This window comes from Ursus arctos, unplaced genomic scaffold (genome assembly GCF_023065955.2).
Source record: "Ursus arctos isolate Adak ecotype North America unplaced genomic scaffold, UrsArc2.0 scaffold_22, whole genome shotgun sequence".
NCBI lineage: Eukaryota > Metazoa > Chordata > Mammalia > Carnivora > Ursidae > Ursus > Ursus arctos.
In genome coordinates, this window is record NW_026622897.1 from 57042028 (window position 1) to 57114116 (window position 72089).

Here is a 72089-nt window from a genome sequence, read left to right on the forward strand (position 1 = left end):
GGCTGGGTCATGATCTTGGGTTTCTGGGATTGAGCTCCGTGTGGGACTCCACGTTCAGTGGGGAGTCTGCTTCTCCCTCTGTCCCTCCCCCTGATTGTGCTCTCTCTCTCTCAAATAAATAAATATAATCTTAAATATATATATTTGCATGTCTACCAAACATGAATTGTTTTTAGTAATTAGTATCTATAATTAACAGAATTGTAAAATAGTGCAAAGACATAGAAAGGCACAAAGCCCCCACATAATCGGGATCAGATAACTCAGAAGGCCATGCTTTAAACAATGCATAGTTTTCCACTGAAGCCCTCATTTTCCCCTATAGTCTCCCCCATTTAAGGAAAATAGAATCTTAAGGAATAATTATTCTTGATTACAAAATGAGGCTAACTCATTAGCTTTGGCCTGATTATTTACATAAAGGCAGGAAGGATGTTAAATTGCCATAAAGGTCTTCTTAAATTTGCAATGCTAGAGATTTTCATAAGCAATCTCAGACTGAAGAGCACCTGCGTGGCATCAGTTAAGCATCTGCCTTCTGCTCAGGTCATGATCTCAGGGTTCTGGGATCAAGCCCTGGGTCAGGCTCCCTGCTCAGTGGGGACTCTGTTTCTCCCTCTCCTCTGTCCCTCTGCTTGCCTGTGCTCACTCTCTCTCTCTCTGTCTGTCTGTCTCAAATAAATAGATAAAATCTTAAAAAAAAATCGCAGATTGAAAAGCCGCTTATATTTGCTGTACTGAAACTAGGAAGCCAGTCCAAGAAACTTTCTCCATCAGATTTCCTCTACAGTTCCTGTACACTTTGAATAAATTCTTCTCTTCTTGAAGTCATCAAAATGTCTCTAGGGTCCTGGCCTTCCATGGAAGTGACCTCTCTTAACTCTTTGAAGGCTGAACGGTATAACCAATTGCCAGGCCAGTTTTTCGCAAAGCGCTTGGTCAGCACTGGCTCTAGAAGGTCAACTTTAGTTCCTTAACAGTGGTTGCTAATACCTGATTACATGAACGACGTGTTCAAGTATGCCATCCCAGGCCATGCCCTGGTTGCATAATCAATTTTTCCAATCATTTCTTGCTAAAAAGGTGAACAAGCTTTTATTGCACCTATAGAAATAACTTCATTGCCAGGAAAAGCAAGGACACACAACTGAAATTGTGGAACTCAGTTAGAGATAGGTAACATCCCCTCCAGGAGAGGATTATGCTAAGTGAACTGAGTCAAGCAGAGAAAGACAATGATCATGTGGTTTCACTCATATGTGGAACATAAGGAAGAGTGTGGAGGACCACAGGGGAAAGGGGGGAAAATTGAATGGGAGGAGACCAGAGAGGGAGACAAACCATGAGAGACTCTAGACTCAGGGAAGCAATCTGAGTGTTTCCGAAGGGAGGGGGCGGGGGGATGGGGCAGCCGGATGTTGGGTATTAAGGAGGGCATATATGGTGATGAGCACAGGGTGTTATGCGCAACTAATAGATACTTGAACACTACCTCAAAAACTAATGATGTACTTATGTTGACTAACTGAACATAATTAAAAAAGTAAACACATGTCATCAATGCTGAAAAACAAAAAAGAAATAGGTAACATTTCGGGGCACCTGGGTGGCTCAGTTGGTTAAGTGTCTGCCTTTGGCTCAGGTCATGATCTCAGGGTCCTGGGATCAAGTCCTGTTTAAGGCTTCCTGCTCAGCAGGTAGTCTGTTTCTCCCTTTCCCTCTCCTTCTGCCCCCCTCCAAATAAATAAATAAAATCTTAAAACAAACAAATAGGTAACATTTCAAAATGTTTCACTTCAGTTTACAAAAGCAGAGTCTGCTAGATTATTATGGGTTGCAGATAGCTTAAGAAGGCTTTTATATACCCAGAAAATAGAACATTAAAAAAATCAAACAATATTCAAAACAAACACAATAAAATAGACCTCATCAGTGCAGAATTGTTTAATTCCTCTGCTAGATCCAGGGTTAGTAGTCTCCAGAAGCTATCCATCTCTCAATGTGAACCGTCCTGGCTATCATGCCTCAGTCCGCTGGAACAGACTGATAGTTACCTAAGAATCGAGTTTTGAAATGAGGAGTGCTATCACAGTCCTTTTCCCTGGGCTCTTGAGACCATCATTCCTTGTTGAAGACCCAAAACTCTGGCTTGTTGAAGATTACGGAGTTTTCAGATAAGCATCAGAATAAAACAAAAACAAAAACTATCTACAGGTTTAAGATAGTCAAGATAGTTAAGATAATCTTATAATGGCTATAATTTATAATTAATTTCTTTCTGATAACTTTCATATGTCAAAGTTTCAAGGAGACTTGGTAACAAGAATAATGCAACTGACAAGAAAATTTATTTGATTCTCTGATATGCAAAACAAGATAATGAAGTCATTACAAGAAATGAAGTTCTTTTTTTTTTTTTTTTAAAGATTTTATTTATTTATTCGACAGAGATAGAGATAGCCAGCGAGAGAGGGAACACAAGCAGGGGGAGTGGGAGAGGAAGAAGCAGGCTCATAGCGGAGGAGCCTGATATGGGGCTCGATCCCAGAACGCCGGGATCACGCCCTGAGCCGAAGGCAGACGCTTAACCACTGTGCCACCCAGGCGCCCCAAGAAATGAAGTTCTTGATAACCATCTCAAGAATAATGATAAAGCTTATTTTTGAGGACAGTGGATGTCACATTTGTGTATGAAAATTAATAAGTAGAAATTTTTCTGAGGAAATTACCCTGACTCACATTAATCATGAGAAACAATATATATACTATACCAAGAAAATATCAAGACTACACCAAGAATATCAAGTAAAGAGATTCAGGGAGTCTAGAATAGGACCTAGACATCTGTATTTTTATATAACTCCATGGTGAAGTCTATCTGTATCTCCATTTAAAAACCCTTGACCTTAAAGATGCTTAGTGAAAATTAAAATTTCAAAACCCTCTCAACTTGTAGAAGAAAACACTAACTTTCAGGAAGTAAATCCAGTGGAGGAGGCAGAGCCAGAAAGGCATAGTTACGCAATCTGAAACTGCTGTATTATTCACATGGTGCTCTGGGATCGTGTGGGGTGAGCATCGTTGTGCCCGAGGGAGCAGAGGAGGCTTCTGAGTGTTCTCCACAAATGACTAAGTCCTGTGCTCTCCTGGTCTCTGATCCCCTTGAAGGGTCACCTATGGGGAATTTTCTTCTCTTTTCCTTCTGAGTACATCCTATTAAGTTGGACTCTGCAGAGATTTCTGGGCCACTTGGGAAAACATCAGGGAGGGCTAGATTCTGTAGGTCAGGAGAAATCAGTGTGCTTATACAGCAGCAGAACCCCAGTAACGGTGGGCCACCTCTAGGTCTTCTGGATTCAAATGTATGGTACGACGATGTTCTTACCCACTTGCTGGTAAGTTTCCTGATATTCACAGGTGTCATTTCCTGATTCTAACAAAAATGGTGTCTATGAGTTCATGGCTTTTAAATCATCTTTTGAGGGTTTTTTTTTTTTTTGGCATACATTTTATTTGATATAAGGACACAGCTCTCCAAGATGAGGTTATAATTTTTCATTCATTCAGTGTTTGTCAGTGCATATCAAAATGTTATCTGCTGACCTGGGATTCTATGCAGCCAGAGAGAGGAAGCCAGGTAGCACTATCAGTCAGTGGGAGCCCACTGTGCACTGAGTTACTGTTCATCCTTGACCAAGAGTTTGAGGATTACTTTGTGTTTGCTAGATAGGCAGGATTAAAACAAAACAAAACAACAAAATGTCATTCCAAGCTGTGGGAATTATAGATGTTGCTCAACTTTTATAATATTAAAATTGTCAAATTCTGTCCTAAATTCACCTAACTCAAAGAAAAGAATCTACACTATCATTTAGAATTATGATGGGAATGAAGCATGAGAGACTATGGACTCTGAGAAACAAACTGAGGGCTTCAGAGGGGAGGGGGGTGGGGGAATGGGATAGGCTGGTGATGGGTAGTAAGGAGGGCACGTATTGCATGGTGCACTGGGTGTTATACGCAAGTAATGAATCATGGAACTTTACATCGGAAACCAGGGATGTACTGTATGGTGACGAACATAATAAAAAACATTAAAAAAAAAGAATTATGTATCCTTTAACCAAGTGACTGCTGCCCATTGATCACTACAGTCCCGCATTTCAGATCATCTTGTGAAGAAATAGTATGAAGCATGAAGCTCTAAACCCATGAAATATTTATAGGCTAATAAGCCCCACCTGGCAGAACAGACTTAAGTGGTGGAGTATGGTGGGAAAGAGGCTGAAAATATGTGTAGCCTGACTAGGGAGAGGGCAAGATCAGACAAGGAATTGGATGTTGGAGTGCACGTCTGAGTTTTCTTAAGGGAAGACGGACTGATCAAATTAATGATAGAGGAAGGCAACTCTGACACCTGGCACAAAGGCATTTTGTAACAATTGTGTACACGTAAGGTCTCCCCTTCAAAATTATTTAAAATCTGCTTAGTTAACATACAGTGCAATATTAGTTTCAGGTGTACAAGTTAGTGATTTGGCAATTCTATACAACCCCAGTGCTCATCACAGGAAGTGCACTCCTTTGTCCCCATCACCTGTCTCACCCATCCCCCCACCCACCTCCCCTCTGGTGACCATCAGTTTGTTCTCTATAGTTAAGAGTCTGTTTTCTGGTTTGCCTCTCTCTCTCTTTTTTCCCCCTATGCTTTTTTGTTTTCTTAAATTCCACATGTAAATGAAATCATTAGGTATTTTTCTTTCTCTGACTGACTTATTTCACTTAGCATAATACTCTCTAGCTCCATCCACATTGTGGCAAAGTGGCAAGATTTCATTCCTTCTTACAGCTGAAGAATATTCCATTATATAGAAAAATATCATATGGTAATATATAATAAATTAATATTTTATTAATATTATTAATATTTTATAAATAATATTAATATATTGATATATAATATAATATAAAATATTGATATATTATATATATATATATATATATATTGCATCTTTTTTTTCCATTCTTCAGTTTGACATTAGTGGCGAGTGCCTTCCAAGTTTCATGTAATAACTATTCAATCAACTTCTCATAAGGTTTAAATTTTTTCTCTATTGTTAATTGCATCTAGAAATTCCTCTGTATCCTCTGCTAAGCGTCCTGTTATTCCCTGTTTTATTTCAAAGCTTTGTTGCTGTGGATTCAATTATCACTAAACTGCGACAGGCAATCTAAAGAGACACAGCAAACTCAGCAGCAACTTCAACCCAGGGAATGCAACTCGGGAGCTCGAGAGACGTGATCTTGGAAGTGGCGGCTCAGAAACATACCATGAGTACGTTGCAGTTTACCAACTGTGAGTATGCAAGTAAGAGAAAATATACAAGAGAGGGAAAGATACAGACAAAAAGTTAGGAGCAAGGAAGAGAAAAATGGAGAAAGGGATTGTTGAGAGTCTATGCTTAGAAAAGAGAGGCAACAATAGAAAAACTGGGCACTGATTCTGTATGAAAAGCATCTGTGAGCCTCTTGCGGCATGTAGGAGGGAAAGAGAAGGCAAGAAAAAAGAGCAAGGAGGTAATGCGACATTGCTAGATGCCTCTAGGTGTAAGAATATCCATTCTCTAATCACTGTGTATTGTTGTGAATGCAAAACATTTGAATTTTATATTTATTTTAATTTGTCCTTGGACAATTTGGAATATAGATGGTTTGTTTAAATAACGTGGATAATTTTCTTCAATATAATTGCTTTTCTGTTGTCAGAGGAGAATAGCCAGATACTGGTTATGATAACATATACATCTCTTAATATGCACCTCATGTTTTCCACTTGTAAACTAAGATTGACTGTCTTGAGATTGAGTACTTTATTTCTGTTCTACATTTCTTTAGCCTCTCTGTGACAAAGATAGATTGTCCCACAAATGTTTAATGAGAACCAAATGTATCACAGGATCAAGTGACAATGAGATAAATATAAAATATGCTCTGCTCTCAAAGAAAGCAGTGAAGTTGGAGGAACAGATACCAAACAAGCAAACCATAATTAGTAAGGTAAACATGCGAAGTTCCTGAAGAGGTTATAGAGCAAACCATCTGTCATCTTGCAGTAGAAGGCAGGGGAGAGTTCTACAGAAGCTTTTCTCAAGATGATGCCTAACTTAGGATATAAGCAAAGACAGACATGGAAAAAAATGTATATATTTATATATATACATATACATATATATGCGTATATATATATGTATATATATATGCTATAGGGCATTTGTGGCATTTGCAAAGGCAAGAGATTAGACACAACATTATATTCTGAAAATTTAAAAAAAAATGGCTAGAACATAAAGAGGTTAGCTGGCCACGAAGAGAGAGAAGATTGGCAATTAACTTCCCTCTCTGGCCAGGAGTGCATTAGATTACATTAAGATTACTATGATATCGCATGGGGCACTGGGTGTTATATGCAACTAATGAATCATGGAACTTACATCAGAAACCAGGGATGTACTGTATGGTGACTAACATAATATAATAAAAAAAAACATTAAAAAAAGATTACTATGATAGGTGATTAGTCCCATATTTTCTCTATTTTTTGTTCATTTTATAGGAAAAATGCACATTACTTTCTTTAAAGAATTCAGTTTGTTTTGAAGAAAGCAAACTTCCTCTTGATCTAATACTATTATGCCCTTACCATTTCAGAAATGGCATTCCACAATTCTATGACATTTAAATTACCAATTTGTGGCCTCAGTTGTTTTGTTTCTTAAATTCCGCATATGAGTGGAATCATAGGGTATTTGTCTGTTTCTGACTTACTTCACTTAGCATAATACTCTTTATCTCCATCCACGTCATTGAGAATGGCAAGATTTCATTCTTTTTTATAGCTGAGAAATATTCCATTATATATATATAAATAAATTATAAATATTTATATATATATAAATCTTCTTTACCCATTCATCTGTCGATGGACAGTTGGGCTGTGTCTATAATTTGGCTATTGTAGATAATGCTGCTATAAACATTGGGGTGCATATATCCTTTGGAATTAGTATTTTTGTATCCTTTGAGTAAATACCTAGTAGTACAATTGCTGGAATATAGGGTAGCTCTATTTTTAACCTTTTGAGGAACCTCCATACTGTTTTCCAGAGTGGCTGCACCAGTTTGCGTTCCCACCAACAGTGCATGAGGGTTCTCCTTTCTCCACATCCTCGCCAACATCTGTTGTTTCCTGTGTTGTTGATTTTCGCCATTCTGACTGGCATGAGGTGGTATCTCATTGTGGTTTTGATTTGTATTTCCGTGATGATGGGTGATGTTAAGCAAGGAAACTCAGAGGCAGCATTTACTGTGAGTAGAGTATCAATCTCTACCTCAAGGGAGGTAGAGAAATATTTAGAAGCAGAACAAGAGACAAAAAGAAAGTTACTAAAACAGAAGAAAGATAGAAAAGAGCATGATTAAGGGACAAAGCAAAGAGAGAAAGTCATGGGAAAACAATGGATATACCCAAGACAATGAAATCTGGGGGAAAGGGGTAAGGACTGCAAAGAGATGGAAGCAGACAGGAGTAAAAAGAAATGGGTAAAGGAAGTGAAAGTACAGTGAGGGCTCAGCAGGAGAGAAAAAAGGACAAAGACTGTGAAATGGGAGTCAAGGAATCAAAGTAGTAAATACATACACATATACGAAGGAGTTTTACTCACAGGAGATATGGCTACAGAAAAGAGAGATGAGAATGAGCAGAAAGGGAGGTAGAAAGAAAAAGACAGAATGACTTTCACACTCTTGGAGAGAAATCGCTTTTGTAAGACCTTATACTTGACAGGAACACTGATCTTTACTCTTCCTTTACTCTCATCTGGTGGCAAGGCATACCTGACTACCCTCGTGTGTCCGCGCTGGAGAGACAGCATATCATAGTTATTAAGAGCACAGAGTCTGGAGCCCTATTATTATGTCCTGAAACCCTGCTTCACTACATCCTATTTCTAGGACTTCGGGCAATATGCTTTATTACTCCACGCCTCCATTTCCTTATGTGTTAAATGAATATAATAACAATACTTCCTTGTATGGTTGACAAATATGGTGACAAAGCAGTACCTGGAATCTAACAAGTTCTTTGTAAGCTTCAGAAGAAAAAAAAAAAAAGGAAGGGGTGTTTTTGATCATGAAGGAGGGACACTGGAGCGCGTTATACTTTGCAACAATATTGAAAACATTAGCTCAGCTCTGCATACTCCTCCAATGTGCTGAGAACCACAAGATTGGGTTTAGAGATGGAGGGAGGAATTGAAAGGGGATCCTTCAATGTTCTTACTAAAAAATCTGGTAAGGTTCTGTTTCAGGTCATGGGTGATGTATAATTGCTTATTACATTGCCCAGAATTCCCAAGACTGAGAAAGTGAGTATCAGTGAGCGATGGAACCAGAAATCAGTTGAGAGACACTACAGAGACCCGGAGATGTAAAGAGACACAGACTCAAACAGTCATTTTGAAGAGTCGCAGGAACAGTGTCAGAGAGACAAGGACAGAGAGCTTGAGAAAGAGAACACGACGGGGACTGATGGATGTGGCCCAAGAGTAGTGAGAAAGGATGGTGCTAGAGGTAGGGACTTCTGGTTGGAATTCCTACCTGAGGTAGGTAGGTATTCCTAGAACACTGGTAGATATTCCTAGAATCCAGCATGGGAGAAGACAGACTACTTAATGGAACTTATGTCCATCTTTCATTCTCCATCTCCTCCAGGAATGAGTGAAACATGAGTTCAGAAAATAGCACAAGAAGTCATAAAGAGACTCCTCATAGTCAGTGGAAATAACTGCTCTTCCTCTGTAGACACAGAGTAACCTTAGATTTTCTGTGATGCATGACAGAGGAGCATAGATTAAGCAGTGGGGCAAGGTAGACGGGACAAGGTTTTACAGGTGAAGAAGGAGAAAAGAAGGTTGAGAGTTGATATCAGCAGATCCTAATTAATAGAAGACTGTTGTTTGGCAATTATGACAGAAAACCCTCCGAGTGGGGGTGGAGTTGTTTGCGCTTGGTCAGGATAGAACATGGGAGGTGAACAGATGAGCGGTTTTCTCGGTGCTACGGAGTCCCAGGAAAAGATTTCAGATTAGAGTGGGTCAAAGGCATGTCAGTCCCTTAGGGAACAGGATGAGAACATACGGATCAGGAATTGCTGGACTTGGGAACTAGAGAAATGTATTTATACTTTTTCCTGAAGGTCCTGGTTCCATGTTCCTTCTGAACCTTTCAGTTATTTCGTGGGACAAGGCACACTTTAGAACAGAAGGATGTTAAACTTGAACCCTCAGGTTCCAACCCCTGAATTAAATATTCAGTTTTCTCTACCAGGAAAGAAATGCACACACATCAGTAGAGGCAGCTGAAAAGTTAAAAGAAAAGTCAAAATTTTTGTAGGGAAGTTCTCACCCTGGTCTGGGCAAATACCAGAGATAGATTTTAAGAGGTTGGAGATTTAGGGATCGTTGAGAAGGAGAGGGGTAAGATCCCGGTATTGTCTGCAGATTTTTGAAGAAGAGATAATTTGACAAATGATAAGTAAGGTTAGAATTTAGTAATTATAAACATCTAATAATATTGTTCTTTATACTATATTTTTCCTCGCATACATACACATACAGCATCTGGACAGATGAAAAAGTTTATAGGTCAAACCAAAAAAAGCATCAAAAGAGATTTTATTTAATATTTATTAATTGATGGAAAACAATGCTTTCTCATGTTTGGAAGGAAGAGATAAATAAAAGAAAAGATTTGTTTAATTTACCACCTAAAATTGAATTCTAAAGCAAAATGACCAGAGTAAGAAAATTATAAGAAACTATTAAAAATGGGTTGTTTTGATTAAATCATCAATTTTGTATAATTTAGTAAACAAATATAATTGACATATAAAAAGCCTAAGGAGACAATTCACAGATGAATTCAAATAAATAATCATTTATGTGAAAGAATGATCTATCTAACCGGTAAACAAATGAGAATAGCTTTTTTTTTTTTTTGAGGGAAAAGGGGTTAAAAATAACATTTAGTAATAGCCAGAGATAATTTCATACATAATTTAGACATGAGCTGATGGTAGAAAGACTCGTGAATTTCCGGCTGGCTATTCTACTTATCTGTTGTATGACCTTGGACAAATAACTAGACACCCCTGCATTTGAGTTACTTTGTTTTTATGTGGTTACTACAATAACTAAATAAGATGAGGTATATATACTTAACAGAGGGACTGGTGCCATATTATTCAAGAAATGATAGTTTAATTATTATTTTTAAATTTGTATTGGGCACTATGTATCAGTATATATTATATATCAGTATATATTAAATGTTATACTATTTGGTTCAGTGTACCCCTTTCTGAAAATTGATGTTGAGAAAAACCTTAAGATATGATAAAAAATTGATTTACATGAAGATATTCATATAACGTTAGGTACAAAAACAGTGGCCTGGAAAATTAGTAAAGGATATAGAGATACCACATTATATAAAATGAAAAGAGAATACAATAATATTTATACAATGAGATCAACAAGTACATAGACTAATAAACATACATTGGTAAATAATATAGACGTCAAAATAATGAACATAAAGCGCATATCCTCTATGATCGTCTATTTCAATTGAGTAAAGTCTTGGAATATCAAAGAATTTATATTTTGTATACACAATTCAAATTTATCCAAGAGTAATAAAAAATTCATTTGGGGATTGGTATATATTTGTCTAAGTCAGTTGGATAACAAACAGAAAAGTGTAACAGATTATCATCACCAAGTATTGAGAAAGACGAGTAAAATTCAGAGGCAAAAATTCTGATTTAATATTTAATCCCACAATGATTAATATTAAATGAAAGACAAATGTATAACAAGGTCTATTGTTGTGTGCTTTGGAATCACATATGCAGGACTACTCAGGTTCCTGGAAAAACAAATAAATGAATTAGAAATTAGAAATCATTTGATATGTAGATAAAATAACTAATCGATTAAGTCATTTGATTTAACTGAGACATAGGTTCATATATCTGAACAACGTTTTTTAAACTGAAAAGCATTATGAAGTAAAGAAAGGTAAAGAAATAAAAGTGTTATATATCATTATTCTTATTAGTAAATAAATATGCCACAAATATTTTGTCCTTTGCTGCTAGGTTTTAATGAATGCACACATATATTTAAAGAGGTTTCAGAGGTTCATTTGTGACCTATTCCCTGAACTTTCTTTCCTCTTGATGATTTAACAAATCAGTCGCAGATTCTGCTGCAACTGGAACTTCCATGCTTTGCGGAAATTGGAAAACCTAAAAGGTATCAAAAATGTTAAAATGATACATCATGACCTTTTCTTTTCTCATCGTGTGGCATTTTCATAGAACATGCATGTTAATTTTTAGAAAAACAGAAAAATATATTAAAACAATGAGATTTGGATATAAGGGTACCCTTGAGGAGTGAAAACGAGATTGAGAAACGATCCACAAGCTAATTTGAAGGAGATCAATGCAGCTTCCTTATTTTCACTTAGATTTTTTTTGTATTAATGTACGCAGTTTATCTAAAGGTTTACATTTCTCTATTTTGCATGTGCATTAAGTTTTTCAAGGCTGTGATGTGCACCTGATAGCATCCCAGCAAAGATCACACGTCCCTGTATACAGCTGCGACCAGATTGCGTGTTTTATGAACTGTCCCTGAACTGAGAATTCAGCTGCCTGCGTTGCCTTTCTTCATACTTGCATTTGTGTGAGTCATTTGAAGAACTAAAGACTGATGTTACATGAATATGGTAGGATTTGCTCACCACTCTGAATAACCTGTGACTTTCTCAGCATCTCACACACAAAGGGCATCTGAAGCACCACCATGGTGGTCTGGAATAACAGTGGTGCTACGGAACCCGTCTTTCTTTTAGGGGGTTTCCATGGGCTGACGTCTGTTCATGCTTGGCTCTCAGTTCCATTTTGTCTTGCATACCTAGTGGCGTTTATAGGCAACATCACCATCCTCTCTGTTATCTGGAATGAGTCTTCACTCCACCAGCCCATGTATTATTTGCTGTCCATCCTGGCAGTAACTGACCTGGGCATGTCCATGTCTACGCTCCCCACAATATTGGCCATGTTGTGGTGGGAAGCCCAGGAAATCAAAGTAGGAGCTTGTTTTGCTCAGCTTTTCTTCATCCACACCTTCACGTTCTTGGAGTCTTCAGTGCTGCTGGCCATGGCCTTTGACCGATTCATTGCTATATGTCGTCCACTGCACTACTCAAGCATCCTCACCAATGATGTGATTGGTAAGATTGGCTTGGGCTGCTTGCTACGAAGTGCAGGAGTCGTGATGCCCACACCCATATTATTAAGGCGCTATCAATATTGCCATGCCAATGTCCTCAGCCACCCCTTTTGCCTGCATCAGGATATTCTGAAATTATCCTGCTCTGATGCCAGTGTCAACAACATCTATGGATTGTGTGTGGTCATTATCACACTGGGCACAGACTCAGTCCTCATCCTCCTCTCCTATGTCCTAATTCTCCATGCTGTGCTGGGCATTGCGTCTCGTGAAGAGCGACTGAAAGCACTCAACACGTGTTTTTCCCATGTATGTGTGGTGCTTATCTTCTTTGTACCTCTGATAGGGGTATGCATGGTCCATCGCTTTGGGAAACACCTGCCTCCCATAGTCCACATTCTCATGGCTGACATTTACCTGCTTCTTCCACCAGTACTTAATCCCATCATCTATAGTGTGAGGACCAAGCAGATTCGTCTTGGAATTTTCCACATGTTTAGGCGAAGTCCGAGTCTTTAGAAAACACATGGAATTGGTTTGGACGAAAATTTTCTCCATCAGCTTCTTAATGGTACAACTTCCTAGATATGTGATTTTGGAGAATTCCCCACATCTCTTTCATTTCTAAGTTTCTTCTTTGTAAATTTGAAATTTTATCATTGCTCTGATGATCTTCTGACAAGGCAGAACCCCAGAGAGGAGAGAGCTGTGCAGAGACAGACACACGACCTGAGGACATTCCTTAGAAGCCTTCGGTTGTGTATCGGTCTGTGTATTACTGCAAAGAAACTACTGAGGCCAAGGAAAGAACCACCAGAAAGGAGCAGATGCAGCAATTCTCAGGTCTTATATATGATTGAGAAGAGTTCCTAGGCTTACAGACAGTGTGGAGAAACCTTGTAATAAACAGAACATCTGGCTGTGTACCCTTAGTAATGACCCCGTTATCTCACCCAGTTACGGTGGACCAAAAGCTGTATTTGGTCTTTCCTAACAAAGCCTGAAGAAAATTCTTGAAGGGGGTAAGGCCATTTCCATGTAATTTTATGACACACAAGAATAAAGGTAAAATATATATTTAGAGAAGTACAAAAAAAAAGTGCATTTTATTTTGTGTCCTTTCTTTTGGAAAACAACAGAATGGAAGGAGCATACATTATGCCTCCTGCTATATTTTATAGGAATAGATTGCACGTTCTAGTCCTATAAATGCCTGTTCTCAGACCATGATGGGGTTAGTAGGCCCACCTAATTCAATGGGTCTGTGTTAGGAATTTCATTGTAAAATACATCTAAACCAGATTCTCAGTTGACAGCTTGTCAATAATGAAGTTCTTTGTTTTCACTTGTTTGACATTAAAAAAAAAAAAATCCCTCCATTTAACTCAGGACTCAGCACAAAAAGTTTTGTAATTCTGGAGTGCTTCTTAAATGACCACCCATATTTTTATAAAAATCAGTACAAGTATAGGAAAATAAATTTAAAGAAATTTAAAGAAATAAATTTAAAGAAAATAAATTTAAAGAAATTTAAATTTAAAGAAATTTAAAGAAATCTCATAATATTGGGAAGGAGGGAAATCATGACTAAAATATGAAATAAAGAAAAATATACATAAAAGATCAATCTAGAAAAGCAATTGTCAACAAAGAAGAGTTATAGAAAGAAAAAAATGTAGATCAAGAGATTTTAAATTAAAAATAATTCCAAAAAATTAAAAATAATCCCCAACTTTTAATGTCATAGATCCACGCCTTAAAAAGGCCCAATTCATTTAGTAAAAGAGGATGAATTTTCAGAAATTTAAGGAGATAATACTAATCTATTTCAAAGAGGAGAGAAAAATTACAAGAGGTTACTTGCAGGAAACATGAGTTACGGTGGTATCAGAATCCTTGATTTCCATATGGACGATAGATGTAATCATGTTTATAAAATCATCTTCAACCAATATAACTGTATTAGTTCGCTAGGGCTGTGGTAACAAAGTACCACAGACTGGGTGGCTTAAACAACAGAAATTTCTTGTCTCACAGTTCCGGAGGCTGAAGTCTGAGATAGAGGTGTCAACTGTGCTGCTTCCTTCTCAGAACTGTGAGAAGGTGTCTGTTCCTGGCCTCCCGCCTAGAATACATGGCGCCTTCCCGATGTACATGTGTTTCCTCACAGAGTTTTGTTTTGTTTTGTTTTTTGTTTTATTAAGGTTACCAGTCAGATTGAATTAGGAGCCCACCCTACTCTAATATGACCTAATTTTGACTTAAATTATTGCATCTGTAATGACCCTATTTCCGAATAAGTTCACATTCTAAGCTACTGGGTATTAGGACTTCGACATGTAAATTTATGGCAGGGAGGGGCACAGTTCAACCAATAATGACAAAACCCAAAATATCAACCATAGTTGAGGGCAAAATAATAGTTCGGTCATACAGAGATGTTGGAACTATACCTCCCATTCATTCTGTCTTTGGAAATTAATATAAGGATGTGTTCCCGAAAAAGTAGGGAGCTGTCTGTAAAATGGGAAGACACGACGTATGAAAAAACGTGGACCCAAAACAGGGGAGTAGAATAGGGCATTCCCAGCTGGGCACATGAAAAGCAACCATTTGAGACTGGAGCTACAGAATTGAGGCCACCGGGTGGGAGGTCTTTCAGGAAAAAAAAAAAAAAAATAAATCTGTATCTGTTGAGATATTTTACATTGTAAGTTTCTGAAAAGATAATCCAAACTGTCTTCACCATTACAAAGAATTTATTGGCTTTTACAACAATAAAGATGTTGGTCTGGTTTTACATAACAGCTATTTGAATAAATAAACTGTGTTACTGGGGACCAAGCTTGTTTTAATATTTGCAGTTGAGAGTCTGTGTCTCATCTTGACCTTAATTTTGCTGTCTTTATGGATCCAAGATATCTTTTAGTAGCTCTCAAGATTCGATGTGTCCTTCACACTCACAGAGGAAGAAATGTGCCATTAAGCAAATGTCTTAAAATTGATTTTGATTATGTATAAAGACGTTATTGGACCCAAGAGAATATTTCATGGTATATGTACAGGTGAACAGAAACTGTAAATGTGCAGGAAACAGCTTGAACGTTTGTAGAGAATGATGGAGAAGTTTGGCACGGTCAAATGAAAGATATTGTTTCTCATACTTTGTAGTCAGTGTTTTATTTCTTAAGCCTAAATGCTGTTTTAGGGAGGTTCCCAGAAACTTCAGTTGTGGGATAAAGGGATATAATTTTTTTCAATCCAAATAATCACATTCTTTTTTAAAAAATAATTTTTATTTTGTTATATTAGTCACCATACAGTATATCCCCAGTTTTTGATGCAATGTTCCATGATTCATTATTTGCATATAATACCCTGTGCCAAATAATCACATTCTAATAGAATCTGCATGATATATGCATGATTGACTCTAAAATTAGAAAAGAAAATGTATTTTTTAAAGATTTTATTTATTTGACTGAGAGAGAGCAGGAGCAGGTTGAGGGGGAGGGGAGGAGGGCAAGGGAGAAGCAGTCTCCCCGCTGAGCAGGGAACCTGATTGCTTGATCTCAGGACCCTGGGATCACTACCTGAGCCTAAGGCAGATGCTTAACTGACTGAGCCACCCAGGTGCACCTGAAAAGAAAATACTTAATGTTACTAGAGGTTTCAGAAGAAAAATGGTTACAGAGTTAGTAGCCATTGGTGATTCCTAAACTTGCTTTGCATGAATAGTATTTATGCAGCTGTTCTTGTGAGCTGAAATCTATAATAATAATTAATAATAATAATAAGAAGAAGAAGAAGAAGAAGAAGAAACCAGTTATAACTGACCACTTACTATGTACAGGACACTGTTCTAAATGTCTCAGAGACATTTAATTTGTATCTCAAATGTACCCAATGAGGAAGACACTATTTTGATTCCCGTTTTATAGTTAAGGAAACTGAGGCACAGAAATGATACATAAGTCACCCAAAGTCACGCAGCTACCGTGAACACCGGCACGCTGGCTCCAGGATTGAAATTTAGGCACTTTTCAATAGGACTTTTGAAATTTGTACAGGCAAAATCATGGTCGCGGTAGGGAATTCATGTACAGAACACAGCGTGGAAAAAGGATCATGGATCCTTGTCTTCAGTGCTAGTTGGGGAAACTCAAAACAGCTGTATGAGAGGAGGTTGGAAAAAACTTAGTGAAAAGAAAGAGTAAAATTAAAAAAACCCTTCTATACTAGTTCAAGTATTTGAATTTAAATTAGCTAGTTCCAGTAAATAAATAAATAAATGAAGAAATGGAAAAATAAACAACTAAATAAGCTAGTTTCTTCTATAAGTAGGTCAGTAAGCCCTAGACTTGGCCCACAGGGTCACATTCACGCGGAGATACAGTGTATCTGTTTTCACACGTGTCAAATACAGGTGACAAAACCTCTGCGCTTTATCCCCACTCTTCAACTTTTGTTTATACGTCCTTCAGTTTGCCTTTATGTTCCTTGGGATTTTTGGTTTGGGGAATAGAATCTAGAAGTTTGTGTGCAGTCTCCGTGGACTCAATCCCAGAGGTTGGTGTAAAGCTGGGATTAAAACGGGATGTTTTCTTAGAAATATCGCTTAGGTGCTAGAAGCCTAAAATACAGGTACTCTCCATGCCGTCCTCAGAGGGAGGTAGAAGGGCTGTGCTGCTCGATGCTGTGTGTAAGTCTCGGTGCCTGGAGAAGGTGAATCAGCTGCTGCTGTCTGGTGGCAGGAAATGCAGAGATATATGGGCAAAGCAGCCTGAGAACTGGACCAAGTGGCCAACTGCACCAGGCAGGGAAAAACCAAAATTATATCTTTAAATGGGGATGAGATTATCTTTAAACGTCTCGGGAGATCCAATGCCTTTAATATCATCCTGGCAGTTGCTTTGGACGAAATAAATTTCCATGTCGGTAGGAAGGGATGGGGCCCGTGGAGAGCTGCAGTTGAGAGTAGTCTCCTAGTATTGCTCCACAATAAACGACGGGGACTCTCCACCTTGGCCTTGGCCGTCACCTTTCTAGGCAATGGTTTCTTACTTGGCCAGGGCGTTTCTGTTTTTACAGACAAATAAGAGTCTGTGCACTTTGCGGCACTTGTGCTTTCTTCGTTGCACCGAACTACAAGTGATAGTTTATATTTTTTTACCTTGATATGTTTTCTATGTTGATAAAAATAATTAAAAAATGGTAAAGTGAAGCTATGACAAGGACAAAAACAGATATCTCTGCTTTATTTTTTAAAATTTGATTTATTTATTGAGAGAGAGAGAGCATGTGTGAGTGGGGGAGGGGCAGGTGCAGAGGAAGAGAGACTCTCAAGCAGACTCCATGTTGAGTGTGGAGCCCAACACAGGACTCAATCTCTCGACCCTGAGATCATGACCTGAGCTGAAATCGAGAGTCAGACGCTTAACCAACTGAGCCACCCAGGTGCCCCTATCTCTGCTTTATTTTTGATTACAACTGCTGCACCGTACATTCCAGGGCAAGTTCCTCTACCTCATTCTGAGTGGTTTGATGCATTCTGTAGCATTTTGAAGGCATTGCTTAAGTACCGTTCTCCATACCCTTCAGATCACTGCAGAAGTAAATTCTTCTCTATTGAGACATGACTGTCCCAGAGAGCTGCAAAAAATACCTTCTCTGGTACCAAAAGCAATTTGAGGATTCTCTGGTACCAAAAGAATTTGAATACCCAGATTTTCAGTATCTTGAACTGGTAGGAAAAGTAAACCAACAAGTATTGTCTCCATAAGCAGTGGTAAAATTAACACCGATAAGATTAACAGGTGCTCTGGGAGTCCTGGATATGCTGTGAGAGTGAACGGGTATGAAATGGCATTAGACAGCCCTCCTTGCCGCTTTCCCAACTGATATTCGGGGCTGTCTGTAAATCATAAGCAATGGCTCTTTCTACTCCTGGCCAGGCATCCCAAGAGGCCGGCCCTTATTATCTGATATGGTGTCTGTGAGAGGCTGCTGAGTTTTTACCTATCAGTCAGAAGAATTCAGATTTAATTGTGAGAGCACCTATACACCTGGACCTATAATTAATTTCGTTACGGATTTTTAAAGGTATTTTCTTTCTTTCTATGTCTTTGTCTGTGTTTTTTGTTTGTTTGTTTGTTTGTTTTTGCTTTTGTTTTTATTTTTTTGTTTGTTTTTTTGCTTAAAGGCATTTTTAATGGCCTCTGTAGTGTATTAACTTGACCTCATCTGTAGTCTTGATGTGGCCAGTGTCACTCACCAGAGTATATTTCCAAGAGTGGACTCACATCCCATTCTCCTTCAAAGGGAATGGTAAGCTCTAATTATTAGAAATCTTCCCTGAACTTGCTGCAAACCTCCATGTTTGGTATTAGAACTCAATCAGCAGGCAGGGTGGAAACTCTGAATGTGACCTTGACCTGCCTATTCTGGCTGTGACATATCTCATCAAAGTCCTTCAGTAGCACACTTACTATGCTTTAAGCATGACATCAACTCTATGCTGAAACACTGAGCTAGCAATTAGCATGGCATCACCTTCACCCTCTGACCTCTCTTCTGACCTCTCCTTCTACTCTCTCATTTTTCCCCTAGAGTAAGGGCAGCTTCACCTCCTCTGACCAGTGACAGGATGATACACCAGAACAGGAGTGTTTTTCACCCACCCACATTCTTCCTCGTTGGAATCCCCGGTCTGGAAGGGGCCCATGCCTGGATCTCCCTGCCTTTCTGCTCAGTCTACCTTGTGGCTTTACTGGGCAATGCCACAATTGTGCTGGTCATCAAGACAGAGCAGAGCCTGCGGAGGGAGCCCATGTTCCACTTTCTAGCTCTCCTTTCAACTATCGATTTGGCCCTTTCCACAACCTCTGTGCCCCGCATGCTGGGTATCTTCTGGTTTGATGCTCATGAGATTAACTTTGGGGCATGTGTGGCCCAGATGTTTTTGATCCATGCCTTCACTGGCATGGAGGCCGAGGTCCTGCTGGCCATGGCCTTTGACCGCTATGTGGCCATCTGTGCTCCACTCCACTATACAACTATCTTGACATCCCGGGTGCTGGTGGGCATCAGCATGTGCACTGTGGTTCGTCCAGTTGTGCTTACACTTCCCATGGTCTATCTCATCTACCGCCTGCCCTTTTGTCAGGCTCGTGTAATCACTCATTCCTACTGTGAGCACATGGGCATTGCCAAACTGTCCTGTGGCAACATCCGTGTCAACGCCATCTACGGGCTCTTTGTGGTTTCCTTCTTTGTCCTGAACCTGGTTCTTATTGGCATCTCATATGTCTACATTCTGCGAGCTGTCTTCCGCCTCCCGTCACAGGATGCTCGGCTAAAGGCGCTCAGCACGTGTGGCTCTCATGTTGGGGTCATCTGTGTTTTCTACATCCCCTCAGTGTTCTCCTTCCTCACTCACCGATTTGGACACAACATACCACGCTACATTCACATTCTTGTTGCCAACCTCTATGTGGTTATCCCACCTTCACTCAACCCCGTCATTTATGGTGTAAGGACCAAACAGATTCGAGAGCGAGTGCTCCACGTCTTTATCAAGAAATAAGACACATGACATGTTCTTTGACTAAGGATTTTGCTCCATCTAGAGAGATGTGTGTGTTCTTGCTTTAACAAACATCTCCTAGTCCTAATCTATTGCCGCCAGGTTGAGATACAAGCTGATGTATCCCCAGCTGTTGACGAATGGACTCTAAGACTTCTGGAACCTTCACTGGAGCTCAAGTTCAAAGGCTAATGGTCTATCTTGGAAGGAGCAGTGTGGCCTCTTTTTGCATGTCTTTAGGCAGAGTCCTTCATAGGATAAAGGTGCTCTCCTTCTGGGTGAAGAACATATTATACTGTTTTTGTTTTGTTTTATTTTTTGTTTGTTTGTTGTTAGTTCTGTAATTAGAGAAATGTGGCAGTGGAAATTTGACCCTGTGTCCTTCCTCATGTGTTGGTTGGTTTCTCCATTCCTTCATGCGTTCATTTTATTACTCCTTTAATTAACATTCATTTTGTATTTGTTGTATGTCTTGGATCATTTAATTGCTAGGGATATATCCATGAACCACGCTAACATAAAATGTCTGGTCTTGTGGAGCTTGCATTGTCTTATGTTCTCTAAAAAAAGCCAAGTTCATGGGTTCAAAAAAAGAAAAATCATTGCCAAATCTGTAGGTTGAACTGGAATGATTGCCAAATATGTAATATTCAGTGGAAAGATAGCCAAAACAAACACAGAATTTCAAAACTATTTCTTTCTTTTTTAAGTGTATTTAACATTTTGGGAGATACAGAGTCGGTGTGGGAGGAGAGTGGCAAGGGAGAGAATCGTAAGCAGACCCCGACTAAGCACAGAGCCCGACGCAGGGCTTGATCTCAGGACCCTGGGATCATGACCTCAGCCGAAATCAAGAGTTGATGCTTAACGAACTGAGTCAACCAGGTGGCCACAAAACTGTTTCTTAGGTAGCAACAGTGCCATACCCCTGAGTGTCTCTCTGCAGTCAGGCCCAAAACAGAAGCGTAGTCTTATCATTGAATTACGTATAGTATTTCTCTCTATCTATGTGATGCGTGCTGGCCCTTGTCTATCATCTTATTCCCTTTTGTTCTCTCAATCTACATTTGACCCTGAATTACTCCATCCCCAAATACAAGGGCTCTCATCCTAGACCTATGATCTAGTTCTAGTTCCTCCACTGACTTTAATGCACAAGCTCTGAAACCAATCTATGAATAATCACCTTTTTTTTTTATACTCCTGTGGGCTTTCAGTTGATGCAATAAAAATACTTCCCCAAAACCCAAGCAATGATCTTTTGCATCATCAAACTTGTCATATAGCTTTTAACATTTTTCTCTTTTTCAGTAATAGAAACAGAAGAAAGAGTCAAAGAGTCAAAGTGTATAATTATTTACACCTTTATTTTTGTTACAAGTTTTTATTTACGTTCCAGTTATTTAACACACAGTGTGATATCAGTTTCAGGTGTAGGATTTAGTGATTCAGCACTTCCATACATCGCCCGTGTTCATCACTAGTGCCCTCCTTCAGCTCCATCACACAGTTAACCCATCCCACCACCGACCTCCCTTCCAGCAACTCTCAGTTTGTTCTCCATAGTTAATAGTCTGTCTTATGGTTCACCTCTCTTCCTTTTTCCCCCCTATGTTTATCTGTTACATTTCTTAAATTCCACATATGAGTGACATCATGGGATATTTGTCTTCCTCTGACTGACTTATTTCTCTAAGCATTATACTCTCTAGCTCCACCCATGTCATTTCAAATGACAAGATGTCATTCTTTCTGATGGCTGCGTAATATTCCATTGTATATACATACCACAAATTCTTTATCCGTTCATCAGTCAATGGGAATTTGGGCCTTTCCATAATTTGGCTATGGTTGGTAATGCTGCCATGAACATTGGGGTGTATTCACACATTTAAAGCAAAGTAAGAACAATACCGTATTTGTAGGACTTTAGCCTTCATTGTTGACTCTGAAAATGGAGAAGAGAGCCATGAGTTAAGGAATATGGGCAGTCTACAGAAGCTGGAAAAGGCAAAAAAAAAAAAATGTTCTCCGCTAGTGTCTCCAGAAAGGCATGCAGACCCTCTGAAAACTTGATTTTAACTCAGTGAGATGCATGAGCTTTCTAACAAACTGGACTGCAGGATAATAAATTTGCTTTGATTGAAGGCGCTGCATTTCTGGTAATTTATCACAGTGGCATTAGAAAACTAATAAAGCTTTGCTCCCATGATCAGCACCTGGGAGAGGTGGATGAAGAAAGAGGGAGAAAATGATTTGGAATGAAATGGCAACAAAAGTGTCAGCTGGATGTTTATACGGGAGTGTCTGGAGCTGGAACAGCCCTTCCTAGTTGTCCTGATTGGGCTGGATCAGGTCGGCTTTCTGCTCCTTCATCCACCAGGCATTATGGGGGCTCTCTGGGAGGGGGATTTGACCTTAGGTGAGGAAGGTCCATTAGGCAAGAGAAAAAGCAAAGAGGGCCACATTCTCAGTGCTTAGATGATTGAGAACTTCAGATCTGAAAGGGGGATAGAGAGGACACACTGTAGCATCCACTATAAAACCCAAGCAGGGTAGGAGTTTCCTGTGGTGGAGACACTACCATGAAACTGCATCTAATTCTTTGGAATTTGCCTTTTGGTCCTTTTTGCCTCTGGCTTTTCTGAAAACCTCAAGTGAGAAATCTTTACATCCCTTCCCTGTCTTTGAAGTCTAACTAAGCCTTGTGTTTGCAGGTATAGGTTAGGCTTCTCACTCTTGTCCTTTAATAGCTGTTTCTATTGATTTCGAAGCTATTCATATACAAAGCACTTAGTTTTCACGTCAATTTTAATGTCTCTAAAGCTTTCTGGGGGGAATGACATACATAGACTGCCATCTTGACAGCGGAAACTGTCACATTATGGTTTAAAAGCTTGGGAAACCAATTTTTTTAGTGTATCTATTTGACAATAGGTCTGAGTGGAGTCATTTTTTTCATTTAATATTCACTTATGATAGTTTTCATTGTTAAGTTATTGTATGGTCTTTACTGACACATTTTAAAGTCCATAAATTAGAATGAGAGAGAATATGTTATGTGTATTGCAATGCCCTCCAAACACTTTGGTATTGTTTTGCTATTTGGAAATATATTCTTTTGTGTTTTTGACTTGTTCATTGAAATTATATCACATATTATTTTATATATTTCCTGTATGTCTATAAATAAAAGGGTATGCGTTATGTATAGACTCCTAATGCACTTTATTTTTAATGGAAATATAATATCTTTGAGTGAATACACTCTTTTGTCCATTTAAGTACTTATTTTGTTTGCGCTGATTCAAAGCAGTATAATAAAAAGTTTTGTGCACAAAGCTCATGTGGTATTTGAAGTAGATAATGTAATTATTCGACATTTCCAACGATCCTCAGTTCTTCGTTTACAGCCATTTGAAAGCTTCAGCGTTTTCCATCAGCTGGTGCTAATCCTTTAGCATTTCTTGTGGTGCAGGTTGGCTGGTAGTGAAATCTGTCAGCGTCTGTTTACCTCAAAATATCTTTATAGGTAACTGAAGATGACAAATGAAATTTGAGTAGACATTTGTAGTTGAATTAGGAATCAAATACTTCCCATAATGAAAATGCCAGGTCCACATATGTTCCCTGGTGAACTCTATGTGTAAAGAGAATTAATATCTCATAACGCAGCACAAAGTCTCCAAATCATAGGAGTGGAAATCCTGTATCTGAACTGAATCAGACCACCTCGAAGACTGGATATTTTCACCACTTCTCTCTACGGCCTCTGTGACCTAGATATGAAAAATTGTCAAGGGGGAAGATTGAGAAGATCAATCATGGACAAAGGACAGTGAGACCCAAAACTCACAGATGTCAATCCCCATGGCTAAGCATTCAATGAACCTAGAGAACGTGGTCAGGTCAGTGCAGAGAGATACCGAGTACTCAGGCTGAAAACAGGGTCTCCTGTGCCAGGTTATTATGTTTGAATTTAGAATATGGATTAAGTATGGTTTTTTATCTAGGAAAGAAAAATCCATAGAATCAGGCAGTGAAGTATTACTTAGAGGGAGATGGGATGTATCTTTCTTTGTATCTTATAGAAATGATAATATTTGTGTGTTTTTGCCCCATATTCGTAGTTTTCTCTCTATAAATTCCTATCCGTGTCACTTTTTCTTAGGCTTCTGTTTCTGGAAATCATAGTCTAGGAGTTTGGCCAGCAATCTCAGAGGATTTGATCCCAGGGCACAATTTACGCCAGAAAACGGAGTTAACCCGTTTGTCTACTTTTATAAGCAGCTAAGGCCTTAGTATAAAAGGACTCTCCTCAGACTGTATTTGTTTACAAAAGCACGCAGAGCTGTGCTGCTTGAGATGTTCCTGCGTCTCTATTCCTGTGGAGGAAAGAAGCATCCAAGATGAACTGTGGTTTGAATTCAGTGTGTAGTGCAGTGAAAGGGAGATGATCAACGGTGGCTGAGAACTGCTGGTTTGATCTGATACGATATGATAGCATCGTGTGGTCCAATGTCTGAATGTAAGAGGGGAAAACTTGCAACATTTTTTTTAACTGAAAACTTTAACTAGAATGATCAGTAGGAGAAGAAAGGGATAAAGAAAGGGGGGTAATCAGAAGGGGGAATGAAACATGAGAGACTATGGACTATGAGAAACAAACTGAGGGCTTCAGAGGGGAGGGGGGTGGGGGAATGGGATAGGCTGGTGATGGGTAGTAAGGAGGGCACGTATTGCATGGTGCACTGGGTGTTATACACAACTAATGAATCATCGAGCCTTACATCGGAAACCGGAGATGTACTGTATGGTGACTAACATAATATAATAAAAAATCATTATTAAAAAAAAAACTTTAATTTTTTTTCATTGTAATTTTTTTAATGTTTTAATTTTAACCTTGCAACCTTCAGATGGAGATTGGGTATCTGTAAATATATCCAGACGGTCCCAGGCTTTTAAAATCCATCTACAGAATGATTATGTAGTTGGTTGATAAATTATCGTTTCTGTTTCTCCTCTGGGTTATAGGGAATGAATGAATGGACTTCTGAAGCACAATGAAAACCTGAGGGGAGCAGTGCCATGTTACTGAGAGTTTATTTTCGCACAGAAACCCAAGCTAGGCATCGGGGTGTTAGGAGGCTTGTTGCTGGCCAGCATCAAGAATGGCTGTTACCTGGAGTTGCAGTTCTTAAAAAAACACAAATAAGGGGGCATTGCAAAATGCAGCTTTTATCTCCTCCACCCTCAAGAAACACACACATACACACATCTAATCTTAGAATGGATAGAACTATTATTTTTTTGCCTTGTTATGCTTCCCAAAGAAATAGAGAGCTATTTCAAGGATAAAAACTGGAGTCTGGGCCACTATATCCTGATCTTGAACCAGTCTGTCCTAAGGTGGAGACCCAGAGGACGTCCTTTATTTCGTTATTTGAGCTTATGAGGGAGGAGGGGCTTTTTCATTGTTTTGAAGTCAGTGCAAAAGCCGTCTTCTCTATGCCCTTTAGACAGCTACAGAAAGCAGTTCTGTCCAGACTTTGTTTCTCCCGACAGTTTTGTGATGCTCGGAATGCCTTCTTCACAGGTCCGTGCCACGCGAATTAACCCACATTCCCAGTTCACCAGGTAGAAGGAGTGAAGGCAATACATGCTCGTTCTGGAGCAGTCCTAAGATTAACAGGTGTTCCCAGAGGAACTGAAGTGGTGTGGAGAGTAAATGAAGACGCTTCAAATACTGCTAGAAACCACCATTCCCTCAACGCTCTAACACACGATGGGCTATGAAATGGGTTGGCCTTGGGAAACTGGAGACATGAACAAAAATACACATAAGGTTTATCATTATCTTTCTGGGATGTTTCATGTATGGACGTACATGACCCAGCCTGTGATGCCCCTCAGCAGGCATCCCAGAGTATCTGTGCTTTTGTTTGGGACAATGTACTTCTGATCTTCTGTTTCTCTTTGACAGGCTATTTGGCTGGACCTTGACATTTTCTCTATGTCAATAGTGATGAATGACTCATTGCATGATTTCTGCATTTCCTAATTACAGAAGTGTCTGGTGCATCTGTGCCTATCACCTTGCTTCTAGCTGCCTGTCGCCTTTCAGATTATATCTGCATTTCCATGTGTGCTTCCTTGAGGATTAAATTCCTTGAGACTGGCCTATTGAAATGAGTATGGCTTGGCTGACAATAAAAAAAAAAAATACATTAAAAATCCCTTTCAAACACCAACCTTTTTTATTTTCACTGTATACTGAAGCATTAAGCTAGTAATTTTCATGACCACCTGCAAACTCTTTCCCCCTCTTTCTAGGAATGACATCTCCGCTGTCATTTGGAAGGATGTTTTATCCCAACAGGAGTGTTTTTCACCCCCCCACATTCTTCCTCGTTGGAATCCCCGGTCTGGAATGGGCCCATGCCTGGATCTCCCTGCCTTTCTGCTTAGTCTACCTTGTGGCTTTACTGGGCAATGCCACAATTGTGCTGGTCATCAAGACAGAGCAGAGCCTGCGGAGGGAGCCCATGTTCCACTTTCTGGCTCTCCTTTCAACTATCGATTTGGCCCTTTCCACTACCTCTGTGCCCCGCATGCTGGGTATCTTCTGGTTTGAAGCTCATGAGATTAACTTTGGGGCATGTGTGGCCCAGATGTTTTTGATCCATGCCTTCACTGGCATGGAGGCCGAGGTCCTGGTGGCCATGGCCTTTGACCGCTATGTGGCCATCTGTGCTCCACTCCACTATACGACTATCTTGACATCCCGGGTGCTGGTGGGCATCAGCGTGTGCATTGTGTTTCGTCCAGTTCTGTTCACAATTCCCATTGTCTATCTCATCTACCGCCTGCCCTTTTGTCAGGCTCGTGTAATCGCTCATTCCTACTGTGAGCACATGGGCATTGCCAAACTGTCCTGTGGCAACATCCGTATCAATGCCATGTACGGGCTCTTCGTGGTCTGTCTCTTTCTGCTAGACCTGGTTCTTATTGTCATCTCGTACGTCTACATTCTGCGAGCTGTCTTCCTCCTCCCGTCACAGGATGCTCGGCTAAAGGCGCTCAGCACGTGTGGCTCTCACGTTGGGGTCATCTGTGTTCTCTACATCCCCTCAGTGTTCTCCTTCCTCACTCACCGATTTGGACACAACATACCACGCTACATTCACATTCTTGTTGCCAACCTCTATGTGGTTATCCCACCTTCTCTCAACCCCATTATTTATGGTGTGAGGACCAAACAGATTCGAGAGCGAGTGCTCCACGTCTTTATCAAGAAATAAGACACATGACATGTTCTTTGACTAAGGATTTTGCTCCATCTAGAGAGATGTGTGTGTTCTTGCTTTAACAAACATCTCCTAGTCCTAATCTATTGCCGCCAGGTTGAGATACAAGCTGATGTATCCCCATCTGTTGACGAATGGACTCTAAGACTTCTGGAACCTTCACTGGAGCTCAAGTTCAAAGGCTAATGGTCTATCTTGGAAGGAGCAGTGTGGCCTCTTTCTGCATGTCTTTAGGCAGAGTCTTTCATAGGATAAAGGTGCCCTTTTTCTGGGTAAGGAACATAGTATCCCGGCTTTTTTTTTTTTTTTTAATTCCAAAATTAAATAAATGTGGCAGTGGAAATTTGACCCTGTGTCCTACTTCATGTGTTGGTTGGTTTCTCCATTCCTTCATGCGTTCGTTTTATTATTCCTTTAGTTAACATTCATTTTGTGTTTGTTGTATGTCTTGGATCATTCTAATTGCTAGAGATATAACCATGAACAAGGCTAACACAAAATGTCTGGTTCTGTGGAGTTTGCACTGTGTTATGTTCTTTAAGAAAAGCCAGTTTATGGGTTCAAAAAAATCATTGCCAAATCTGTAGCTTGAAGTGGAATGGTCTCCCAAACATGTAAGATTCAGTGGAATGATAGCCAAAACAGACATACAATTTCAAAACTACTCCTTTTTTTTTTTAAAGTGTATTTATTTATTTGAGAGAGAGAGAGAGAGCGAGTGTGGGGGGAGAGTTTTCACATCAATTTTAATGTCTCTAAAGCTTTCTGGAGGGAATGAGAGGAGTTACATAGACTGCCATCTTGACAGTGGAAACTGTCACATTATGGTTTAAAAGCTTGGGAAACCAATTTTTTTTAGTGTATCTATTTGACAATAGGTCTGAGTGGAGTCATTTTTTTCAGTTAATATTCAATTATGATAGTTTTCATTGTTAAGTTATTGTATGGTCTTTACTGACACATTTTAAAGTCCATAAATTAGAATGAGAGAGAATAATGTTACCTGTATTGCAATGCCCTCCAAACACTTTGGTATTGTTTTGCTATTTGGAAATATATTCTTTTGTGTTTTTGACTTGTTCATTGAAATTATATCACATATTATTTTATATATTTCCTGTACGTCTATAAATAAAAGGGTATGCATTATGTATAGACTCCTAATGCACTTTATTTTTAATGGAAATATAATATTTTGAGTGAATACACTCTTTTGTCCATTTAAGTACTTATTTTGTTTGCGCTGATTCAAAGCAGTATAATAAAAAGTTTTGTGCACAAAGCTCATTTGGTATTTGAAGTAGATAATGTAATTATTCGACATTTCCAATGATCCTCAGTTCTTCATTTACAGCTATTTGAAAGCTTCAGCGTTTTCCATCAGCTGGTACTAATCCTTTAGCATTTCTTGTGGTGCAGGTTGGCTGGCAATGAAATCTGTCAGCGTCTGTTTACCTCAAAATGTCTTTATGGATAACTCAGGATGACAAATGAAATTTGAGTAGACATTTGTAGTTGAATTAGGAATCAAATATTTCCCATAATGAAAATGCCAGGTCCACATATGTTCCCTGGTGAACTCAATGTGTAAAGAGGAATTAATATCTATAACGCAGCACAAAGTCTCCAAATCATAGGAGTGGAAATCCTGTATCTGAACTGAATCAGACCACCTCTAAGACTGGATATTTTCACCACTTCTCTCTACGGCCTCTGTGACCTAGATATGAAAAATTGTCAAGGGGGAAGATTGAGAAGATCAATCACGGACAAAGGACAGTGGGACCCAAAACTCACCGATGGCAATCCCCATGGCTAAGCATTCAATGAGCCCAGAGAACGTGGTCAGGTCAGTGCAGAGAGATACCGAGTACTCAGGCTGAAAACGGGGTCTCCTGTGCCAGGTTATTATGTTTGAATTTAGAATATGGATTAAGTACGGTTTTTTATCTAGGAAAGAAAAATCCATAGAATCAGGCAGTGAAGTATTACTTAGAGGGAGATGGGATGTATCTTTCTTTGTATCTTATAGAAATGATAATATTTGTGTGTTTTTGCCCCATATTCGTAGTTTTCTCTCTATAAATTCCTATCCGTGTCACTTTTTCTTAGGCTTCTGTTTCTGGAAATCATAGTCTAGGAGTTTGGCCAGCAATCTCAGAGGATTTGATCCCAGGGCACAATTTACGCCAGAAAACGGAGTTAACCCATTTGTCTAATTTTATAATCAGCTAACCTTAGTATAAAAGGACTCTCCTCAGACTGTATTTGTTTACAAAAGCACGCAGAGCTGTGCTGCTTGAGATGTTCCTACGTCTCTATTCCTGTGGAGGAAAGAAGCATCCAAGATGAACTGTGGTTTGAATTCAGTGTGTAGTGCAGTGAAAGGGAGATGATCAACGGTGGCTGAGAACTGCTGGTTTGATCTGATACGATATGATAGCATCATGTGGTCCAATGTCTGAATGTAAGAGGGGAAAACTTGCAACATTTTTTTTAACTGAAAACTTTAATTTTTTTTCATTGTAATTTTTTTAATGTTTTAATTTTAACCTTGCAACCTTCAAATGGAGATTGGGTATCTGTAAATATATCCAGAGGATCCCAGGCTTTTAAAATCCATCTACAGAATGATTATATAGTTGGTCGATAAAGTATCATTTCTGCTTCTTCTCTGGGTTATAGGGAATGAATGAATGGACTTCTGAAGCACAATGAAAACCTGAGGGGAGCAGTGCCATGTTACTGAGAGTTTATTTTCGCACAGAAACCCAAGCTAGGCATCGGGGTGTTAGGAGGCTTGTTCCTGGCCAGCATCAAGAATGGCTGTTACCTGGAGTTGCAGTTCTTAAAAAAACACAAATAAGGGGGCATTGCAAAATACAGCTTTTATCTCCTCCACCCCCAAGAAACACACACATACACACATCTAATCTTAGAATGGATAGAACTATTATTTTATTTTTTTAGCTTGTTATGAATCCCAAAGAAATAGGGAGCTATTTCAAGGATAAAAACTGGAATCTGGGCCACTATATCCTGATCTTGAACCAGTCTGTCCTAAGGTGGAGACCCAGAGAACGTCCTTTATTTCATTGTTTGAGCTTATTAGTGACTAGGTGCTTTTTCATTGTTTTGAAGTCATTGCAAAAACCACCTTCTCTCTGCCCTTTAGACAACTACAGAAAGCAGTTTTGTACAGGTTTTGTTTCTCCAGACTGTTTCGTGGTGCTCAGAATGCCTTCTTCACAGGTCTGTGCCACCTGACACTTCCTAGGCATTCTTTTACCCACATTCCCAGTTCATCAGGCAGAAGGAGTGAAGGCAATACATGCTCGTTCTGGAGCAGTCCTAAGATTAACAGGTGTTCTCCTAAAACTACTTCTAGCTGGCCTGTTGTCTTTTGGATTATATCTGCATTTCCATGTGTGCTTCCTTGATTTTTTGCATATCTCTCTTCAGACAGGAGCTTTACAAAAGGTACAGGGCATATGAAATTATTCCATATTTAATAGCAAGTTCTGTGTCTTATCATTTTGCTGTTGGCTTCCTGATAAGCAGTGTAGATTAAAAAAAAAAAAGAGGATTAAATTCCTTGAGGCCGGCCCATTCAAATGAGTATGGCTTGGCATAAAATAAAAGAAAAAAATACATGGAGCCCCTCGGTGGCTTGGTCGTTAAGCTTCTGCCTTTGGCTCTGGTCATGATCTCAGGGCTCTGGGATGGAGCCCCCCATCAGGCTCCCTCCTTGGCGGGATGCCTGCTTCTCCCTCTCCCACTCCTCCTGCTGGTGCTCCCTCTCTCCCTGTGTCTCTCTCTGTCCAATAAATAAATAAAATCTTTAAAAAAAATTATCCCTTTCGAATAGCAACCTTTTTTGTTTTCACTATATATTGAAGCACTAAGCTAGTCATTTTCATGACTACCTGCAAACTCTTTCCCCCTCTTTCTAGGAATGACATCTCCGCTGTCATTTGGAAGGATGTTTTATCCCAACAGGAGTGTTTTTCACCCACCCACATTCTTCCTCGTTGGAATCCCCGGTCTGGAAGGGGCCCATGCCTGGATCTCCCTGCCTTTCTGCTTAGTCTACCTTGTGGCTTTACTGGGCAATGCCACAATTGTGCTGGTCATCAAGACAGAGCAGAGCCTGCGGAGGGAGCCCATGTTCCACTTTCTGGCTCTCCTTTCAACTATCGATTTGGCCCTTTCCACTACCTCTGTGCCCCGCATGCTGGGTATCTTCTGGTTTGAAGCTCATGAGATTAACTTTGGGGCATGTGTGGCCCAGATGTTTTTGATCCATACTTTTACCGGCATGGAGGCCTTCGTCCTGGTGGCCATGGCCTTTGACCGCTATGTGGCCATCTGTGCTCCACTCCACTACAGGACCATCTTGACATCCCGGGTGCTGGTGGGCATCAGCGTGTGCACTGTGGTTCGTCCAGTTGTGCTTACACTTCCCATGGTCTATCTCATCTACCGCCTGCCCTTTTGTCAGGCTCGTGTAATCACTCATTCCTACTGTGAGCACATGGGCATTGCCAAACTGTCCTGTGGCAACATCCGTATCAACGCCATCTACGGGCTCTTTGTGGTCTCTTTCTTTCTGCTGGACCTGGTCCTTATTGTCATCTCGTACGTCTACATTCTGCGAGCTGTCTTCCTCCTCCCGTCACAGGATGCTCGGCTAAAGGCGCTCAGCACGTGTGGCTCTCACGTTGGGGTCATCTGTGTTCTCTACATCCCCTCAGTGTTCTCCTTCCTCACTCACCGATTTGGACACAACATACCACGCTACATTCACATTCTTGTTGCCAACCTCTATGTGGTTATCCCACCTTCACTCAACCCCATCATTTATGGTGTGAGGACCAAACAGATTCGAGAGCGAGTGCTCCACGTCTTTGCTAAAAAGTAAATATTCTTGCCCATGTTTACCAAGCGTTTTGACCTAGGAAGGAAAATGTGGGCTCTTTTCAGCAATTTTTCTCTGTCTAAATTTAGTGCTGCCAAATTATATTCCAGAGCATTTGATCTTGGCCTAATATTGATTCTATGATTTGAATAATTTTCAAAATATTACAAGTTGAAGGCTAATTCCTTAGAAGCAGGAAGTGTTTGCATTATTTCACGCTGTGTGAGAAAGAAGAGTCCACGCAATGACCCTTCCCATCATTACATTTGCAGTGCTTTTTTTCTCCCCTGATTTTTAAGTCCTACTTTTCCCTCTGTTCAACAAAAGTCAGACAAGGAAACATACTACAAATGCCTTTGTTCTCACAACATGGAATTAAAAACTATTGTTACTGCAGCTTATTTATCTTGAATGTTATTCTTAATCAAACACACAAGACATTTAATTTGAAATGACCTATGAGACTTACCCCACCCAGTTCCAATTTTGTCTTATCCTCAGAGATGGCAATGATCACTACACGCTCTTCTTCTTTGAGCGTAAATTGATCTTTTTAAATTCAATAATTTCTGTGGGGTTTGCGATTATAATTTTTTATTTCATGTGAATGGTAATGCACTGTGTATCATTTCACAGACAATTGTTTCACTTACTATTAAATTTAGAGACTGTCTATGTTGATACATATGGGATATAGTGTTCTTTTTTAAATGTAGTAATATCTTTCATTTGCATTTTATCTTTTCATAATTTGAAGATCTATAATACTTTAGTTATATTTAATTCAGAATTGATGTTGTGACGTCTTTATGAATTATTTTTGTTCATCTTTGACAAATTTCTAAAGGTTCCAAGCTTAGAAAATGTAGGACCGTCAGATAGTAGGTTACTAATTGAATAGGTCATGTCTTTATTTTTATGGTGTTTATTTACTGATTTCGTTGCCTCCTCTCCAAGTTTCCGCCTAGTTTCTTTGAAGTCTCATAGCATTTTTTTTTAAAAGATTTTATTTATTTATTTGACAGAGATAGAGACAGCCAGCGAGAGAGGGAACACAAGCAGGGGGAGTGGGAGAGGAAGAAGCAGGCTCAGCAGAGGAGCCTGATGTGGGGCTCGATCCCATAACGCCAGGATCACGCCCTGAGCCGAAGGCAGATGCTTAACCACTGTGCCAGCCAGGCGCCCCTCAGAGCATGTTTTTGATTACACTTGACATATTAGCACTTTCCTATAAGCCCTTTATATTTAATACCTTAGTTTCAAATGGCAGATTACATTTTTAAATGAACTCAATACTGATTATATTGCCTATAACACATGCTTTTGACACTTTCAAACCGAGGATTTCCTCGTAGCTTTATTATATATCAACATCCCCACATCTATGTTGTTATTGGGGTGTATGTTAAGTTTTACTTTTAATTCCACTCTAACTGCAATTTATTTTGAGGTGAGATTTAAGAAAAGAAATACCTTTCTGTTTCTATTTAATAACATAATTTTTCTAACCTGTTTAATTACATAAATGACTTAATAACTCATCGCTTCAGAACTGATTTTCATTTATTCTTTCTTTGTATTAAATTTCAATTTATACACGAGTATGCTTTTCACTTATAGAGCTGGTTTGTCTGTTCTTGAACCAATATCACAATGTTCTTCATCACTAAACATTATAAAATATTTTAATAACTTTTAAAGCTGATTATCCTCCTGTACTTTTCTCACTCTCCCTTTGTTCTTTAAATTAACTTCTAGAAAAACAAAATAACATGCTGTCATTTTGTTGTACTTAAAAATATCCTGTTGGAATTTTGAGTTCATTTATTATTTGGTTCATTTACTATCAATTAATTAAACAATGTGTTTTTAATTCCTTAAAGTATTAGCTGAGAATTATTATGCTCTTCACTTGGACAAGCACGGATACTAAAATGTGCCCTGGGGCAACTGCACCGTGACTACCCTTCCCAGCCCCCTGTTTCCCAGCATTCTCTTCCCTGTAAGTTTCCAGTTTAGAGTTGGTCACATCAGAAATGCATAAGCTGTGGGAGCAAATGTGAAACAGCAACCACTATTTTCTGTAGTTCATTATTGTTTACAGGGAGAGACAGAGAAACACAACGATACTAGAGCATTCTCATTTCTCCCCCTGTCCTTCAGCTCCATACACAGCTCTCCATGGCTACTGACCTGCTTATCAACAGCGTTCACAAATGCACCATCAAATATTTTACTGCAAACAGAGGCAGTAGCCAGGAATAACAAACCATCTTCCTTAAATTTCTACACTCACTTCTTTTATGGATCCATCCCAGAAGCGGAGAGTACCAAGTCTTCTGCAAATACCAACTCATTCACGCAGGCCTAATCTGGCTAATAAATTTATTTTTGGATCTTCCCCCCCCAGCTCCTCCCACAATTGTATCTAATTCCTATAATAAATTCTTTATTCCTTAATACTTGTAGTGGTTCTGAACCCTAACTGATGTAGGTATAGATACCAGAATTGCTTCCTTACTTAATCAGTCTTAGGGAAATTAGGGCCTTGCTGCTATTGGCAAAGGGGAGACATTGGTGGTATGTAGAATGTGGTAACAAAACACATTATTACCTTCTATAATGAAGTGCTTAAAGAAGGCAAGACTTGGAGTGTCCAAGTATTTCTGTTAAATATTTTAGTAAGAATAAGAAAAGTATAGATTGTTCTTTCTGTGATAAGCTGGAGAAGGAGGATAAAGGAAATAATGAGTCAATGAGGTCAGGGCTTTAAATATCTAGCTCAAGGCCCAGGCACAGGAAACAAAGCATGTTAAACTATGCTTTAAAAAAAATAAAAATAATAAAAAAAAAAATCTCCCGATCTCCTGCTAGGTCATTTATTTGAAAGAAACAAAACTCTAAAAATTGGAATAGACATCAATGAAGTAAATCCTGAGCTCTGCTAAACCCCCTTTACCATTAGAAGCAGCTCTTCTTGTCTTGTATGAGGTAGATAGTCTCCCCCTGTTCAAAGAAAATACCTTCCCCTGAGATAGCTGGCTTTAAATGGATTGGTGATCTATGCCACAAAACTTCCCACCACTCTGTATGGTTTCTGAGAATAGTGGTGTCTAATAGGAATAAAATGTGGGTCACCTATATAGTTAAGATATGCTATTAACCATGTTATGAAGCCTAAAACTAACTAAAGGTAGTTCAATGGAATATTTAATCTAACTTAATATTATCTAAAATTTATTTAAGCATAAAATCAATATACATATCAATTAAATATTTAATATCATTTAAATGATAAAAGTAAGTCTTCTTAATCTAGTATTAAACACAAAACACATCTTATTTTGTACACTAAATTTTCAATGGCTAAAATAAAATGCAAAACAAAACAAAATATTATGTTGAACTGAGAAATATTTTATACTGCTTCAGACTTTAAGCTTTGATTAAAATAGTTAAAAATTCATTCTTTCAGTTGAATTTGCCACATTTCAAATGTTCAATAATCACATATGGCTAGTATGTAGTGTGTGGGAAAGTACAATTCTAGATTTATGATTGGACACAAATACTAGCAGCCTCCAGGGATAAAATATACTCACCTAAACATAAACAGATAAAACATGGGGAACATGTGTGATACTAAATTCTGAGTTCTGGATATGAGTCAGAGAAATATGACATAACAGGAGGCTGAATTGTAGTATGAGGACCTTAAATAGAGATTCTGGACTCACTGTATTTGGAAATGGTTCCAACAGTTGGATAGTTGACTGAAACCTGTACTCAAAGATGGTCTTCAATAAATGAACTGAAATGCCAGAATTTCCCTGAAGAAAACCATAAAGGAAAGTTTCCAAAGACTCAGGGAACATAGAATGTTAGAGTGGATTTGTCATGCCTATTCAACCAACCCCTAACTGTGCCCCTAGGATCCCTAGAAAACACTCTCCTCATCATGGCTATAACAGATATGTTCCTGAGGAGAACCTAGAAAACCAGGAAAAGTTCTGCTCGCGCTACTTTCTGCAGGTCAGGAATGATGTCAGGAATTTTTGCTGTCAAACTGTTTCCTGAATTCAATCTTGAGACAACTCTGAAGCCCAGAGCTCATTGAAGTGGAGGCTGTTTTCCCCTGTAGAAGGATCCTACTGAACAACCAAGTATCACTGGTCTTCCTGAAAGGGACATGTGATCATCTATCATCAAGACAATGCTTTGAAAAAGAAAAGCAAAGCTGGAGTCATCAGAATTCTGAACTTCAAGCTATATCACAAAGTGGTAGTCATCAAGACAGTATGGTACTGGCATAAAAACAGACACATTACGACAATGGAACAGCATAGAGAACCCAGAAATGGACCCATAACTCTATGGTCAACTAATCTTCAACAAAGCAGGAAAGAATATCCAGTGGAAAAAAAGACAATCTCTTCAACAAATGGTTTTGGGAAAATTGGATAATGACATGGTAAGAATGACACTTTCTTTCCCCATACACAAAAATAAATTCAAAATGGATGAAAGAACTGAATGTGAGACAGGAAACCATCAGAATCTTAGAGGAGAACTCAGGCAGTAACCTCTTTGACCTTGGACAGAGCAACTTCTTACTAGTTACATCTCCAGAGGCATGGGAAACAAAAACAAAAATGAACTATTGGGACTTCATCAAAATAAAAATCTTCTGCACAATGAAGGAAACAATCAGCAAAATTAAAAGGCAACCTTTGGAATGGGAGAAGATATTTGCAAATGACATGGATGATAAAGGGTTAGTATCCAAAATCTATAAAGAGCCTATCAAACTCAACACGCAAAGCACAAATAATCCAGGTAAGAAATGGGTAGAAGACATGAACGGACATTTTTCCAAAGAAGACATTCAGATGGCCAACAGACACATGAAAAGATGCTCAACATCACTCATCATCAGAGAAATACAAATCAAAACCATGATGAGATGCCACCTCGCAATGGTCAGCGTGGCTAAAATTAACACCCCAGGAAACAACAGATGTTGTGAGAATGCAGAGAAAGGGGAATTTCTCTGCGATGCAGCAATTGCACTACTTGGTAGTTACCCAAAGAATACAAAAATACTGATTCCCAAGGAGTACATGCACCCCAATGTTTATAGAAGCATTATCAACAATAGCCAAATTATGGAAAGAGTACACATGTCCCTCAACTGATGAATGGATAAAGAAGAGGTGGTATATATACTCCACTGTATATTAGAATGGAATGGATTATTACTTAGCCATGAAAAAGTGAAGTTTGTCATTTGCAGTGATACAGATGGAGCTAGAGTGTATTATGCTAAGTGAAATAAGTCATTCAGAGAAAGATGAATACCATATGTTTCACTCATATGTGGAATTTAAGAAACAAAACAGATGGACATATGGGAAAGGGGGGGAAAAAGAGAGGGAAGCAAACCGTAAGAGACTCTTAATGATTGAGAACAAACAGGGTTAAAAATATGGATGATAACTTTCTAGCTACAAAAATACTTATAAATATTTACATCAAAAGTTTGAAGTAGTTACTAGCCTATAATATAAAATTACATGACAACAAATGCATTAGAATTTCAATTGATCAAAGATAAGGGGAAAATAAAAGGAGATATAAACAAGAAAATTCAGAAACCCAAAGAGGAAAGACAATCTGGTCAGATATAAACTTCTTATGGACAACATGAACATCAGTTAAGAATTAAATACTATTTTTACTATTCTGAAAAAAATTAGACTTAATCTCTTTACTAAAAGAGCTTTGGCACAGGCATTATAGAGAAAAGTATGAAGTTTCTTCAATAAAAGAAAAAAACTAAAATTACTATATGATCCTGCAACTCCACTTCTTGGTAAATATCCTAAGGAATAAGATCAGTGGCTCAAAAAAATATGTACACTCCTGTGCTCGCTGGATCATTAGTCATGAAAGCCCAGATAAGGAGACAAACCAAGTATCCATTGACAAACTAATAGATAAAGAAAATATTGTATATGTAAACAATGGAATATTACTTAGTCTTAAAAAGAAGGAAAACTTCCCAAGAGGGCTTGTGCTAAGTGAAGTAAGCCAGACACAAAGACAAATACTATATGACCTAATTTTTATATGGAATCTAAATAGTCAATCTCATAGAACCAGAGAGTAGAACGGTGGCTAGGAGTGGGGGAAAGAGGAGAAATACTCATAATGGGTACAATCTTCCAATTATAAGATGAATAAGTGTGGGGATCTCATGCACAGCATGACAATTACAGTTGATAATACTGTATTGTATTCTTGAAATTTGCTAGAGTAAATCTTAAGTTTTCTCACCACAAAAACCAAAATGTAACTGTGTGAGGTGATGGATGTGCTAATTAACTTGATTCCGTAATCATTTCGTAACATATATATAAAATCATAACGTGTACACCTTTAAAAAATCACACTGTGTAAGCTAAATATAGACAGTTTTTTTATAATAATATTTTTTATTATATTATGTTAGTCACCATACAGTACATCCTGGTTTCTGATGTAAAGTTCCATGATTCATTAGTTGCGTATAACACCCAGTGCACCATGCAATACGTGCCCTCCTTACTACCCATCACCAGCCTATCCCGTTCCCCCACCCCCCTCCCCTCTGAAGCCCTCAGTTTGTTTCTCAGAGTCCATAGTCTCTCATGCTTCATTCCCCCTTCTGATTACCCCCTCTTTCTCTATCCCTTTCTTCTACTACCGATCTTCCTGTTTCTTATGTTCCATAGATGAGAGAAATCATATGATAATTTTCTTTCTCTGCTTGACTTATTTCGCTTAGCATAATCTCCTCCAGTCCCGTCCATGTTGCAGCAAATGTGAAATGGTTCTTTTTGATGGCTGAGTAATATTCCATTGTATATATAGAGCACATCTTCTTAATCCAGTCATCTGTTGGAGGGCATTTGGGCTCTTAGCCACGATTTAGCTATTGTGGACAATGTTGCTATGAACATTGGGGTGCATATGGCCCTTCTCTTCACTACGTCTCTACCTTTGGGGTAGATACCCACTAGTGCAATTGCTGGATCTTAGGGTAGCTCAATTTTTAACTTTTTAAGGAACGCCCACACTGTTTTCCAAGGTGGCTGTACCAACTTGCATTCCCACCAACAATGTAGGAGGGATCCCCTTTCTCCACATCCTCTCCAACAATTTCTGTTTCTTGCCTTGTTCATTTTTGCCATTCTAACTGGCATAAGGTGATATCTTAGTGTGGTTTTGATTTGAATTTCCCTGATGGCTAATGATTTTGAACATTTTTTCATGTGTCTGTTAGCCATTTGTATGTCTTCATTGGAAAAGTGTCCATATCTTCTGCCCATTTTATGATTTGTTTATTTGTTTCTTGTGTATTGAGTTTGAGAAGTTCTTTGTAGATCTTGGATACCAGTCTTTTATCTGTAGTGTCATTTGCAAATATCTTCTCCCATTCTGTGGGCTACCTCTTAGTTTTTTTGATTGTTTCCTTGGCTGTGCAGAAGTTTTTATCTTGATGAAGTCCCACAAGTTCATTTTTTCTTTTGTTTCTCTTGCCTTTGGAGATGTGTCATGAAAAAAGTTGCTGTGGCCGATGTCAGAGGTTGCAGCCTATGCTCTCCTCTAGGATTTTGATGGATTCCTGTCTCACATCGAGGTCTTTCATCCATTTGGAGTTTATCTTTGTGTATGGTGTGAGATAGTGGTCAAGTTTCATTCTTTTGCATGTAGCTGTCCAATTTTCCCAGCACCATTTATTGAAGAGACTGTCTTTTTTCCACCAGATGTTTTTTCCTGCTTTATCAAAGATTAGTTGCCCAAAGAGCTGAGGGTCCATTTCTGGGTTCTCTATTCTGTTCCATTGGTCTATGTGTCTGTTTTTGTGCCAGTACCATGCTGTCTTTGTGATCACAGCTTTGTAGTATAGCTTGAAATCGACATTGTGATGCCGCCAGCTTTGCTTTTCCTTTTCAACAGTTCCTTGGCGATTTAGGGCCTTTTCTGGTTCCACACAAATTTAAGGGCTGTTTGTTCCAGTTCTTTGAAAAATGTCATTGGTATTTTGATCAGGATAGCATTGAAAGTGTAGATTGCTCTGGGTAGCATGGACATTTTAACTATGTTTATTCTTCCGATCCATGAGCATGGAATATTTTTCCATCTTTTTGTGTCTTCTTCAATGTCTTTCAAGAGTGATTTGTAGTTTCTAGAATATAGATCCTTTATGTCTCTGGTTATAGCATCCTTTCCTGATTAAAACCCTTCAGAGTGTAGGGATAGAGGGTACGTTCCTCAATCTCATAAAAACCATCTATGAAAAGCCTACAGCAAATATCATTCTCAATGGGGAAAAGCTGGAAGCCTTTCCCTTAAGATCAGGAACACGACAAGGATGCCCACTCTCGCCATTATTATTCAACATAGTACTAGAAGTCCTTGCAACAGCAATCAGACAACAAAAAGGGATAAAAGGTATCCAAATCAGCAAAGAAGAAGTCCAACTGTCTCTCTTCGCAGATGACATGATACTCTATATGGAAAACCCAAAAGAATCCACCCCCAAACTACTAGAACTTATTGAGCAATTCAGTAATGTGGCAGGATACAAAATCAGTGCTCAGAAATCAGTTGCATTTCTGTACACGAACAATGAGACTGAAGAAAGAGAAATTAGGGAATCCATCCCATTTACAATAGCAGCAAAAATCATACGTCATCTTGGAATTACCTTAAATATAGACAGTTTTTATTTGTCAATCCTATTTCTATAAAGCTGGGAGATCATCAGTTAATTTATAATACTATATCCTCCAAATAACCTTAAAATGAAGATGAAACAAAGGGTTATTTTTTAGGCAAAGAAAACTCACTACCAGAAAAATTGCGTCGGGTACTATTTAAGTTTATTTCTTCAGTCATGAGTAACCTCATTACAGATGAAATTTTAAAGATGCAAGAAGGAATGAACACCAGTGGAAATAGTAAACATTTGGAAACTTTTAAATAAATATTGACTTTCCAAAACAATAACCCTATGCGTGTAAGTTTCAAAGTTTATAAGAAGTAAATTAAACCATCAATAGTATATAAGTCAGAAAGTAGAAAAAGGGACAATTTTTTTTATCCTTTATGAATAGAAAGCAGTAGGACTGCTAGTTTATACTAAAATTTAATAATTTGCAGGGGCATCTATAGGACAATGGCAAAAGTAACTGTAAAATTATGTATGAAATCAAAGCAAAGCAAATGAGACTTACCAGTCATGATTAAAAAATTCTAAAGAAGAAAATCTTTGTTGTGAAATACCTGTATCTCAGGTGAAGTAAAAGATAGTAAATATGAGATTTAGTTAAGAAAAAGAATAATTATGTTAAACGTGCATGAAATTTGCAGTGTATTTAAAATATGAAAGTCGTCAGACTGGTTTAAATACAAATTCTTTTATTGAAGAGACTGTCTTTTTTCCATTGGAGGTTCTTTCCTGCTTTGTCGAAACATTAGTTGACCATAGAGTTGAGGGTCCATTTCTGGGGTGTCTATTCTGTTCCATTGGTCTATGTGTCTGTATTTATGCCAGTCCCATGCTGTCTTTGTGATCACAGCTTTGTAGTACAGCTCGAAATCCGGCAACATGATGACCCCAGCTTTGGTTTTCCTTTTCAACATTCCCCTGGAGATTCGGGGTCTTTCTGGTTCCATACAAATTTTAGGATTTTTTGTTCCAGCTCTGTGAAAAATGTCCATGGTATTTTGACAGGGATGGCATTGAAAGTGTAGATTGCTCTGGGCAGCATAGACATCTTAACAATGTTTATTCTTCCAGTCCATGAGCATGGGATGTTTTTCCATCTCTTTGTGTCTTCCTCCATTTCTTTCATAAGTGTTCTGTAGTTTCTAGAATATAGATCCTTTGCCTCTTTGGTTAGGTTTAGTCCTAGGTATCTTATGGTTTTTGGTGCTGTTGTAAACGGAATCGATTCCTTAATTTCTCTTTCTTCAGTTACACCGTGAGTGTATAGAAATGCAACTGATTTCTGAGCATTGTACCATCTTCCTTACCTACCACCACTAACAGGAGGGGTGTCAATAGCATCTTGCAGGGGATAATATGCATGCCGTCTTTAGGAAGATGCACTCTGCCTCAAAAAAGCAAGACAAGGGGCACCTAGGTGGCTCAGTTGGTTAAGCGTCTGCCTTCAGTTCGGGTCATGAACTCAGGGTCCTGAGATTGAGCCCAACATTGGGCTCCCTGCTCAGCGGGGATCCTGCTTGTCCGTCTGCCTGCCACTCCCGCTACTGGTGGTCTCTCACTTTCGGGCAAATAAATAAAATATTTTTAAAAAAGCAAAAAAAAATTCTTTGATACTTGTAAATGGAGACAAATTCAATTATCAAGACATTAAAAGGCTGAAAGAAAAAAGATAGATGTTTATAAGTTGAGTTTGCTGACTAATTTTAAACTCTACAAATTCCATAAAGTCAGAGAAAGTGGAATAGTCATCATTTTATTCATATTTATGAAAATATGCACTCGAAAATGATTATATTCAGAGAAAAAAAAAGCTCCATGAACTATCAACTACTCTAGCGGCAATGGATGCATTCAAACCTTTTTATATATACAAAGACAGCATGGTACTGGCACAGAAACAGACACATAGACCAGTGGAACGGAATAGAGAACCCAGAAATGGACCCTCAGCTCTTCGGGCAACTAATCTTTGAAAAAGCGGGAAAAACATCCAGTGGGAAAAAGTCTCTTCAATAAATGGTGCTGGGAAAATTGGACAGCTACATGCAAAAGAATGAAACTTGACCACTCTCTCACGCCACACACAAAGATAAACTCCAAATGGATGAAAGTCCTCGATGTGAGACAGGAATCCATCAAAATCCTAGAGGAGAACAGAGGCTGCAACTTCTTTGACATCAGCCACAGCAACTTTTTTCATGACACATCTCCAAAGGCAAGAGAAACAAAAGAAAAAATGAACTCGTGGGACTTCATCAAGATAAAAAGCTTCTGCACAGCCAAGGAAACAGCCAAAGAAACTAAGAGGCAGCCCACGGAATAGGAGATTATATTTGCAAATGATCCTACAGATAAAAGACTAGTATCCAAGATCTACAAAGAACTTCTCAAACTCAATACACAAGAAACAAATAAACAAATCAAAAAATGGGCAGAAGATATGAACAGACACTTTTCCAATGAAGACATACAAATGGCTAACAGACACATGAAAAAATGTTCAAAATCATTAGCCATCAGGGAAATTCAAATCAAAACCACACCGAGGTACCATATTACATCAGTTAGAATGGCAAAAATGGATAAGGCAGGAAAAAACAAATGTTGGAGAGGATGTGGAGAAAGGGGATCCCTCCTACATTGTTGGTGGGAATGCAAGTTGGTACAGCCACTTTGGAAAACAGTGTGGGCGTTCCTTAAAAAGTTAAAAATTGAGCTGCCCTAAGATCCAGCAATTGCACTACTGGGTATTTACCCCAAAGATACAGACGTAGTGAAGAGAAGGGCCATATGCACCCCAATGTTCATAGCAGCATTGTCCACAATAGCTAAATCGTGGAAGGAGCTGAGATGCCCTTCAACAGATAACTGGATTAAGATGTGGTCCATGTGTACAATGGTATATTATTCAGCCATCAAAAAGAACGATTTCTCAATATTTGCTGCAACATGGACGGAACTGGAGGAGATAATGCTAAGCGAAATAAGTCAAGCAGAGAAAGACAATTATCATAAGGTTTCACTCATTTATGGAACATAAGAATTAGGAAGATCGGTAGGAGAAGAAAGGGAAGAAGAAAGGGGGGGTAAACAGAAGGGGGAATGAAGCATGAGAGACTATGGACTCTGAGAAACAAACTGAGGGCTTCAGAGGGAAGGGGTTTGGGGGAATGGGATAGACCGGTGATGGGTAGTAAGGAGGGCACGTATTGCATAGTGCACTGGGTGTGATACGCAAGTAATGAATAATGGAACTTTACATCAAAAACTAGGGATGTACTGTATGGTGACTAACATAATATGATAAAAAATATTATTTAAAAAATTTTTAAAAAGGACTAAAATGATAAAAAAAACTTTTGATATGTAACTATCAATCATATATTTAGATGAATAGAAAAAATGACATGACCTACTAAATCAAATTTTGAGGGACAAAGGGGATGCAATAATGGATACTGGGAAGTGGTCTGAAAGTGGTCTGGAAATTAAATACATTTAAATACAGAATAGAACCAGTATAGACACATATATTTTTTAAAAGATTTTATTTATTTATTTGACAGAGAGAGACAGCCAGAGAGGGATCACAAGCAAGGGGAGTGGGAGAGGGAAAAGCAGGCTTCCTGCCAAGCTGGGAGCCCGATGCGGGGGGATCCCAGGACCTTGGGATCATGACCTGACTTGAAGGCAGACATTTCACAGATGAGCCTCCCACGCTCCCCTACAGACATATATTTTAACATAATCTCTATGAGAAGGCATCTCTCTGATTTAATTTTCATAAAATTTCATACTGAACTGCACATGTATTAGGTGTCATTCTTTTCCCTTTCCTTGTTTCTGGAATAATATTTTCTTCACACGGTCATAGATCTGCTTGGTCCTGACTCCGTATATGACAGGGTTGAGCATTGGTGGCACGACAACATAAAGATTGGCCAGGAGTATGTGGATATAGCGGGGGACGTTATGGCCAAAGCGATGTGTCATAAAGGAAAAGAGGGCCGGTGTGTAGAAGGCAAGAATGACACAAACATGAGAACCACATGTGCTGAGGGACTTGACGCGGGCTTCACGGGAAGGAAGACGGAAAACAGCACGGAGTATCTGAACATAAGAAAGGGTAATGGCCATGATGTCAAAGACTAGATTACAAATTGCACATAAGCCATAGATGATATTGATCCTGATGCTGGCACAAGAGAGGCGAGCAAGACCCATGTGTTCACAGTAGGTGTGGGGAATGACATGATTCCCACAGAAGGGCAATCGCAAAATAAGAAATACAAATGGGATCACAAAAATAAACGCCCTCACTAACACGCCAGCACCAATCACAGAAACGGCCTTGTTGGTGAGGATGATGGTGTATCGGAGTGGGTTGCAGATGGCCACGTGGCGGTCATAAGCCATTGCCAACAGGACTGCTGACTCCATAAGTGTGAAGCTGTGAATGAAAAACATCTGCACAAGGCAGGCTTCAAAGAGGATCTCTCTGAGGTTGAACCAGAAGATCCCGAGCATCTTGGGGATGGTAGCCGTGGACAGACCCAAATCAATGGCAGCCAGCATGGCCAGGAAGTAGAACATAGGTTGGTGTAGGCTGCTCTCAGCCTGGATCACGAACAGAATCATGAAGTTCCCTATCAGTGCGATGGTGTACACAGCACAAAAGGGAAAGCCAATCCAGACGTGCAGTGCTTCCATTCCTGGGATTCCCAGCAACAAGAAGGAGGAGACGTGGAACTGGGTGTCATTGGGAAGGAACATTCTATTTGGTAATGCATAAGTCTTCCAAAATGTATGCTGACCCAATCTACAGGTCACCAGAGAGTCTCTGTACTGCTGGAGACCTAAAGATAATAAAGGACATGTAATTAGCCATTTTTTCTCATTATTACAATCATCACCAACAGAACCTCCTTCAGTTCTGACCAACTTAGGATTCTGCTAGTTTCTAGATACAGCGATGCAAATTAATTCCAGTTGATTGACAACACTCAGGGGTTAGCGCACAGGATGAAAAATAAATATTAAAAATTACTTTAAATTGTTGAATTGGTCCATCTCTTAGTGTTTAGTAATTATTATTACAAAATATGATTGGGAATAATAGTGAAAACAGCAACATCAAATACCAATTATTAAGGCGCTATTTTTTTATTTTCATTTTTTAAGAGTTTATTTATTTATTTGACAGGCAGAAAGACAGAGAGCACAAGCAGTAGAAACAGCAGGCAGATGGAGAAGGAGAAGCAGGCTCCCGGTTGAGCAAGGAGCCGGATGTGGGCCTGGGTCCCAGGACCCTGGGATCATGAACTGAGCTGAAGACAGATGCTTAACCAGCTGAATCACCCAGGCACCCTGAGGTGCTGCTATTTTTTACAAGGTTTGTTGTCAGGCTCTGTGCAAAAATCATCTCCAATATTTAAATAAAAAAGCTCTTCAAGAAGAACATTAATTTTGCTTATTTTACATATAACTTATCTAATGATCCAAGAGTTTAAGTAGTTTACCAGAAGTTTAAAATGCTTTCAATGGAAGGTCTGGGAAATTAAGTTAGGGAGGAAAGTGCAAATAGAAATAAGGGAAAAGATTTGCTTTACCTATGTTATATATATATATATATATATATATATATATATATATATATATATATATGTACTAAGACCACACACACACACACACACACACACACACTATACTCCACACATGTACAAATACAAATACATAGATACAAACTACAAATCTTTTTTAAAACTCACAACATCCTTTTCATCCATTCGTCTGTGGAAGGGCATCTCGGCTCCTTCCAATGGAACATTACTCAGCCGTCAGAAAGGTTGATTACCCAACATTTGCTACAACATGGACGGGACTGGAGGGGATTATGCTAAGTGAAATAAGTCAAGCAGAGAAAGACAATTATCATACGGTTTCACTTATTTGTGGAACATAAGGAATAGCAGGGAGATCATTTGGAGAAGGATGAGAAAAATGAAGGGGGGATAACAGAGAGGGAGAAGGGGTATAAAAGGCAAACAACGAATCATGGAACACTCATCAAAAATGAATGATGTACTGTATGGTGACTAACATGACATGATAATAAAAAAAAGAATATGGGAATAAAATTAAAAACAATGAAAACTAAAAAAAATCCAAAAAACAACAACATCGAAAAAACCTCACAACATCCATCTGAATAAAATTTTTTAGTATTTCTTGTTTTTAGCTAAGGCAATTGTGACTTTAGGAGTTGAAAACACAGGTCAAAATGTCAATAAAAATACTAGCGAGAGAAAACAATTAGGAATATTGGATAATTAGGTGTATGATAACTCAATCATTTTCAAAGTTCCCTATGCCCTTATTATATGTCTTAATACAGCTTGTTTATAGCATTTGATAGGTGAGTATTTCCAAAATATTTACTCATTAATATGTGTAATTATTTTGTAGTAAAAAATCCCTCTTCTGGGTGCCTGGGTGGCTCAGTTGGTGAAGTGTCTGCCTTCAGCTCAGGTCATGATCCTGGAGTCCTGGAATTGAGCCCCCCTGTGCAGGGCTCCCTGCTCCATGGGAGTCTGCTTCTCCCTCTCTCTTCGCCCCTCCTCCCTGCTCCTGCGCGCTCTCTCCCCCACACACACTCTTAGATTCTACGCTGGCAATACTAATGGTGACCTAATTTTGAACACGAAAATCAGGGTATTTAATCTAGACGTTGATAGAGAGGAGAAAATACCAAGAAGAGTGTTAGACAAGGTATAGAGCAAGCAGTTGAATATGGATGGTGAACGTGAGAAGCAAAGCCAGGAGCAAGAGACACTCTGGCAGTTTCAACAGGATCAGAGGCTATTTCCATAAAGTTATATTATTACAGTGACATTGTGAATGTTTTTAAAAGGCATGACAATGGATAAGATGAATAAAATAGGATTCAGTCACGGAGGCAAGTTTTCCCATGGAAATCAGCAAGAGAAACCAGTGAACTTTTCCTTTTTTCCAGAATACACAATGCAACCATTTCTCAGTTACTGGGACGTTTACTTTAGGCACTAGCTGTAGATCGGATTGCACAGGGTAAAAATAAGCTGTCTCTGGCTTTTCTAAGACAGACAGAATGGTACTATATTCTGTGATTGCAAATAAAATGAGGGAAATTATGTCTCCCCGGTCACACAATTATATTCTGCAATTATGCAGTATTAGATACTATTAGATAAGCAGCCAGAAAGTGATATGAATACATCAAGTGGAAGACAAACATAGACACAGAACATAAAAACCTGGAGTGGAAATAGGAAATACGGAGAAAGGAACAAGATCTGATTTCTCAGCGATTTCTCTTTCTTCTGTGGACACTAAATAGTTTTTCTTAGATGACAATTAAAGAACAGATTTAGTAAAACCCCAAGGGCAACATGAATATATAAAGGTGGGAACGAATAGTAAGGATAATCTTATACCTGTTGACAAGGACTTCAGGAATTAAGAAAGTTTAAATGGGGCAAAGTTACAGTGAGATGGATGTGATAAAGGAAAGGTTACTAGCCATCTTGGTTCTTATCTGCCCAACCAAGGATATCTACAATCTTGTGCTTAAGCCGTCTTGAACTTTTACTCCTTCCCAGAGATACTGTATCCATCTGATGTTACCATAGGACTACCCGGTTATTTTCTCCTTGACTCCCTTGTCTTTGAATTGCTAAAAATATCAGTATTATGCCTGAGCTTCCCATGGAGAAAAGTGTGTAAACAGTAATGGAAAGTTCCATTGAAAATTTTTCAAAAGCATCCTGCAAGACATAATTCAGATCCATACACGGGGCGCTGGTGCCTGGATCCCCTCCGTGTTCCTACAAGATCTAAAACTAATCTGTATTACAGCATTATTACAAGTGTCACTCACGCTTACATCTCTGTATCTAATTTAAAATGCAGACCACTTACCAAATGTCCAGAGTCTATTGTATCAAGTAAATCAATATTAAAATGATGAAAATGATAATACTTAATAAATGATGGATATTAATAAAGATTAATGATTAAGAGTAAATAATTAACGGTTATAAAGAATTCCTGGGTCAGTTGTTCTTTAATCTTTTGGCTAATAGTTTCATGCTAATGTATATATTACTAATTTGTTAAATAAATATTACAGAATGTTTCTTACGTATCAGAAACTGTTCTGAGACATTTTAAAATTGAGGTCCGTGCGATCATGCATGATAAAAAATGTTATATAGAATCTGAGGCAGTGTTTATAAATATGCACGTGTAAGAGAAACAAATTTTTATAAACAAATTCATGAAACCATCCTACCAATAGTGAAAGAAACTACACCAACAGTTTAATCTGATCATGCAGTCTATTCTGAAGATTAATACCGAGTAGAAGTTCTTAAAATTGTAACACATTCTGATTCACACGTACGTACCACTTCGCAATAGCAAGATCGAATGCTTCCCTACACATGTCGACCTGGCCTCACATCCTGACATCTGTAACTGTAAAATGTGCACTGTGGCAGCATTATTGTAAGCTGCCGAAAGAGAAAAGCTATGATATTGAGCATTTCTGATTTTTTTCCCTCTCTCTGGTTTCATTTTCTCATTTTCCTTTAAAGACATTTTTTCTTCTGACCATTCATTAACTATTGGTGAAACTTAACCATCAGCCTTAGCTACTGTTATTTCTCATCCAATTTCAGCTCTATGACAATCTCATTCACACCCATTGCTTTAAGAGCTATCTTTTTTTTTTTTTTAAAGATTTTATTTATTTGACGGAAAACGAGAGAGTACAAGCAAGGGGAGCAGCAGGCAGAAGGAGAGGGAGAAGCAGAGCCCCGCTGAGCAGGGAGCCCCATGTGGGACTTGATCCCAGGACCCTGGGATCATGACTTGAGCCAAAGGCAGACGCTTAACCGATTGAGCCACCCAGGCGCCCCTTTAATAGCTATCTTTAATAATGAAGAATCCTAAATAAAAGTCCCCAACCCTCCAAATTGTATTACATTCAGATTCTCAAACCAAATTCCTTCTGGCAATTACTTTAACTTTTCTTTTGCCAAAATATTACAAATAAAATATTTCTAAAATTGAATCCTCAACCCTGCCTCTACCAAACTCCTGCTTTAACTTAATCTTACTTTCGTTATTGTCTGATCTCAGAAAATGTTGTTATCATGTAACCTATCAGAAATAGGAGCATGATCCTTTTCCTTTCTCTACCTATTAAAAATATACTCTAGATTCTATTTCTAAACATATCGTGAAAATCAGTACAGTGGTCTCCATCCTCATTGGGAGAGTTCCAGTCATCATTTTTTTGGCTGATTAAGGCAAAGTGCTTTCTACTGCTTAAGAGCGTGAGCTCCGCAGTCAGACTGATTGTGCTGAAACCCAGCTTCACAACTTATTCACTCTGTAATAAAGTATTACATATTAGCTGTGTGAGCTTGCAGAACTGTCACATCGCTATACCTCAGTTCCTTCATCTAGCAAATAGAAATAATAAGTGCAAATAAACCTTTAAAAAGTAATTCTTAATTAATTAATTAATTAATTGTTTATTTATTTATTTTAAGTACGTTCCACGCCCAGCACGGGCCCTGAACTCAGGACTCTGAGATCAAGACTTGAGCTGAGATCAAGAGTTGGACACTTCACTGATTGAGCCATCCAGGTACCCGAAACCCTTAATTTTAGAATAGATAATCCTTTTAAAACACTTTGAACCATGTTCTAATGATACCAGTTGTCCCTCATTCTTTTTTTAGCTATCGAGCAGACTGATTTTTCTAAAATGCACATTGAATGGATTCAGGCTAAAATCCATATCCTTTTACTGAAATTTTATGGGCCTTTCTGACCATGATCCTACTTACTGTCTAAGTTTCAGCCTTAGTCTTCTTTCCCACATAATTAGCCCATGCCTTTTCTTCCCGTCCCTCCCTTTCCCTTCAGATCACTCCCTGTGAAGTAAGGATGCTCTGTGAGCTGGGAGGCGGGGAAGACTCACCAGGCTGAGCACCAGGATGGAACCCTGTGTCTGTTTTGTCTCTACCGGCTCAGTTGTTATGAGGGTGCTGTGCTTTGCCTGGTTGGAGCTTTCAACAGAAAATCCCTTGAGCCAGTTTTGTAAAAAACACAAAGTCTCTGAGGATTCTAGCTTCTAATCTGGTCCCAAGTCATGAATAGAAAGCCATGACGTGTAAGGAAATGAAGGCAGGAAAAAGTCAGGCTCCTTGGTCACTTTGCAAGTTTCCATTAACCTTTGAGTTCCTTGCTGTTAGAGCGTGTGATGATCGATACAGCTCATTCTCTCAGCATCCAGATCGTCACTTTGGGGAACAGTGGAATCTGGTGTTCAAGAGCCGGGCTCTCAAGTCAGGTCACTGCTGGTCTACTCGTAGCTTTATCAATTTGCTTAGATAAGTGAAATCTGTCAGGTAATTTAACCTCAGAAGTTTGTATCCCATTTAGTTTTCAGTTGCTCCCTCTGTTTTACTGCACCAACCTACTCCTCACACAGAGTTAATCTCAAATGTAATCGTGTACTCTTTCAATTCTTTTTATATTGATTACATTGGGATTAAAATTTGAGTTACATCCAAAAGGCAAAATTAACATAAAAGTTTGTAATGGAACTCTGTAAGCCCTGTAAATCAATAACTTTAAGCAGATGTTAATATCGTCTTAGGTATTTCACGTCAATCTATTTATTCTATGAAAAATAAAAACTCGATTGGTGCAGGTATGGTCCCTACACAGTCCTTTTGCTTTCTTTCTTTCCTGGTAATGAAACTATATATCTCAAAAATTAGACCTATAGAGGCTTAGTTAATGCCGTTAGGCTCTTCATGGGTGTGTGACCACTGCAGTACTCAGGACTCTGCTTTCAAAAGGGGGCCCTACACTTGGGGGTTAATCTCTGTCGTACTTAGGGTTTCATGCCATCTTGACTTTTAACAATTTTATCTTTGCATTTATGTTCTGGAATTGAAATCTTATACGAAAATGGGGCAGGTGCTGGGGGCTTGGAGTCCGACTCATACATTCTCACCTGCTGTACCCTCCGCACACTCCCAGGATGATTGCTTGGCTACTTGCTGCCCTACCCTTGCTCAGAGATTACTGCTGCTTTTGCCCTTGGCATGCTCCTGGCCCTGATCCTATCCATACCTGTGACCGGTGCTCCAGTTCACAGGACAGTGACCCTGTGTTCCTGTGCATGTTTGCACTTACCCATTGGATTCTCCCATGCCCAAAAGAGAGCAAGATACAAGAGAAAATGGAGCATACCTTCATTGGTTAAAAGAGAGACCATGGAAGAAAAATAAAAGCTATGTTCTTCCCTGTATTTTGAGCAAAGGGCCAAATGCCTTCAGTTTGTTCTGGGTTTCTCACGTTATGCAGCCAGCACTAGTTAAGACACTAGTTAAGACTTTAACTCTGTGTTCCGAAACTGGCCACAGCTCTGCACAGTGAGGACCTCCGCCACACGCTAGGAATTAGAGTGGTGGGTGCACTTCATCAACTCCTTCGAGTTTCACCTGAACATGTGTTAACTTTTCACTCTCCAGCTGCGTTTTTCCAAGAAAGATAGGCCTAGAAGAAAACTGGGCAGGGGGCGGGGGGCAGATCTCGAAAAGAAAAGCTTTTGATGGGCACAGAGGGAAGTGAATGGGAAGAGTTTCGAGAATCTTGGTGGCCAGAGTGCTACTTTAGGCAGTTGCTGGAACCCAGTTATTAGGGAGGAGAAGGAAGATAATCAGATAATCAGGTGCATTTTGGCACTTTGACACAGAGGGATAGTATTCTAACTTTATGGCAACTAACCAACTGTGTTGACAGATCAAGACATTCCTGCCAAAAGAACTTGAGCAGCAAATAAAGTGGAAGGGAATAGCAGAAAGTGTCCGTATCAGACACTGAGCCCAGGATTCTACAAAACAGTGAACCAAAAGTGAATATTTCTATGGTGAGAGTTGAAATCCTAGAACTCGGAGCTAGGAATGTGTATATGTTTCTGGTGACAAGGCCTGAGAACAAGTGAATGAACAGTATCATCCCCCCAAGAATTATGGATCCATTGCCATTCTCTAAAAATAGATGAAAAAAGACCATGAGAGATCAACAAGGTGTATAATCTGTCTTTCCTCACCTCGCCTCATCTCTCTAGACTGGCGCTCTCCCCGTATCTTGCCAAAGCTGAAACACCTCTAGTCAAGCGAATGATCTCTAGTCACCCAACCCAACCCAACTCTGCCCTCATATGACAACTTCCAGCTGCATGTGAAACTGACCATGCTCTCATTTAAAAATGCTCGTCCTCATGTACGTTTTTGTTGAAACTACCCTTACATGTTTTTGTTTTCTCCCACCTCACTACGTGATCTTTTTAAAAATATTTGTTAAAAATTAAATTATTAAATTAAAATATAAAATATTAAATTAAAATAAAATTATTAAATTAAAATTATTAAATTAAAATATCCTTCTCTACAGCCTGACTACTAAAAATTGTCATGAGTACCCCATGTCTTACTTCTGCTTTTCTCTTCTATAACTATATTCTTTTTAAAGATATTTTATTCAGGGGCGCCTGAGTGGCACAGCGGTTAAGCGTCTGCCTTCAGCTCAGGGCGTGATCCCGGCGTTATGGGATCGAGCCCCACATCAGGCTCTTCTGCTATGAGCCTGCTTCTTCCTCTCCCGCTCCCCCTGCTTGTGTTCCCTCTCTCGCTGGCTGTCTCTCTGTCACATAAATAAATAAAATCTTAAAAAAAAAAAAAAAGAAGTAAGGCTAATAATCAGACCTTAAATCTGAGACCTTATTCTAGATTTTCTAGATAGGCTGAAGGTAATCAAAATGGTCCTTAAAGGTGGAAATGAGAGGTAGCAGAAAAGCTAGCCTTTAAAGGTCAGATGTGATGGGTGCCGGGGTGGCTCAGTCCTTAAGCGTCTGCCTTCAGCTCGGGTGTTGACCGGGGGTCCTAGGATCAAACCCCACATAGCATCAGGCTCCCTGCTCAGCGAGGAGCCTGTTTCTCCCTCTGCCTGCTGCTCCCCGTACTTTTGTGTGCTCTCTCTCTCTCACTGTCAAATAAATAAATCAATTCCAAAAAAAAAAAAAAAAAGGTAAGATGTGAGAAACCCTTGGCTCACCTGGGTGGGTCAGTTGGTTAAGTGTCTGCCTTTGCCTCAGGTCCCTATCTCAGGATCAAGCCGCACATCTGGCTCCCTGCTCAGTGGGGAGTCTGCTTCTCTCTCTTTCCCTCTGTCCCTCCCCACTCCTTGTGCTTTTTTTTCTTGTGCTCTCTCAAATAAATAAAATTAAAAAAAAAAAAAAGATGGAGAAACCCTTGCCTAGCTGCTATAGACCTTGAGTCTCCCTCCAAATTCATATATTGAAATCTAATCCCCAATGTGATGGTATTGGAGGCGGGACCTTTGAGAGGCGATTAGGTTCTGAAGATGGATCTTAATTATGGAATGGAATGGAGCTAAGGTCCTTCTGAACGATACCCCAAAGTGCTCCCTCATCCCTTCTGTCATGTGATGACACAGCAACCATCTGGGAACCAGGAAGCTTCTCACCACAGACTGAATCCGCCTGCACCTTGACCTTGGACTTCCCAATCTCCGGAGTGGTAAATAATAAACTTCCCTTGCGTATAAGCCACCCAGTCTATGACACTCTGTCACAGCCACCCAAATGGGCTGACCTCAGCCATTGCCAGCCTTGAAGACTGAAGGAGGCACACGGTCAAGGAACGTGGGCAGCCTCTGGAAGCTGGAAAAATCAAGAAAAAGGAGTCACCTCTAAAGCTTCCAGAAAAGAGTGCTACCCGTCTGACATCCTGATTTTAGCCCGGTGATATGTTTTGAATTTCTAACCTACAGAATTGTAAAGTAATACATTTGTGTTGTTTTAAGCCCCTAAACTTGCCATGGTTTATTATGGCGGCAGTGGAAACAAATGCAACTTCCACAGGTTTAAATTCCTATATAGACTACTTGGGGAGGAAAAAGGCATTTTAGTAGAGCTGATCTAATCAATAGGGATAAAACTCTGCATATAAGATTATTGAATATCGTTTATGGCACGCACACACCCACATACATGAAAACTGTGCATAAGAGGTCATAATGCAATAACAAAATTATCACTAATGAATATAAGAAAATGAAAAAAAATTGGGTATATTGGAAGATAAATGTAGATTGCCAAAAACATATGTAATGAATTTTAGGAGGGAAATAGTAAATGAAAAGGGTGAAATATTTGAAAAATATGACTAATAATTTCAAACATTAAAGAAACATAAAACTTCAGATTTATGGGGCATCTGGTATGTTGAATGATTTTTTTAACTGTGATATTACAGAAATAATTAACTACTTTCAAATTACTATCAAAGTCAAGGTAAGCATTCCAAAAATTTCGAAGAGTAAACTTGTATCACTTACAAGGTGGTAATAATTGTATTGAAATTAACATTGCCTCAGTGGCCCTGGATCCAGGGAGCGCTAAAGCGATATTTGCAAGTTTGTGCAGGTCAGTCTCTCTCTCTGGCAAGGGTACCCTGCTGACTGCTATCGATTTGCTGTAGATTTTCTTTGAGTGTACAAGTAATGAGTTGCCATAAAAAGACCCCCACCCCTATTTTTTCATGTGCGGGCGTTGCTATTCTTTTTTCATCCAATCTGACTGATAACTACTTGAAGGAATAAAACACTCATCCTCTCTGTTTTCTTTGTCTATGTGAAATCTTTGAATATCTGATAGTGATTACCATAACTTGCTAGAAGAAAGAGAATGAGAAGGCATGCCGATATATTTATGTATTACCAGTCAATTAAAAAGAAATGTTAAGTATTGATGCTTGGTACTGTTCTTGGTTTATTTTCTGTTGCCGTGTTTTGCTGTATAAAACAAAACAAAACAACAAGTAATTGAGTTGATGTGAATATGGCTCCTCGGCTGAAAGAGTAGCCATGAGCGGTCCTAACTGCAGCCACAGTATGGGGGTCTCCTTTGGGGTTTGTCCTGTTGGATGATGCTTAGAATGACTAACTCGCACCATCTGCACCCTCTCCCACTTCCCAGCTTTATGTTTCAGCACAGCTCATTTTTGTCATCTGTGTGATCCTTTTTTCTGTTTCTTGTCTTCTCTTACTGGCTGTCCTGTTTCCTACTATACGGGCAGTGCCTAAAACGGTACCTGATACATCGTAGACGGTCAGTGCATAGTTGTTTGAATTCATCCGTGAATGAACGATGAAACTGCTGTATCCATCTGAATGTCCCAGATCAGTTCCTGTTACTCACGGAAAGCCCTCTGGAATGGAAGCTTGAACACACAGCTCTACTTTCCCATGTAAACTTCTCTTCCTCTCTCGATTTCTGCCTCTTCATCAGTGAAACGGATGACACTCTTATATGATGTTAGGACTACAGGACACTGAAACTCTTTTGACAATTGTCCTCATTTTACAGGCTTCAAAATTGAGATTGAAAGGCTAAGGCCATTCGTACATGGCTTTAAATAAGTGGTCAGGAAGGGAGTGATAAAATGACTAGCCTCTGCCTTCCGGATTTTTATCTCTGCTTTCCATTACTGATGGGAAACCGCCACTGGAGTGCCATGATAGATTTCAGTATGATGCAAAACTGTGTGCATTTCTTCACTTCAGGGTAGTGCAATTATGCTAAATACTGAGTCATTATGGAGCAATTTTAGTGTACTTCTTTACTTTTGAGCACTTCAATTATAATAAATATTGAGTCAATGTGGTAGTTGCACAATACTAAAGAGATACACGGACTTAATACAATCACTAGCTTATATATATTTGGGGCCTGGACCAGCAACCCCACCGTTCAAGGAGTTCAGAATCAATAGCCTAAAACCAATTCCAGGAACCCTGTTGGAATAAATGTTAAAGAATTTCACAAGACCAAAATAATAATAATAATAATAATAATTATCCCCCTGGAACTATGCTAATCCTAGATTTGGGAATTAGGGGCCAGGATCAAGACATGGTCCGTCAGTGTCTGGTGTATTCTATTCCGCTACAAAAGGAGTTAATCCAGATCTGTGAGGTTTCTAGCACCCACTATCCTCAGGGAGTTCCAAGACAGACAAAGTTCTCACTCTAGAGGCTGTGGCCGCTGCATAAAAAATCCACGCACTAAAAGAAATGGAGCTCAGAAGGATGCTAGGGGAGATTTGCTAACTTCTCCCGGAGTCCTTGCTGGTAAGGGATGCTTTAGAAGTATGGATCCTTATCTGCGTCCAGCCGAGCACAAGGAAAAGAGTGGTGGATGATAGGACGGGGGGTGGGGGAATGCGGCAGGGGGAGTAGGAAGACGTGCTGACCGGAGGGAGGGGATAAGGGCACTGACTGTAAGAATGTGCTGAGATAAGCTCTTACGTGCACATGGGCAACTGCTGCTTTTATTTCTGATACATCCTCGCACCATCTCTGTGTGCAGCTCCTACATCTTTCGACAACTCTGCCGTTCTTTCTGTGCAGAGAGCTCCTCACTGACCTGGAGTCTGTCTAATTACTGATCAGTCAGGTTCTTTCTTCTCATCTGTTCTGTCTCTTGCTCACTGTTACCTCTCCTTCAATCCCCTCTAATCTCATTTAAAGGTTGGATAAATGTTGCCATGCCGAGGGCATTTTTGACACAGACGGAGAACAATAGTCGAGTTTACCTTAATCTCTTCAGAAATTACCTCTCACCAATTACAACCTAGTAAAACACACCAAACCACTTGCTACTTTCTTTCAACTGACGGTAGTGCTAATCATTTTGGAATGGTTTGGTCTCCGAGAACATAATGTTAATGTCTGTGAAAATGTCTAGGCATCGGTTTAATCAGATATACTCTATTACAAATGTTAGAAACCCTATCAAAATAGTTTCATGCATGTAAAGTGAGGATGAGGATTTAGTCTGCTGACCCCTGATGTGAGGATTATCTGAAGGCCTGAGATAAGTCGGAACCACTTCCACTATAGCTCTCTACTTTATCCTGTTCTAATCAGTAGGTTTTTACCAGGAACCGTAACTATACAGTTTTGATGACCCATCTTGACTCATGCAAACCTTGCAAGAATTCTGGTATGTAGGCATTTTATCCTCATTTCATAGGTGAGGAATCATAGAGCCAAAGAAGGGAAATAATTGAATCCAATTCACACGGCAGGAAGACTCTGGCTTCAACTCCTAGTGTCTGCTTCTAAACATTATGCCATTTCTTATCTAACTAAACTCTAAATTAGCTGAACCACAATCACAAAGAAGAAATCTGATTATAGGATTCTAGTTCATCCCCTTCCCAAATCTCCTGGGTTTAAACACCTTTCCTTGCATATAGTCATCCCTGTTCAAATTAGGGATAGTTTTCTATACTGTTATTTCTTTCTTGAAATCCCTCTTCTATTTTCTTGATCAAATAATTTGCTTGACTTGACTGATAATCTTGACCGTCTCCTTCCTGTACCTGTGATCAAACTCTTCTTTCTAGGATTTCTTAAGCAATTTGTCCAACATCCAAGCTGCAATGCACCCTTCCAACCCCCCCCACACACACACAGAAACACACATGCACAGACGCAAACACACACACATGCTTCCATCCCCAGACATACCGTTCTTATGGTCGATCTGGCTAATGTACTTGGTAGTCTGTTCCTGCTTTACGCGGGACTTAGGAGTCTCACAGAATACTGGGCAGAGGAACAATGGAAAAGCCTAATTCTGTCTATAAGGGAGTGGACTACATCGAAGGTGATCTATAACAATAACACATCCTACCTCAACCCTCCAAGTTCTTCCAGACTTCTCAGGTCAGTAAGGAGACAGCCTCCTACCGGTATGGATTAGACCTACTTTCCTGCTGGTGGTTCTTGGTAATTCACATTTCTACTGAGTACTTTTAAGGGCCAGACCTTCTCTCTGTGTGCAGATATCTATCATCTATCTATCTATCATCTATCTATCTATCTATCTATCATCTATCTATCATTTATCTATGTATCATCTATCCAAAGGGTATATAAAAGAGAAAGCAAGAGCTCTTGATCACAATGTGCTTAGAGTTATTAATGTGTATATATTGTAACAACTTCTATAGTCAGAGAAATGATGAATTTAGTTTCCAGGACTGGTGTGTATAAATGAATTCATTTTACCTAACAATTTTGTGATCTTGTATACACCTGAACGTTAATGTGCCTGTGCCCGTGTGTAATTCTGTTTCTTCCTGCACAGACATCCGCAGGAGGGTACTTACAGGGCAAGGTTCAATTTACTTATCATCATAACAGAACTGAAGAGGAATATGTACACTCCCTTCTAAGCAAACCCAGATGAAGAGGATTGTCCTGAAATGACGTTTGGTGTGGCTTCGTTAATGAAACCTCAAGGCAGATTTATTCTGTGATACTGGCACCAGCAAGAAAGGAGAGATCAGAAAATGACTACGGCATGAAAACTGTTTTGGGGGCCTTAAACATCCAGGAGCCTACACAGATCCAAAATTGTCTTAGAAAGTTCTGGTTTGCTACACTTGCAGTTCTTTGGAGACTGCATTATACACGCTCAGCTCGGAAATGTGGAACATGCAGAGTCCTAATGGCCGTCATTAGGCTCATGTTTACGTTCCTACCTTGTACATAATGTGTGTAGTCATAAATCAAATGATATTTGTATAAAATAATGATAAATGATTTACAGGAAAATATGTTGTGTACCTAAGGACCAAGGGAACAACTTTATCTTAACAATTATTTTATTAATTTAAATGGTTGATTGCATAACTGTTTCAACCACTAAAACTTCAAGTTCCATCAAAAAAGGAAACTTCTGTAACTCACCTTTTGCAGAACTTGCCACATCTATACTAGATACTCAGTCAATTTTGATTGAATACCAATATCTAATTTAATTGAATGGATATGATGAAGTACACTGAAATCACGTGGCTTCATTTTACCATTCAGTTTGTACCCTTTCAGGTCTCAGTGATGAGTAGACACAACAGATCTGATCCCTTCACTGATCCTTCATTTTCTCTGTGCACGAAGCAAGGACGAGGCTTATTCCGTGAATGAGAGGTTCTTGATCGATAATCTATTTCACTCTCAAAATATCCCAGAAGATGGCCTCACTTAATACCACCCTGTTTCATCCCTACTCTTTCTTCCTTCTGGGGATCCCGGGGCTGGAACATATACATATCTGGATTGGTTTCCCTTTCTTTGCTGTGTACCTGACAGCTGTTCTTGGGAATATAAGCATCCTTTCAGTGATTGAGACCGAGAGCAGCCTCCACCAGCCCATGTTCTACTTCCTGGCCATTCTGTCATCTATCGACCTGGGCCTGTCAACATCCACCATCCCCAAGATGCTTGGCATCTTCTGGTTCAAACTGAGAGAAATCTCCTTTGAGGGGTGTCTCATCCAGATGTTCTTCATCCACTTATGTACTGGCATGGAGTCAGCTGTGCTCGTGGCCATGGCCTATGATCGCTACGTGGCCATCTGTAACCCTCTTCGGTACGCACTGGTCTTGACAAACAAGGTGGTAGTCATCATTGCATTGATAATCCTACTGAGACCTTTGTCTTTTGCCATGCCCTTTGTTCTACTCATCCTACGGTTACCATTTTGTGGACACCAAATTATTCCTCACACTTACTGTGAGCACATGGGCATTGCCCGCCTGTCCTGTGCCAGCATCAGGGTCAACATCGTCTATGGCTTATGTGCCATCTCTGTCCTGGTGTTGGACATCATAGCTATTGTCATTTCCTACGTCCAGATCCTTCGTGCAGTCTTTCGACTGCCTTCCCACGATGCCCGGCTCAAAGCACTCAGCACCTGCGGCTCTCACGTGTGTGTCATGTTGGCTTTCTACACCCCAGCATTTTTTTCATTTATGACCCACAGGTTTGGCCGGAATATTCCACGCTATATCCACATCCTTTTGGCTAATTTCTACGTAGTCATTCCACCTGCTCTCAACCCTGTAATCTATGGCGTCAGAACTAAACAGATTAGAGAACAGGTGCTGGAAGTCTTTTCTAGGAAAAAAACATAACTCTTGTAAAGAATCAAATTAAAGAAGGGAGCAGTACTAATTTTCTTTGTTCAGAACGGAAAGAGAACATTTGGAAGTTATGCAGGCCCCTCTCAGGGGAGACCTGTCAGCCTCCTTCCCAAATCCGGAAATGGAAAGTGAGACCCATGTCAAATGCATGAATAATACTGTCTTATGATTTTCCATTGTTTGGAAATACTTCAGATTCCCCACTTGGAAGAAAATGAACACTTTGTTCTGCTTTCATTAGGACTGAACACATCACATTCCACAGTCAGCATCATTTTAAAGCAAAACCAGCCCCCCCAAAAGAAAATATCACACAAATAATAATAATTAAAAAACCCCATAAATTCCCTCAAGTTCTAATTTAAACAAAGATAGTGTATCACCCTTACTATGCTGGTTCCCAAAATAATGGTCGCTGAAACACTTGCCATATGCCTGAACTCCCTCTCAGAAAGAATATTATTCTTGACTCTACCATGTAAATGTTGTTAGACATGAAATTGATCCTATTAATACGGTAACCATGTAAGAAAAGAAGAGATTTTCTATCATGAACAGAATTGTAAAAACTTGGCAATCTTGGCAAATTCATAGTCTTTATAGCTTTAAAGCCGTGTTGTGTTACTTTTTGACAGATAAGTACTTACAAAGTCTGGTTTATTGATTCCTTTTTTTTAAACAAACAATTATTTTCCAAACAGTTCTGTCTCTGTGTCTGGTGACACTTCACAGAGGACTTTCCTTCTTATGGAAAGCAAGAAGTTTTAGTGATGTTCCAAGTCCAGTATTAGCCAAGTGTGTACATGTGTTCTCTTGTGCCGTATGATACCACACAGTGCTCTCTAGTTCCAGGCGGTATTACTGACATTATTTGTAGAAAGAATTCAGGGAAAATATGTTTGTAAATTCTGGGCAATAAATAAAACTAAATTTTTAGCTATATTTTTACTGCAGGATTTCTCAGATCTCTCAATTAACAAATATTCATTTGAAACTCTAAGATGATATTGGCTTCTGATTGCGCCTTTGACCAACCTACAACGCTAATATTCCATAGCATGCACTTTAGAAAAAAAAATCCTACTGATTTTTATTATAATAGAAAAGATGATGCATAAATTCTTAGAGGGAGTTTGTATTAATTAACATCACATCTTTTTTTTTTTTTAAGATTATTTATTTATTTATTCGACAGAGATAGAGACAGCCAGTGAGAGAGGGAACAACAGCAGAGGGAGTGGGAGAGGAAGAAGCAGGCTCATAGCGGAGGAGCCTGATGTGGGACTCGATCCCGGAACGCCGGGATCAGGCCCTGAGCCGAAGGCAGATGCTTAACAACTGCACCGCCCAGGCGCCCCCATTACTCCATTTTTTTTTTTTTTAATTCGACAGAGATGGAGACAGCCAGCGAGAGAGGGAACACAAGCAGGGGGAGTGGGAGAGGAAGAAGCAGGCTCCTAGCGGAGGAGCCTGATGTGGGGCTCGATCCCATAACGCCAGGATCACGCCCTGAGCCGAAGGCAGACGCTTAACCGCTGTGCCACCCAGGCGCCCCTCTATCTCCATTTTTAACCATCTCTGTGACTATGAGAAAGTCAACTGATTTCTCTATTTCTCAGTTTCCTTATTTGTAAAATGAGGATATTAATCTTATAAATCCTTTGTAGTTTGCATGAGAATTTAATGGGTTAATGTATGTAAAGAACTCAGGGGTGATTATGAGAATGTGGACATTATATGAGTGTTACATGTTATTATACTGAAAGTAAATGTTCATATGTCTCAATCAATTATATGAAACTACTGGAACAAAATGTTTCTAGCCTATTCTTTATGTTCACGTGTTGTAAAGCCTGTCCTTTTTCACCCTTATTCACTATGTGCTATAGAGAACCCATAGATTTGAAAATTTGGTAGGAATAAATTGAGTAAATTTAATTAAGACCCTTCTTCCCATGCCCTGCCCCCCATCGCACACACTTCCTGGTAGTGAGACTTTCTAAGGCAGCTCTGTGTTCTCTGGTGCTCCTCCATGTAGTAAGTCTTCATGTTCTGATGAGGACTATATGCCTAACTCTGGAGTTTAGAGTGTTCACTGGCTCTTGTACCAAACTGAGTCCTCCAGAATAGACTTCATCACTAGGAAAGATGATATTTGGAACTCATATCTGCCATGTCTTTTTCAATCTCAATCTTTTCAGGAATCATATGGGAAAGAAAGGATACATTGATTGTATGCACCTCTGAGACTCTGAAACTGTTTACATACCTTGCCTTAGTCATTTCTATATCCCCAGTGAATTCTGGTCAACAAGTAAACATTAGCTACATGGATCTAAACTGAGTGTGGTTATGAAGACAGCAATAACCGGTAGCAACAATTTTGACACACCAGCCTGTGAGAAGCTGTGTTCCTAGGAGTCCCATTGAGTGATTTGGCTGTATGTGGAGCCGTGGTGAGATCATAAGAAAATTATGGCTTCAGAGCTAGACAGACTTCTAATCTGAGCTCCTCTAAACTAGCTCATTGAATATGAGTTTGTTGAGTTACTTATCATGTAGATATTTATGATAATTAATTCTAAAAAATATTGTGAGGGTTAAGTGATTATGTATTAAAACCCACTATAAAGAGATTAGAATCTAGTAAAAGTTTAACAAATGTTAATTCTCTTCACAATTGAGCTTGAAGGGTGAAGTACTTGACTGAAATATTTTCCCCATGGTCAACTCATGTCTCTGTTCCTCAACTAACATCACTGCAGCTCAGTATTAGCTGCATTTAAGAATCACTTACATGACCTTAGAACATGGATGCCTGAACACGACTCCCACACTACTTTTCCTTCCCGAGAGTTTCTTTTAAACAGAATCATAGAGTATGTAATCTTTTTTCACTTAACATAATACCTGTGAAATTTACCCATGTGAAACCAAACAACCCCAAAAATCAATAGGATTTAATGACAGACAGAAAACATAATTACCTAAAAATTAATGACAATTTGGCCAACAAGAGGTTTCTTGAAGTAATAATAGATTCTAGAAGTCTGTAGGATAGTGTCTTCAAAAGGCGAAGGAGGTGTAATAACGGGGGAATGGAAATGTGTAATTAGAAAAGTATCATTAAAGAAGAAATAAGGAAAACATTAGATGAACATAGAACACAGACATTAGCATCAAGAAACACTCACTAAAAAAGTAGTGAGGTATGCACTTGAGAAAGAAGGATATTTAGTCAAGAAGAAATGACTGGGACAAAAAGAAAAAAGAGAATTTGTAAATCTGGTAGTAAGGCTTAAATAGTAAACCAGAGATATGTGATTATATATCATGTTACTTTTAAATATCTCTTGTTTTTAGCCTCAGATGATTCTACATTTTATGCTTGTGTGTGTGTTTTTTAGGAAACAATATTTCAACATTTTGGTAAAGAGTCATACTCAATAATACATTTGCCTCTATGTAACAATTGTTACAACATAAAATATGTCTTTGGATGAGTTACTTCCCACAGAAAACCCACACCCTCTGACCATTGAAAGAGGAGCTCCATGAAGGAATCACACATTCTAAGATAGACAATATAACATTTGTTCATATATTACTCATCAGCACAAAGGACTTAGCTCACAGGCTTTGAAAAACTGAAAAATTTAAGAAATCTGTCTCGTATCTTCTTGGTCCTTACCCCATAGATAATGGGGTTCACCATGGGTGGGACAAGAAGATAGATGTTGGCCACAAATATGTGGACATGGGGAGCCACATGGTGACCAAACCTGTGGGTGAGAAAAGAGAAGAAGGCTGGAGTATAAGACACTAAGATGACACAGATATGAGAGCCACAGGTCCCCAAGGTCTTGAGTCGGGCCTCCTTGGATGGGAGGTGGAAGACAGTGTGGAGTATGAGAACATAAGAACAGATGATCAATATGAAATCCACCCCACCAGTGAGGAAGGCAACAACGAGGCTGTAGGCTCTATGGACTCTTGTCTCAGCACAGGCAATCTTGATGAGGGCCATGAACTCACAGTAGGTGTGGGAAATGATATTGGTTCTGCAGTAGGGAAGCCAGCGTAGCAGAAAGGGGTGAGGACTGAGAAGTGCTGTGCCCCGGAGTACTATACCTAGACCCATCCTCCCAATTACAGCATGTGTCAGAATAGCTGAATGTCTTAATGGGTTACATATGGCTACATAACGGTCAAATGCCATGGCCAGGAAGAAGCCAGATTCCATGGTGGAGCAAGAGTGAATCAGGAACACTTGAGTGAGGCAGGCTTCAAAACGAATCTCTCCATCATGGAACCAGAAAAGGCTAAGAAGTTTCGGTACAGCTGTGGTACACACAATAAGATCAGCCACAGCCAGCATGCAGAGGAAGAGGTACATTGGCTCATGGAGGCTGGAGTCCGTCTTGATGATAAACAGAAGAGAACAGTTTCCCAGGAGGGCCAAAACGTAGACCACACAGAAGGGGATGGAGATCCAGATGTGGGCAGCCTCCAACCCAGGAATGCCAATGAGAATGAAGGTTGATGGATGGACATCAGTCTTATTGTATGTTGACATAACAGGTGTCAGAATTTCTAGCTTTCTCTTCACGAATTTTTCTCTGCACCAAACAGAAGTAATAGCTTATAAATAGTAATAGCTTATAAATTTTCAATCCTTTGGTGAGTTTAGTCAGCCAAAATGCAGAGAATTGCAGGTCATAGAGTAGTTACAATGTCTGTCAATATTTATTAATAATTTCATCATATCTGTCATATTTTATTCTGTAGTTGTGATTTGTTAATAGGGCTGATCTGTAGATTCCAAATGAAGGAAAATATGCAGGTCCCCAAAATTGGAGCTAAATGTATCAAAATCCAAAATCTTCTACCCGCTGAAAAGAGAGTAATACCAACTGAAAGCTAAACAATGTGTAAGCGTCTCAGGTGTATAATTTAGTGATTCAGTACTTACATACAACACCCATATTACATTGTATGTTAACTAACAGGGACTTAAATAAAAATATAAAAAAATAAAATAAACATAAGTGTCGATGCATAGTGGAATAGCTGTATGCTTAATTCATCGAAACTACATTGTATATACTGGCTCCTTCAACTAACTTCTTTCATTTAGGTACATATATTTGTAAACATATATGTAGAATCATATGGGAAAAATTTGTAAGAGTCATGGGTTTGGAGGACTTAGAAACAGTTGTAAGACACAAACGACAGAAGCAGGAGGAACGACAGGAAGTTTGGATAGAAAATATGTCTTTTTTTTTTCTTTAGATTTTAGTCATCCTGGTTCTGGGACATGCCAAGAAGCTCAGTTATAGGGTGTAGCTTTGAGAAAATAATTTCAAGATTTGGGAGGCTGTGTTGGTTGCTTGGGAAGGACCAGAAGGAGGTTCTTCACACCAACCTGGAGCTCAATAAGCATGATGACCAGAGTGGGGCTGATAACAGTGTGTCAGGAAGTGAACAGCTCTTTGCATTACTTGTGACTGTCCACAGGTGACACATCTGTGTTTACCCCTGCCCTCCCAGGGAGGGAATTGTGGCAATGTGATTATAACCTCGCTCGTGAATTTCCTTCCTCCCTTAAATGTATCGACTTAGTCAAACTGCTCTATGACTGGCTCTCCACTGAGCTCCCTCTCCAGGCAAATTCATCCAAACTTCCCCTCGTGACCTTTCCTTCACTCTGCACACTTCTGCTTGGCTGATCCCTCCCCCCACCCCATGCTGTGATTTGCTGATTATACTTCTTCCATTTCTTAAGACTAGTAGAACATTTTGAAAGTCATAGTGGTCCCAAAATAAACAGATTTTTCCTCCTTTTCTTCTTAGAAGCACAATTGACACTGTTCCACAGACACTCCTTTCAACACTATTGTGGACAGTTGAAGATTATGCAGTGTTGTGATCAGGAAAAATGCTCCCTAAGTCAGTGTCCACTGAAGCCAGGATTGGAATATGCATAGCAGACTGGGCATCAGTATGGAGTGACAGTGATGACATGTGTTTTGCTATTATTCCATTGAAGTTTCGTACCCAGAGTTTCTGCTTGCTGTGGTTATTTGGCCTTCAAGATCCCTAGAGACGGATATTCTCTTTTGAATGCAAAAACAGCTGGATAGGTGGGTCAAGGTTCTATGGAAAGTTTAGGTAATGACATTTCTGTCTGAAGCACACTATGAATTGGGACAGAAGAGAAACCCAGGGAAACCAATTCATTGGGGAGTTATGTAATAATAGTTAAACATTTTAAAATGCTTGATGTGTGTCAGGTGTTTTTCTGAGAATATTTCATGTATTATCTCATAAATTTCATCTCCATTTTGATGAGAAGAATTTAGGTAACTTCTAGAATTTTAAATATTTATAATAAGTGATAGACCTGTTTCTAGCCCAGGCACTGATTCTAAAGCCCTTATTCTTAACTGTGGTGATAAAAACTGCTCTAATGAGATGACAGTCTATTTACATTTGTGCATATAAGAAGAAGACGAGGATTGTACTGTATCTAACCATAAAAAAAAGCCATCAATATTAATGTAATAATGAATACTGGTCAAAAGCACCCAACTATTATATTCCTTAAAGGAAATGGTCCAAATCTAAGCTTTTGTCTTCTTAATTAACCCTCCTGCACTTTCAACAGATGACCTCTGGGAGGGAAAATTAACCTCTCAATCTCAGAGAGAAAATTAACCTTTGCCACCAGACAGCTCTGTCAACCTTACCCCGTCCTACCTTTACGTTTATGTACACACATATACATTAAGCTAGTGCATTTTCACATACTTTCCTTCTTTTGCCCTAAAATGAAACTTCATATCCTTTTATCTCTATTTGTAATTCCATCAACATTCTCATATTTCTCCTGCACTTTTGTCTTCCCTCCTTCTACTATGTTCTATGCCATTACACAATTTAAACATATTTTGCCAACAGAAAATATGTGGACAGGGGCACCTGGGTGGCTCAGTGGGTTAAGCATTTGACTTTCGATTTCAGCTCAGATCATGATTTCAGGGCCTTGAGATCTAGCCCTGGGTCGGGCTCGAGGCTCAGCGGGGAGTCTGCTGGAGAGTCTCTCCCTTTCCCTCTGCCTCTCCACCACCTTTCTCTTTCTCTCTCTCAAAATAAACAAATAAATCTTCAAAAATAAAAAACAAAATATGTAGACAGATTACATAGAGAAAACATTTACACTGAAGTAAATGCAAATGTTTAATCACATAAAATAGACTTATTCTTACTGGCAATCAGGAAATGAAAAATTAAATGAATATGATACAATTCATACAGTGTGATACTTTTAACCAACAGAATTTCAAGGTTGATGATAACAATCATTAGTGAGGTTTGGGTTAAAGAGTGATTCTTATGCCCAATTGATTGGAGAAATTGACCCTACTCTTAGAGGAAAATTGCATAGTATTATTCTTATTAAAAACAAAGTTCTGGGCAGAGAAATTTAACTACTTGCCATCCTAGGGAATACTGTTCACATATACTTATGGAAGCATATATAGTAACTCTCATGGCGAAAGTGCCTGTAATAGAATTAATAGTGAAACATTCAAAATGTCCAACAAGAAAATAATACTGACCTTAAAAATTGGTGTTATCTTTGTATTATAGAACACGCAGAGATGCTTAGAATAAGTAAAGTATATTTATGTAAGTATACTTCTGACATAGAAACACATTTGAGTGAAAAAAATGAAAAAGTTTGATTTTTCCATTAACATTGACACCTATGCAAAAATTGCAAGCATATATACATATATATGTGCATATACACACACCTTTATAATCAGAATTTCATAAACTTTAGAAACAACCTAAAAAGGATACACAGCCAGTGGAGGAGAGATCTAAACTGTGGAATGGATGGGAAGAGGTGTAGAGAATATAATTTAGCTGTATCTGCATGGCTTGGCATTTTTAAACAGTGCCAATATATTCTATATATTCATGTATTATTACATGTATAGTTTAAGGCAAGTAAATATAACTCAGTTGCAAAATATATTTATCGGAAAATAATACAAACCAAGAAATTACAAGAATATGGCCTTCCATGTCTTACAAAATATTAGCAAGTTTTCTAACCTCTTGAAAGATGTTTTCTATATCTCTCTGCATATAGAGAACTGGTCATCTATACAATTCATGAAAGTGGTAACCTTATGTCTTTGTTTGTCATAGTGTTTCTTCACACATACAAACCCTAGGTAACCTGGTTAGAATTGAAAACTCTGCTCACATATCAGCTGTAAGAATATTTTCTAGGAACTTTGAACCATCATGGACATCCATCCTCAAGTGTTCCTATGCTATGTGTACTTACCTGTCTTCTATCTCTTGTCATATTGTATTTTATATTTCTGCATGTTTTTCTCCTTTATTATATTGTGAATTCTTACTTGACAGAGACCATGTATTTTCATACATTTGCTTGTCCCAATGAATGAAGAAAAGAGAACAGGAGAAGTTAAGGGAGTGTTATTATTTTTCTGGTAAATAATTTCAATATAAATTTAAGACAACCAGCGGAATCACTATAAATTTATTATAGTCCACACTATCCCCAAACACCACAGTGCATTAATAGTTTTCCTGATTCTAATATTAAGTCTTTAAGACATACCCAGGGATTAGCTTCCAACAAAATCGAATTCTGTTAGCTTTTGATTCCTTGTCTGACTATGCAGCATAGAAAAAAAGAGGCCTTGGGGAGGAATAAAATGGAAAAAGAAAAGCTTATAATGTTTTTGAGCTAAATTCTACACCCCTATCCATCTCTTTACAAAAATAAATCAACATGAAGTGGCGTATATTAGGTACATATAGTATTTACATTGCAGGCGTTATCCCATTTAATCCTTAAGGGGGGTCTTAAGTAGATAACCATACTTACAACACAGATGGAAAAAAAAAAAAAACAAAAAACTAAGTTTAATTTAAGTTCCCCAAAACCATTCTATGAATTCAAAGATCTGGAATTTGAAAGCAAGTATAATTACCAAGTCTGTCATCTTTGCATTCATCTTTAGGAGATGAGCCCTCCATAAGGTTCCTTCAATGTAAAAGGGCACAATGCATTGAAGACTACTTGAGCAGCATGAATCTTTGCTCAGATACCATAGATTTGCTCAGGATATAGGACTGATACATCTATACCCTCATCCTCTCCTTCATCAGCCTTCCTCTGATGTACTGAACTAAGCAGAGAAGCCCACACACAAATTTATCCTCAATAAAAGTTGTAGCCTAATCTCCACCCCTACAGAGTAAAACAGCAGAGGTCTACTCAGGGGTCACAAACCCAAATGGGTTCAGGTGCCCTGAGAAATCGTACTCAGGGTGTCTTCCCTAGAGCCTGTGTGCTCTGATTAGAGCCCTGAAGACATCCGTTTGGCTATTGTCCACCCAGCTAGCCCATGATACGAACGAGTGGGACTAAAATTGCCTTAAGTACCAGGGGTTCTGTGAGGATGAGGATGAGCGCCTTGGTCTGAGGAAGACCTCACTTCTCTCAAGACCTTTAGCATTTCTAAATGAGCTCAGTTAAAGCCATGTTTTCTCATTTCTAGGGCTCTCATGGGCATAAAGTGGGGACAGCCTCCCCACCTGTCAAGAAAAGAAACCACTGGGAGTTGAACTTGAGTTCAGAACTCAGGTTCTAAGTCTTTGGAGCTAACATCTTAATAACAGGAGAATCCAAGAAGGGTGGGGATAGGGCAGGGGAGTTTTTCTGGACTGTCTCTGGAGTCTGCCTCTCAGCAGGCTTGCTTGAGCCTCAGAATTGTTTGCTCTGAAATACATCATATGTATGTATGAAGAAAGGATAGATAAGTGTCCAGTTCCTTCACTTTTTATTTTTAATATAGGAAAATATAAATAAAAAACAAACATCAACCATAATGTCACTTTGATATTTGGTTCAATTTTACTCCATGATTTGCATATCATATGATTTAGAATATTCAGATCTTATTAGGCTTTAAGATTTTATCTCATAATCTAAATTCGATGTTGTGACATGTACCTTATTCTTTTCATAATTCATCAGAATAAATTTCACAGAAAATTTATTGAATTATATGAAATTAATCAAAATGGGATTTTGATGAATGTTGAGTTGCATCTAAATATTAATGTGGAAAATGTGACAACTTTAAACAGGTCATCCTTTCAGCCATCTAAATTTTTTTTTGTTATGTTCTGTTAGCCAGCATATAGTACATCATTAGTTTTTGCTGTAGTGTTCAACGATTCATTAGTCGTGTATAACACCAAGTACTCATCACAACACATGCCTTCCTTAATACCCATCTCCTGGTTACCCCGTCCCCCACCGCCTCCCCTCTGTAACCTTCAGTTTGTTTCCCGGAGTCCAGAGGCTTCCATGATTTGTCTCCCTCTCAGATTTCTTCCTGTTCAGTTTTCCACCCTTCCCCTGTGGTCCTCCATGCTATTCCCTATATTCCACATATGAGTGAAGCCATGTGATAATTGTCCATCTCTGCTTGACTTATGTCATTCACTATAACCCCTTGTAGTTCCATCCATGTTGATGCAAATGGTGGGTATTCATCCTTTTGATGGCTGAGTAATATTGCATTGTATATTTATTGTGCTTTTACACGCATTCCAGCCTCCTTTGAGAGGTTTGAACAGTTTTAAAATAATTTTGTGTCAATCTCACCAACATTTGAATTGTAGAAGTTGGAATTCTATCATATTATGTTTACACTTACTTATATTCTTTGTGCATGTCTTGGGTATGAGTCCTATAAATTACACATACACAGTGGGGCTCTATGAAATGTGAATTCCATATTTACAAGTTTGTCGACTCCATAAAATTTATTTGTAACCCCAAATAAATTCTCATGGTACTTTAGCAGTCACTTGTAGACGTGCAAAGAGCTGGGAAAAATTTGACTTCCCCAAAAATCACATTCTCAGCTAAG

General features: G+C 39.0%; 7 protein-coding genes across 7 annotated transcripts; 5 read left to right on the plus strand and 2 right to left on the minus strand.

The window, feature by feature from the left end:
* Positions 1–11921: 11921 nt before the first annotated feature.
* Positions 11922–12878, plus strand: LOC113269496 (olfactory receptor 51L1-like). The gene has a single exon (XM_026518374.3). It carries the CDS (start codon positions 11931–11933, stop codon positions 12876–12878), a length of 948 nt encoding a protein of 315 aa, XP_026374159.2. The 5' UTR covers positions 11922–11930.
* A 6127-nt stretch (positions 12879–19005) lies between these two features.
* LOC113249889 (olfactory receptor 52J3) lies at positions 19006–19944 on the plus strand. Its single transcript, XM_026491333.4, has one exon. It carries the CDS (start codon positions 19006–19008, stop codon positions 19942–19944), a length of 939 nt encoding a protein of 312 aa, XP_026347118.3.
* Positions 19945–26309: 6365 nt separating this feature from the next.
* LOC113249888 (olfactory receptor 52J3-like) lies at positions 26310–27248 on the plus strand. The gene has a single exon (XM_026491332.4). The coding sequence runs from the start codon at positions 26310–26312 to the stop codon at positions 27246–27248; it is 939 nt and encodes a 312-aa protein (XP_026347117.3).
* Positions 27249–31236: 3988 nt separating this feature from the next.
* LOC125282474 (olfactory receptor 52J3-like) lies at positions 31237–32175 on the plus strand. The gene has a single exon (XM_048217337.2). It carries the CDS (start codon positions 31237–31239, stop codon positions 32173–32175), a length of 939 nt encoding a protein of 312 aa, XP_048073294.2.
* A 12592-nt stretch (positions 32176–44767) lies between these two features.
* On the minus strand, positions 44768–45727 carry LOC125282470 (olfactory receptor 52E2). The gene has a single exon (XM_048217313.2). The coding sequence runs from the start codon at positions 45719–45721 to the stop codon at positions 44768–44770; it is 954 nt and encodes a 317-aa protein (XP_048073270.2). The 5' UTR covers positions 45722–45727.
* A 14408-nt stretch (positions 45728–60135) lies between these two features.
* LOC113269494 (olfactory receptor 52E1-like) lies at positions 60136–61083 on the plus strand. Its single transcript, XM_026518372.4, has one exon. It carries the CDS (start codon positions 60142–60144, stop codon positions 61081–61083), a length of 942 nt encoding a protein of 313 aa, XP_026374157.3. The 5' UTR covers positions 60136–60141.
* A 3634-nt stretch (positions 61084–64717) lies between these two features.
* LOC113269493 (olfactory receptor 52D1-like) lies at positions 64718–65695 on the minus strand. Its single transcript, XM_026518371.3, has one exon. The coding sequence runs from the start codon at positions 65666–65668 to the stop codon at positions 64718–64720; it is 951 nt and encodes a 316-aa protein (XP_026374156.3). The 5' UTR covers positions 65669–65695.
* Positions 65696–72089: the final 6394 nt, after the last annotated feature.

Bases quoted from the DNA above. Each gene is read 5' to 3' on its own strand.
- LOC113269496 (XM_026518374.3), top strand. From the start codon at position 11,931: ATGGTGGTCTGGAATAACAGTGGTGCTACGGAACCCGTCTTTCTTTTA.
- LOC113249889 (XM_026491333.4), top strand. From the start codon at position 19,006: ATGATACACCAGAACAGGAGTGTTTTTCACCCACCCACATTCTTCCTC.
- LOC113249888 (XM_026491332.4), top strand. From the start codon at position 26,310: ATGTTTTATCCCAACAGGAGTGTTTTTCACCCCCCCACATTCTTCCTC.
- LOC125282474 (XM_048217337.2), top strand. From the start codon at position 31,237: ATGTTTTATCCCAACAGGAGTGTTTTTCACCCACCCACATTCTTCCTC.
- LOC125282470 (XM_048217313.2), bottom strand. From the start codon at position 45,721: ATGTTCCTTCCCAATGACACCCAGTTCCACGTCTCCTCCTTCTTGTTG.
- LOC113269494 (XM_026518372.4), top strand. From the start codon at position 60,142: ATGGCCTCACTTAATACCACCCTGTTTCATCCCTACTCTTTCTTCCTT.
- LOC113269493 (XM_026518371.3), bottom strand. From the start codon at position 65,668: ATGTCAACATACAATAAGACTGATGTCCATCCATCAACCTTCATTCTC.